The sequence below is a fragment of the Mytilus trossulus genome, chromosome 13, assembly GCF_036588685.1.
Source record: "Mytilus trossulus isolate FHL-02 chromosome 13, PNRI_Mtr1.1.1.hap1, whole genome shotgun sequence".
Taxonomy (NCBI): domain Eukaryota; kingdom Metazoa; phylum Mollusca; class Bivalvia; order Mytilida; family Mytilidae; genus Mytilus; species Mytilus trossulus.
In genome coordinates, this window is record NC_086385.1 from 4,547,653 (window position 1) to 4,619,741 (window position 72,089).

The 72,089-nt window shown below is 33.7% G+C and overlaps 1 protein-coding gene across 2 annotated transcripts; it reads left to right on the top strand.

Moving 5' to 3' along the window:
• Nucleotides 1-12,508: 12,508 nt before the first annotated feature.
• Nucleotides 12,509-48,971, top strand: LOC134694011 (chitin synthase chs-2-like). Of its 2 annotated transcripts, none has more exons than XM_063555009.1 (16): nucleotides 12,509-12,596; nucleotides 23,392-23,714; nucleotides 25,255-25,651; nucleotides 27,581-28,548; nucleotides 29,130-29,232; nucleotides 30,528-30,709; nucleotides 34,505-34,584; nucleotides 35,068-35,176; nucleotides 36,037-36,190; nucleotides 36,626-36,839; nucleotides 37,524-37,724; nucleotides 38,364-38,761; nucleotides 39,696-39,860; nucleotides 44,026-44,285; nucleotides 45,129-45,340; nucleotides 46,368-48,971. In XM_063555009.1, exons 1-16 carry the CDS (start codon nucleotides 12,570-12,572, stop codon nucleotides 47,690-47,692), a joined length of 5,118 nt encoding a protein of 1,705 aa, XP_063411079.1. In that variant the 5' UTR covers nucleotides 12,509-12,569; the 3' UTR covers nucleotides 47,693-48,971. The 2 variants fall into 2 exon arrangements, with proteins under 2 accessions (XP_063411079.1, XP_063411078.1); XM_063555008.1 differs by lacking the exon at nucleotides 12,509-12,596 and adding an exon at nucleotides 20,057-20,163.
• Nucleotides 48,972-72,089: the final 23,118 nt, after the last annotated feature.

The window sequence follows — 72,089 nt, forward strand, 5'->3', positions numbered from 1 at the left end:
ATTCCATTATAAATTTTTTTGATGCCAAAAATAAGAATACGAAGAGTTATTTGTTAAATGCTATAACTAAGCGAAGTAAAACAACCATTAATAATTGTGTATAAGAGCATTATATATATTTATAAAATATTTAAAATACAAGCAGACATACCATTTGTGACACCAATTTCATTTACTTCCAAATCTTAAAGTCTTATATTTCCACAGTTGTCCAGTTCTTTAGCGTCTCTTAATAATGTCATAACGGGCTTTAGAGTCATATGATTAAGTTAACTAAATTATTTAGTTCTCCCACATTGTGAATTGTATATCTTACACCACTGCTTATTACATTATACAATAAAATGGTATTCATCTTCAATTGTTGAATAAAGATGAATTGTTAAAAAAAAAGCATTGACATCAGTTATAAGGTTATCGTTCATAGAAGACAGTTATGATTTGTATTCTCTTTTAAAAACGTAATATAGTATTTACCACTTGGAGTATTTCTATATTACATTTCTAATCGGATTATGAAAAACCCCACGGACGCCACATACCCTCATGTGTCTCTCAAGGTATAATGATAGTATCTAAACTCTTGTGTTTTAAATAAGGAAAAGAAATCGCAAAAGCTTTTTTTCTCAATTTGTATCTCCAAATTGGCTTCTTTAAATAAACAAAGAAGCTTACATAGCAATTTCCTTAGAAACAAAATAAATCAAAGGCGAAGTAAACACAAATTTCATTTTTTTATTATTCTTTAATAAACTTGAAATTATGCCACGCTAAACCGTTAGGTTTATTCAACAACAACCATTAATTAATCAATTAGTAACGATCAAAAGCAGATGTTTATTGGATAAGGTTGATTGAACATGGTGATTTTGGATTTTGCAATAAGCCGTTGGTCACGTGCCGAGTGGCACGCGTTTATTAAAAAGTCATTTAACTTCAAAATTACAATATCTATTGATACCAAACTTCATAGATATGAGGTATTAACTCATATCCTCTTCTATTCATGTTCTGTGTAATCTTAAAACATCGTTTTAGTGCAAAAAATATTCTTCTTAGTACACTAAGAAATCCTTTGCGATATTTCTACACACCGGTAAATCATGTGGCTTATTCCTCCCATCCCGTTTATTAAAGTAAAAATGTATTACATGGTTGAGCAATATCGGGTAGTTAAAATTTATGAATGCTATAGAATTCGTACAGATTAAAGATAAAGAATGAGAAGATGCATCTTAAGTACTGTAGTTTGACTTAGTCATGAATTGTGGTTCCATTTTGCAGGCTTTACCTGAATCGTTTATTCCTTCTATAGTTCATGAGTGGAATAAACTTGATACAAAACATTTCAGTGGCAACTCTATAGCTAAATTTGAGAAAGAATTGAAAATAAAAAACAACATCTTTTAGTAGGAAATTAAATATTAATTTATCTTAACGCAATTGCGATGTTCCGCTTTATTCTAAAACTATGAATTTTTTCCAGCTTATATTACAAATGACCTTTCTTGCCAATGTGTGTCAGATATTGTGTATCGGTACGTCTAAAAAAAACAACACCGGACTTCCTGTGCGAATGGGGACATTAAAAGTATACCCAAGACAAGTTATAGATATGCATTCTATAGAAAAATTAATTTTTGATCTTATACTTTTTGTTTTGAAAAAAAATCAATTCAATATTTGAGAAGCTATTTACAAAAACGTTAAATAAACTTTTCTTTTTATTTCAACTTTATAATGAATCTCGTCCTCAATTTCACCTAATTTTACATAAAGTATATATAATAAATAAAATGTTCTCTCTTTTATATTAAATATTTTGCCATCTATCAATTTCAATAGACATTTTTTTTTATTGTGTTCCAAGTTCTAAATCTACAAAAGAATAACTATTTTTGTAACATTGAATACCGAAGAAAGCTTCGCAAGTTAGACTGTTTTTTGGCATAATTGTTTTTATTCCACATTTTGTTTAAAAAATATATTTAGCCATTAAAACTCATTCTTGTCCCGTATGACATTTCCTGAACGAGTGAAAATCTGAATTAATTATTTTATTAAGCTTATCTTTATTGCGATAGCCTATTTTTGAAAAAAGGGTATAATTTTAAATTTTATGAAGTAAGATTCATACCACCAGAGACATTTAATATACTAGTAAACAAAAGAAACGACACAAGGCAATACATTTATCATATAAAATTAGATACAAAAGCTTTGCTCATTGTGGAAAGCCGTAAGGTGACCTATAGTTGTTAATTTCTATGTCATTCGTTTCTTTGGCAATCATGCCACATCTTTTTTTTTTATATAAATTTGCGTTCATCAGCTTCATGTGAACTTTGGTGGAAAGCAAATAGTTTGAAGTTGTCTCATTCACAATCGAACTACATCTACTTCTTTCTATTCTGTCCAAAACCGGGAATTATAGCTGCAATAGGCATTGTTTAAAAACAACAGCATAAAGCATCGTAGTGGCCATTTTAGCCTGTGAACTAATTTTCACTTTGGTAGGAATGAGGGGGAGGGGGGCTTTACTTTTTCAGCAAGGTTAAGTTGAGCGGATTAAGTCAAGAGTGGACAATATTTCTGTACCCAAGTTTAACCTTTGGGTTCGAAAAAAGGGAATAATAGTAAATAGTGATGAGACAACAACCCAACAACACAGAAAATCAAGAAATTAAAAGACATTAAAAGTTAACAGTCATTTGTTTTTTTTTCTATTATAGAGAGATCCCTATACACCTTATCAAGCCAAAAAAAAAGTTCCATGTTTAAATAAAGTAAGGAGCTAATTTCATATTACCTGCCATTAAAAATATCACAAAAGGCACATATATATTTTGTGTGGATGAAAAGTAACCATACCATGTTTATAACATCCATTCGTGGAAATCAAACTAAGTACATGAAATAAAAATCAGTACAAGGAAAATACCTCTCTGTTTATTAACTATAGAGTTGATAATGAACGTTGAATGTCAAGACTTGTCTAGAGACAAATTACAGTTCAAATGTTATATGAATATGAGCCGTGTTCTAGACTGATAGTGTCGAGAAAGATTTTTAACGTGCTAGTTCACAAGGTAACACTCCGCATTAAGACATCATTTAGCAACTCGAGCATATACCAGTCCAGAGACATATAATACAATTGTATTATATGTCTCTGACCAGTCGAGGTTTTTTTTACAGATATATCATGTAATGGAGGGGAGGTGTAATTAAATTATTAATGCCACTTGCTTAGCGGAGGAACAGCAATTTTAAATTTTGACGTATTTGGTTTGACCCGGCCGGGATTTGAACCCACGATTTACCGCACTAAGTGCAAAAAACTAAAATGCAATAAATAACCCAATCTCAAAGAGTTCTCCCTTTTATTTAAGCCAACAAAATGCATTTAACCAATTGATATTATTGAAAACTGTACTTAAAAAACGATGGTCGATTTAAGCGTAGATTTCATGCACGAACGCTTTCTGCACATTTGGTACTCTTGCAGCAATCAAGTGAAGGATCCATGTGTGACTAGCTGTTGCAAGGCTAAACTCACGAAGTTCTTTTTTTTTTATCCAATATATCCTTATTTTGCATTACCATTCCAAGTTCCATGTCCATTCTCCCAGTCGACCTTTAATATTTACTATGAAAAGCCTACCTATTGTATTTATAATTAATGTGTTCTCAGTATGAACATACATGAAATATTTGCCCCAGGACGTAAAACTAACAACAATTATTAAACAGACTCATTAATAATTAATATCATGAAAACCATATACGAAGGCAAGATTTGCACAATCCTATACAGTAATATTTCCATGTATCCGTTTCGATACTTATGGAAACTTTAACGACCCTTTTCAGGGTTGCGTTCAAAATCCTAGCAGCTACGTAGTGCAACGTAGATTTATGACTATTGAACGAGTAGCTAGCTTAGCTGCTATTGATATCTATGTAGCAGCTAGGCTAGCCACCTGTTCAATAGTCATAAATCTACATAGCCCTATATAGCCGATAAGATATAGAACGCAACCCAAGGTCGTATTCAATATCGTAGCGGCTACGTAGCTGGTATCAATATCTATATATATATATATGTAGAAGCTAGGCTAAATACAAAGGTTGAGTTCAATATCGTAGCCGCTACGTAGTGATCAATATATATGTAGCAACTGGGCTGAGTTCAATATCAAAGCATGCGGGTACGAAGCGGCTACAAAGCTGCTATCTATATCTATGTATATTGGTATTTCACAAACGTTAACGATTGTTAACGTTTGTAAAATACCAACAAAACTGACGAATCCATCTTAGATCACAATACGTATCAAAATTTAATCCTATGGGAGAAAAAATAATCCTATAGGACAAAGTTAATCCTAAGGGAAAACAAAATATCCGACAGGACAAATTTATCCTAAGGGAGAGAAAAAAATCCGTTAGGAGAAAAAAATATCCTATGGGAGAAAAAACATCCCACAGGACAAAATAAATCCCTTAGGAGAAAAAATTATCCTAAGGGACATTTGTTTTTGACAAAAAGTCGTTCATGATAATCCTATAGGATAAAAAAAATCCTATCGGATTTAACACTTTTTTTGAAAATCCTACAGGATTTTAAATCCCATAGGATATTAATTTTATCCCATAGGAGATAAATTTTATCCCATAGGAGATAAATTTTCCTATAGGATAAATAAATCCGATAGGATTTATATATCCCGTAGGATATAAAAAATATCCTATGGGATTATGGCTTTATCCTATAGGATTTCTGAAAATCCTGTAGGATTTTTAAAAATCCTGTAGGATTTTTAAAAATCCTATAGGAGAAAAAAATATCCTACAGGATTTTGTCACGGTTTTCACTCCAGTTGCCGAACCGGGCGAGCCACACCAAAATTTTTTTTGTATTGTGTTATTTATCCCCAGAGGTACATTATTGCCAAATTTTATGATTCTACGACAAAAAAAAGTGTGGTTCCAATTTGCACTTATGAGAAGTGCAAATTAATCCAAGAACATGTTTCTGGCTTGTTTGCTTTTTGATTTATTGAACCAAAAATAACTTGTTGTAAAAAAATTAAATCGTGCCTTCACAATACTAATAAAAATACCTACATTTGATAGACTTGATACAAATGTGTGTGTATATATATATATATAGGGAAAACAAGTTGAACTGGTTAATATATAAATGTTCGGACCATATGAGTATTTGGACCATACGGGTATGGTCATGACCATATGGGTATCTAGGCTAGCTTTTCACTCGCAAACAAAAGGTGTTAATGAAAAGGATCGTGCATTACCAATACTTGCAAATGCAAAAAAATATGATACCATATGGAAGTAAATGTCATCCAAGCCTACATGCAACAATGTAATAAGCGATTATATTACTAGCTATATATGGCATCAATATTTAATTTTTACGAAGTATTTGAATTATATAAATAATACATTGTAATGTAACCATCATTGTTTTTTTAGATAAAGTTTTTTTTATTATTGAAACTTTTATAATGTAATTTAAAAAAAAAATACTTAGTATATCAGTGGTCCAAATACTCATATGGTCCGGCCCGTTAATGACCAAACGAGTATTATACTCATATGATCCGACCATACGCGTACGGTCGGACCATACGCTTTTGGTCGGACCATATTAGTATACGCATATGGTCATGACCATACGCGTATGGTCCAAATACTCACATGGTCCGTATACAAAAACGAGAAACGAAAACGAAAAAAAATATACATTATACATGTAAAAGTTTTTTAACCTTGCATCAAAGAAGGATTACATGTGCATATCTAGCTTGCATTCTTATCGAACAACAACAAAAAAGTTATGAATATATTACATTGTGCTTCCACAACACTTACAACTATGCCTACATTCGAGAGACTTGGTATATACATGTATATAGGTATGAACAATAGCACTAGTACATATTTCATTCATTACTACAAATATTCCATTTTCAATGTAAACTGTTTGTGGCTAGAACATTCGGATTAAACCTGATACTGGGATACGAACAAACACCATTGAAGGTGCATGTGTATATAGGTATGAACAATAGCACTAGTACATATTTCATTCATTACTACAAATATTCCATTTTCAATGTAAACTGTTTGTGGCTAGAACATTCGGATTAAACCTGATACTGGGATACGAACAAACACCATTGAAGGTGCATGTGTATATAGGTATGAACAATAGCACTAGTACATATTTTATTCATTACTACAAATATTCCATTTTCAATGTAAACTGTTTGTGGCTAGAACATTCGGATTAAACCTGATACTGGGATACGAACAAACACCATTGAAGGTGCATGTGTATATAGGTATGAACAATAGCACTAGTACATATTTCATTCATTACTACAAATATTCCATTTTCAATGTAAACTGTTTGTGGCTAGAACATTCGGATTAAACCTGATACTGGGATACGAACAAACACCATTGAAGGTGCATGTGTATATAGGTATGAACAATAGCACTAGTACATATTTTATTCATTACTACAAATATTCCATTTTCAATGTAAACTGTTTGTGGCTAGAACATTCGGATTAAACCTGATACTGGGATACGAACAAACACCATTGAAGGTGCATGTGTATATAGGTATGAACAATAGCACTAGTACATATTTTATTCATTACTACAAATATTCCATTTTCAATGTAAACTGTTTGTGGCTAGAACATTCGGATTAAACCTGATACTGGGATACGAACAAACACCATTGAAGGTGCATGTGTATATAGGTATGAACAATAGCACTAGTACATATTTCATTCATTACTACAAATATTCCATTTTCAATGTAAACTGTTTGTGGCTAGAACATTCGGATTAAACCTGATACTGGGATACGAACAAACACCATTGAAGGTGCATGTGTATATAGGTATGAACAATAGCACTAGTACATATTTTATTCATTACTACAAATATTCCATTTTCAATGTAAACTGTTTGTGGCTAGAACATTCGGATTAAACCTGATACTGGGATACGAACAAACACCATTGAAGGTGCATGTGTATATAGGTATGAACAATAGCACTAGTACATATTTCATTCATTACTACAAATATTCCATTTTCAATGTAAACTGTTTGTGGCTAGAACATTCGGATTAAACCTGATACTGGGATACGAACAAACACCATTGAAGGTGCATGTGTATATAGGTATGAACAATAGCACTAGTACATATTTCATTCATTACTACAAATATTCCATTTTCAATGTAAACTGTTTGTGGCTAGAACATTCGGATTAAACCTGATACTGGGATACGAACAAACACCATTGAAGGTGCATGTGTATATAGGTATGAACAATAGCACTAGTACATATTTCATTCATTACTACAAATATTCCATTTTCAATGTAAACTGTTTGTGGCTAGAACATTCGGATTAAACCTGATACTGGGATACGAACAAACACCATTGAAGGTGCATGTGTATATAGGTATGAACAATAGCACTAGTACATATTTCATTCATTACTACAAATATTCCATTTTCAATGTAAACTGTTTGTGGCTAGAACATTCGGATTAAACCTGATACTGGGATACGAACAAACACCATTGAAGGTGCATGTGTATATAGGTATGAACAATAGCACTAGTACATATTTCATTCATTACTACAAATATTCCATTTTCAATGTAAACTGTTTGTGGCTAGAACATTCGGATTAAACCTGATACTGGGATACGAACAAACACCATTGAAGGTGCATGTGTATATAGGTATGAACAATAGCACTAGTACATATTTCATTCATTACTACAAATATTCCATTTTCAATGTAAACTGTTTGTGGCTAGAACATTCGGATTAAACCTGATACTGGGATACGAACAAACACCATTGAAGGTGCATGTGTATATAGGTATGAACAATAGCACTAGTACATATTTCATTCATTACTACAAATATTCCATTTTCAATGTAAACTGTTTTTGGCTAGAACATTCGGATTAAACCTGATACTGGGATACGAACAAACACCATTGAAGGTGCATGTGTATATAGGTATGAACAATAGCACTAGTACATATTTCATTCATTACTACAAATATTCCATTTTCAATGTAAACTGTTTGTGGCTAGAACATTCGGATTAAACCTGATACTGGGATACGAACAAACACCATTGAAGGTGCATGTGTATATAGGTATGAACAATAGCACTAGTACATATTTTATTCATTACTACAAATATTCCATTTTCAATGTAAACTGTTTGTGGCTAGAACATTCGGATTAAACCTGATACTGGGATACGAACAAACACCATTGAAGGTGCATGTGTATATAGGTATGAACAATAGCACTAGTACATATTTTATTCATTACTACAAATATTCCATTTTCAATGTAAACTGTTTGTGGCTAGAACATTCGGATTAAACCTGATACTGGGATACGAACAAACACCATTGAAGGTGCATGTGTATATAGGTATGAACAATAGCACTAGTACATATTTTATTCATTACTACAAATATTCCATTTTCAATGTAAACTGTTTGTGGCTAGAACATTCGGATTAAACCTGATACTGGGATACGAACAAACACCATTGAAGGTGCATGTGTATATAGGTATGAACAATAGCACTAGTACATATTTCATTCATTACTACAAATATTCCATTTTCAATGTAAACTGTTTGTGGCTAGAACATTCGGATTAAACCTGATACTGGGATACGAACAAACACCATTGAAGGTGCATGTGTATATAGGTATGAACAATAGCACTAGTACATATTTCATTCATTACTACAAATATTCCATTTTCAATGTAAACTGTTTGTGGCTAGAACATTCGGATTAAACCTGATACTGGGATACGAACAAACACCATTGAAGGTGCATGTGTATATAGGTATGAACAATAGCACTAGTACATATTTTATTCATTACTACAAATATTCCATTTTCAATGTAAACTGTTTGTGGCTAGAACATTCGGATTAAACCTGATACTGGGATACGAACAAACACCATTGAAGGTGCATGTGTATATAGGTATGAACAATAGCACTAGTACATATTTTATTCATTACTACAAATATTCCATTTTCAATGTAAACTGTTTGTGGCTAGAACATTCGGATTAAACCTGATACTGGGATACGAACAAACACCATTGAAGGTGCATGTGTATATAGGTATGAACAATAGCACTAGTACATATTTTATTCATTACTACAAATATTCCATTTTCAATGTATACTGTTTGTGGCTAGAACATTCGGATTAAACCTGATACTGGGATACGAACAAACACCATTGAAGGTACATGTTTGTGTACATCATTGTTTATTACGTAACCGGAACTCAGCATATTGTATACATGTAACAGTACAATGGGAGACGAGCAGTTCACATACATTGTTCAACACATACTATACTGATATACTAAAACATACATAGCAAACATTACACAATGAGTCAGCCTTTGAAAATTCTAAACCACAGACGAGCCTGGAAATCAGTCCTAAGATTGGCTCTGAGGCCATCACGTTTAACCAGAGCTTCAAAAAGTAATACCGAAAATAATCTTTTTTTTTTCAGAGAAGAATTTTCGAAAAAAAAATGTTCATAATAAAATAAGAAAATAAAGTATAACTGTCATTGAAATAGCAGTTACAATTAACCAGATGCTAAGGGGCAACCATTTTACTTCATAGTCTTTTTTCAGATTCAGAACTATGTTTTCGCTCTGTACTTAGTTTTTCAACGCTATAAATCGAACTTTATTTTTTCAATAAATAACACTTTAAGGTATGGATGAAATCTGGATATGTCATCTGCTTGACCAGAATATTTCTTTTCCATCAGAAGAGGGACCAGCATATATTTTTTTTTATTAAAAAAAAAAACATGAACTCTTTTTTTAATTTAACAAGACGTTCCATATTTGACATTTATGCAAAAACCATAGTTCACTACAGTACTTATATCTAATTATTTTTATTGAACCCCCCCCCCCCCCCCCCTCCCTTTTACAATTTCAATCTATCAGTAGTTTCCCCACACTTTGTAGTCCAATACTAAACCACTTAACAATGACCAAAAACCGTACCACTCAAAAAGCCCCAGCGTGACAAAAAATGTTATGTACACTTTTCTTCATTATGCATGTACCTTGATATTTAAAATTATTGACACGATAAAACCTTATATCTTTAAAGCTTCAGTTTGTCTAGTCTAATAATGATCCAAGATGATATATTATACAATACTGTTTCAATTTCAAAATCATAAATTATAGCCTAAGTAAACAATTTAAAAAGAATTCACAATAATTCGTATCGTAGTACCTATTAACTGTTACTACAATTCTAACGATATCACAGTTTTCTATCAAGTCATTAGAAGATTGGAGTTGAGGGTCTTCATTTTGGTGTAGATGGACACCTCTGTGTAAATGGACACCTCTGTGTAGATGGACACCTCTGTGTAGATGGACACCCCTGTGTAGATAGACACCTCTGTGTAGATGGACACATCTGTGTACGTAGATGGACACATCTGTGTACGTAGATGGACACATCTGTGTAGAAGGACACCTCTGTGTAGATGGACACATCTGTGTACGTAGATGGACACATCTGTGTACGTAGATGGACACATCTGTGTAGAAGGACACCTCTGTGTAGATGGACACCTCTATGTAGATGGACACATTTGTGTAGATGGATACATTTGTGTAGATGGACACATTTGTGTAGATTGTCAAACTCCGAAACAGTGATAACATAGCTTTCTGTGATCTTTTCCGTTCCTTCCGGAACTATTTTCCTTAACTCCATCAATCTATTTTAGGTAGTATGCGGATCGGAGTTTGAACTGCTACGGAGTTTGATAGCAAAGAGAACGTCACCGCTGTTTCGGAGTTTGCAGATGAGTGTCACATAAAACGTATGTGGTGTTCCAAGCGTACATTTATCATTCAAAATGAATGCTTTAGCATCGGCAAAATAATGCTGCTTTTTTTTTTTAGAAATATTTGAAATGATTCATCATTGATTGTTGTTTGGGAAACGTCCAGTGGCGAGTATTTTGTGCATGTTCATTTTGGTATTGATTGACACATTTGTGTTACAAACAGTAGATGTGGTGTTCTGTTCTTAATCGTCTAAAATATAAACAAAATACATTATAGATTAGACCGTTGGTTTTCCTGTTTTAATGGTTTACACTAGTCATTTTGTGGTCATGTTTAGCTTACTGTTCGGTGTGAGCCAAGGCTCTGTTTCGAAGGCTGTACTTTTACTTACAATGTATAAAAAAAAGATGTGGTATGATTGCCAATGAGACAACTATCCACAAAAGACCAAAATGACACAAACATTAACAACTATAGGTCACCGTACGGCCTTCAACAATTAATGAGCAAAGCCCATACCGCATTTTCTCATTGGTACTCATACCACATATTCCTATGTTTATTTGTCACCGCCAAAATTTGTTATAGAATGCGGTTGAAAGGATTGATAAATGAGTGTCGTTTTATACCGTCCAGTGGCAAATATTTCGTGCATGTTTAGGACAATTGTGAAAAATTGAAGAGTTTTCCCAATTACATTTTTAATTAAATTTTAAACTAAAAACTTATTTTCCTATTAATCTGTCTACAAATGTTTTTTTTTTATATGAAACATATAAATTGATTAAGTACTATCTGATTTTCTGTTGTCTAATTTAAAAATAATAATTTAAAAGTATAATCAAAATAGTGTCTAAGAAACAAAGACCTACTCAAATCCTTAATATAACAAGAATGTGTCCTAAGAACACGGATGCCCACCATCATTTTCCATGTTCAATGGACCGTGAAATTGGGTAAAAAATCTAATTTGGAATTAAAATTAGAAAGATCATACCATATAGGGAACATGTGTACTAAGTTTCAAGTTGTTTGGTCTTACACTTCATCAAAAACTACCTTGGCCAAAAACTTTAATTAAAACTCACACTTTCATTTTCTAAGTTCAGTGGACAATGAAATTGGGGTCAAAATTCTAATTTGGCTTTCAAATTATAAAGATCATATCATAAGCAAAAAGCGTACTAAGTTTCAAGTTGATTGGACTATAGCTTCATCAAAAACTACCTTGACCAAAACCTTTAACCTGAAGTGGGACGAACGTACGAACGTACGAACGGACGCACGGACGCACGAACGCACGGACGAACGAACGAACGAACGGAGGCACAGACCAGAATACATAATGCCCCTCCTCTATCGTAGGTGGGGCATAACAATTAGTAATTATAAAAAATAATTGTTGAACTCAACTTATCCATTTTACATAACAAACAAATTAGAAGGGTACTCATACAGACCCCATTTTCACATATTTCACTACTTTAAAGGTTGCCTTATCAGCTAAAGCAGCAATAAATTATAAAAAATTATTAAGACGGTTCAAACGAAATTCCCCTTTGCGATACATGTAATCCATGGACAATATTTAACATGTAAATAATATTGAATATGGCATTTCCTGAAATCTACATCGGGGTAAGTACTGTTGACAAAAATATATCATTTTCAAAATATGGATTAAAATTTGTGAAATATTTGTTTTAGCTTACATTGTACAAGGATACATGGATATTAATTAAATTTATTTGAAACATAAATCTAAGTAAGACTAATAAGTCTATTATATCAAGAAGTAAAACGAAAAAGAGTTCTGTTAAATAAAACAATTTAAATGCAGGGATTTAAAGTAATTGATTTTTTTTTTAAGTTCTGCTTTTGTTTTTTAAATAAATATGTACATGGTTCCTTAGAAAAACACATGCATCGTCTATAAAAGCAAACTTCAAAACAGATAGCATGCACCTTTTTTGTCTGATAAATCGACTATATGTTAAGAATAAAAACTGCTCCTTAAATTATGTTTAATTAGGTAATGTTCAGTGGCTGATCATGAAATTTTCATAAGTGAGGACCCACTGACTGCCTAAGAGGGGCCCAAACACCAGTCATGTTTCAGTGATTCTCGATATAATCAACGGTTAACATTTATTTCCTAGAAAAAGGGGGCCGAGCCCCTGAATACCCTTCTAAATCCGCCTCTGAATGCTCTCCTCTGAAAAAAAATTGTCGTCAATTTATCCGTCATTATATATTTTTCATAAATTATATAATTGTTATAATGGCCGTTAGTTTTTCTTGAGAATTATTTCACTGTTTTTCTGTTCATGCCATTTTATAGCAGCATAAATTCTGAATGTATTGGTTTTTCTTGTTGTTGAAGATGTACGATTACCTATAATTGCCTGTGATATACATGTGTATCCTCGTCATTTAAACTCTGGTGGGTCGTTTTCGCATTGGCAATCATACAACATCTCCTTAATAATCTATTTTAGCCAAATTTTAATTATTTTGAAGAAATTCCGGCCGTCAATAATATTTGTTTTAGTAAGTTTTAATTAATATGTGCTGGATTTTCTTATGATAGAATTCCTACAACAAGTATATTTTGGCGTCCAGTGGCAAATATTTCATACAATTTCAGGTCGAAAACAAATTCACAATATGTAAAAAAGGCAGAATCTGAAATGCAAGAAATATAGACTGTCACTGACATTGTATATACCGGTATAATAAGATCAATCGGTTCCAGGACCAGTCCAGTATATCTTATTTTAATCCTTCTTATGCCTCGTTCACACGGACATTTAATTCGAATTGAATTCGAATCGAATTCGCTAATCGCGTTCACACATTCTTCTTTTTTAATCCGAATTGATTCGAATTGGCTAATTCGAATTATCCAATTCGCATAAGAAATACGCTTTTGTGAATACGAATTAAAAGTAAACGTCGTTTGGACAGTATTTTTAAAAAGCGAATTTGACGCGATTTGCAAATTGAATTAGAATTGACGTTAGGACGTAGAACGTTTCGAATGCGAATTAGTTAATGCAAATCACGTGTGAACTCAGCATTATTAATAAAAAAAAATTCCCACATGTACATTTAGAGTTGTTTAGAGCTGGTATATTCAGTGAATGACACAACTTTTTTGTTATTGTGGAATACAATTTTCAGTATTTATTTTTATATTTTTTTAAGAAATTCACCCTTAGTCTTTCATGTTTGTAGTAAATTGTTATTTGATCTGGTCTTTGTTTCTAACACTAAAAGAGAAGTTTCGATTATGGTCATATAGACGTATGTCTATTTTTGAATCAATATTAATTATTTTGCGTAAATTTTAAAGTAACATAAATTACGATTATTTCAATGTTAGGTGTGCTTTCCGTTTTAAATTTTCCTCGGAGTTCAGTATTTTTGTGATTCTACTTTCTACTACATAAGGTTTGTAGAAAAAAATGAATCCTAAGTGATCACATCTTTGATATGACAAGAAACAAAATTCAACCCGAGACAACAGATAACATAAGTTCGTTATGTCTTGATTACTTTTCATTTATCCATTTGAATATTTATATGTTTTAAAGAATGAAGACGTCTCGTTAATTTACACAAAAATGCAAAGCAAAAATCATAACAGATGATGACTCCTGGCGCACTACAGAAGTTCATACAAGTAATAACTATAAACGGAATATGGTGCGGTTTGATTGCAAATGATGCACCAAGCATTTATAGTTTATAATCTACTACACTTGTTTCAAATAAAGAGGATGTAAGCAATAAGAGGCCTTCAACCATGAAAAACCTTGAAACCGATTAGTCTGCTATTTCAGATAATTTACCTATTTATTTTGGTGCAAATGAAATACATATTGGTGGCGCAACTGCAAATATATATACAGGCAAGCATATACAGCTAGGTCTTTCAACCTCCGCGAGTTTCAAAGTATGGCTGTATGGGGACCCATTAGAGGCCTACGGCTGTTTTGTACTTTTTGGTCGGGTTGTTATCTCTTTGATACATTCCTCATTTTCATTCTCATTTTATATATTTATAAAAGCTGTATTTTATTTTATTTTAACTTGGTTAAGATTTGAAGGATTTAGCAGAAATTTTTCCGTTTGCAATCTCATTAAATGGATTCATACGATCATAAAAATGTAAACTAAAAAAAACATAAAGTTTTATTATCGTCGCTACATGAAGTTGATCGGTTAAACTGTTGCAAGATTTCAAGGTTAGAATCTATGTATACACGCATGCGTCAGGTTGACGACATCAGTGAAAGGTCTACGTCATGGAAATCCGTGTTAATCATACTGTCAATATTTCAGCGAATCATTCTATTGATCTACCTACAAAATGTACAACATGTACCGATACCAGGGGATTGAAGTCTGCAAATATAAAAAGCCGTTATCTTAGTTTATGACTTAATCTATATGAAATAATGCATCATAAATAAATACTTATTTACATTTCAATCTGATTATTGAAGGTTTGGATGTCCACCCCCAAATTTGGGGATATTATAATATTGGGAGATACAATTTTTTTAAGTTTAATATTACACTGAAAATATCTTGCATAATTAAATTGAAGTAACTCCTTTCCTGAATAAAGGTGTATTGCATTAAATGGTCCGACACCACAATTGTCCCCTAGTATTGACAATGGGTTACTTGCCATTAATTTGTATACCCCTTCCAAATTTATTTCTCCATGTTTAAAGCCTCAAATTGCAAGTAAGGGGGTGAAATTACACAGTAAAAAAAAATGGGTCCAAAATTTTAAAGGAAAGTAGTGATTTGGTCCAACTGAAAAAGGTTAAAAAATAGCACTTTGGAAGCTGCCAAAGATTTCAAGACGCTCTAGACATAAAATTGTCCATATTTTTAGTTAGAGCAGGTGATTTTTTCTATATTTTTGATATAATTTGTCCCAAAAGTAGCACAACACACTAAAAATTTCATTGAGGAAGCGCGGGTGTTTTTTTTTAAATTTTCATTTATGTTCTAAAAGAAATGCACTACGAAATAATTGTGGTATCGGACCATATGGCAGAAAGTCAGAGGGGTTTATTTGTTTTCTTAGTAATCTCTCTTTCTGACTTGGTATATTGTATATCATCGAATAAATCGAAGGGGTAATATATTCTAACTTGTCACTCTTACTGAAAATTAGTATTTCATAAGATAGGAAAAAGTCATAGAGGTTTTATATTTGAATAGTCAATCTTCCTGATTAGTTGTACTGCATAACATTGGAAAAAGTCAGAGAGGTTACGTATTATGAGTAGTCAATCTTCCTGATTAGTTGTACTGCATAACATTGGAAAAAGCCAGAGAGGTTACGTATTATGAGTAGTCAATCTTCCTGATTAGTTGTACTGCATAACATTGGAAAAAGTCAGAGAGGTTACGTATTATGAGTAGTCAATCTTCCTGATTAGTTGTACTGCATAACATAGGAAAAAGCTAGAGAGGTTACGTATTATGAATAGTCACTCTTCCTGATAAGTCGTACTGCATAACATTGACAAAGTCAGAGAGGTTACGTATTATGAGTAGTCAATCTTCCTGATTAGTTGTACTGCATAACATAGGAAAAGCCAGAGAGGTTATGTATTATGAGTAATCAATCTTCCTGATTAGTCGTACTGCATAAAATAGGAAAAAGCCAGAGAGGTTATGTATAATGAGTAGTCACTCTTCCTGATTAGTCGTACTGCATAACATAGGAAAAAGTCAGAGAGGTTATGTAGTTTTGAGTTGTTACTCTTTCTGATTAGTTGTACTGCATAGCATAGGAAAAAGTCAGAGAGGTTATGTAGTTTTGAGTTGTTACTCTTTCTGATTAGTCGTACTGCATAACATAGGAAAAGCCAGAGAGGTTACGTATTATGAGTAGTCAATCTTCCTGATTAGTTGTACTGCATAACATAGGAAAAGCCAGAGAGGTTACGTATTATGAGTAGTCAATCTTCCTGATAAGTCGTACTGCATAACATAGGAAAAGCCAGAGAGGTTATGTATTATGAGTAATCAATCTTCCTGATTAGTTGTACTGCATAACATAGGAAAAAGTCAGAGAGGTTATGTATTATGAGTAATCAATCTTCCTGATTAGTCGTACTGCATAACATAGGAAAAAGTCAGAGAGGTTTTATATTTGAATAGTCAATCTTCCTGATTAGTCGTACTGCATAACATAGGAAAAGCCAGAGAGGTTATGTATTATGAGTAATCAATCTTCCTGATTAGTTGTACTGCATAACATAGGAAAAAGTCAGAGAGGTTTTATATTTGAATAGTCAATCTTCCTGATTAGTCGTACTGCATAACATAGGAAAAGCCAGAGAGGTTACGTATTATGAGTAGTCTATCTTCCTGATTAGTCGTACTGCATAACATAGGAAAAGCCAGAGAGGTTACGTATTATGAGTAATCAATCTTCCTGATTAGTTGTACTGCATAACATAGGAACAGTGGGTTATGTAGTTTTGAGTAGTTACATTTTCTAATAAGTCCTACTGCATAATAAAGGGAAAAGTCAGAGAGGTTATGTATTGCAAGTCGTCTCTCTTGAATTTTCTTCCCGATTATTCGTACTGCATATTAGAGGAAAAAGTCAGAGAGGTTATGTATTGCAAGTCGTCTCTCTTGAATTTTCTTCCCGATTATTCGTACTGCATATTAGAGGGAAAAGTCAGAGAGGTTATGTAATGCAAGTCGTCGCTCTTGAATTTTCTTCCCGATTATTCGTACTGCATATTAGAGGAAAAAGTCAGAGAGGTTATGTATTGCAAGTCGTCTCTCTTGAATTTTCTTCCCGATTATTCGTACTGCATATTAGAGGGAAAAGTCAGAGAGGTTATGTATTGCAAGTCGTCTCTCTTGAATTTTCTTCCCGATTATTCGTACTGCATATTAGAGGGAAAAGTCAGAGAGGTTATGTAATGCAAGTCGTCTCTCTTGAATTTTCTTCCCGATTATTCGTACTGCATATTAGAGGGAAAAGTCAGAGAGGTTATGTATTGCAAGTCGTCTCTCTTGAATTTTCTTCCCGATTATTCGTACTGCATATTAGAGGAAAAAGTCAGAGAGGTTATGTATTGCAAGTCGTCTCTCTTGAATTTTCTTCCCGATTATTCGTACTGCATATTAGAGGGAAAAGTCAGAGAGGTTATGTAATGCAAGTCGTCGCTCTTGAATTTTCTTCCCGATTATTCGTACTGCATATTAGAGGAAAAAGTCAGAGAGGTTATGTATTGCAAGTCGTCTCTCTTGAATTTTCTTCCCGATTATTCGTACTGCATATTAGAGGGAAAAGTCAGAGAGGTTATGTATTGCAAGTCGTCTCTCTTGAATTTTCTTCCCGATTATTCGTACTGCATATTAGAGGGAAAAGTCAGAGAGGTTATGTAATGCAAGTCGTCTCTCTTGAATTTTCTTCCCGATTATTCGTACTGCATATTAGAGGGAAAAGTCAGAGAGGTTACGTATTTCAAGTCGTCTCTCTAGAATTTTCTTCCCGATTATTCGTACTGCATATTAGAGGGAAAAGTCAGATGGGTTATGAATTTTAAATAGTCCCTCTTCCTGATTAGTCGTGAAGCATGACATAGGAAAAAGTCAGAGAGGTTATGTAGATTGAGTAGTTTCTCTTCCTGATTAGGCATAATATGTATATTACGTAAGAAAGGTAAAAGTCCAAGAGTCTTCAAAATATTCAGGAAGTCTTAAAGTCAAAACAGTGAGAAATTAACACGGGGTCAACCACTGCATGATTTTCGTTGTCATAAACATACTAGTTTGCCAAAAGCGCAATCGAGAAATGTCTATGTGGTTAGCTTTGTTGCTGGGTTCCTGATTCATTTACTTCACTGCTTCAACTAAAATGAATGACACAAAATAAAAACATTTTATAATACTTAACATATACCTGAAAAAGTTAAGTACATCAAAGTTTTTCTGTCTAGGTGTACAATGTTTAAGACAAGTGCCACTTGAATAGTTGAGCCTCCTTGAAAAGTCATAAAATTCTTTTCCCTAATCTCACATACTATAATCGCTATTATCACTGATTATACATAATTTGTAGAAATAGAATTATGAAATAGCAATAAAATTTGAAGATAAGATGCTGTTTTCTTTTTAATACACAGAAATTTCGTTTATCTACATGTTTCATTTTACATGTATTGATTATTTGATTTTATGACCGGTTCATCCTATAAGATCGCATTCTTATCGTTTTTCGTTTGTCTGCTCAAATTCAAGTGTTATTGGTGTATTATAGATAAACCGTTGATATTATTACTTGTTTTATCTTGTCAACTTTTTTATACATTTATATATACAAATTAAGGTTGCTAATTCTCAAGTTTTCAAACTACAAACAAGAAGTGTCTATAACCGTATGCCCAAATGAATTTGAAAATTAAAATGAAAATGGGGCCTCGATGGCAGAGTGGTCTACGTAGTTACTACTGTAATCCTCAGCCAGTCAACACTGAGGTTGTGATTTGAACCCCGCTCGTGCCGGTGCACTCGACTCCTATCTTAATAGACTAGGATTATCAGTTTTTCTATCAAAGTCGGTTTTTTTCTCCAGGCACTCCGGCTTCGTCCATGAATAAAGACTGGCCGCCACGAAAATAGCCTAAAAACGGTGCTTAAAAGTGGCATTAAAACACAAAAAATAAGAAAACACAAAAAAATGTCCTTTAATTCTTAAGCAGAAAGTTCCCTGCCAATGGTCAGAAAAAATACAATGCCCCTAATTTTACTGACTGTACGTTAACAATATTTCTGCAAAACTGAGTTATTTTGAACTATTGCGTATCAGGCAATTAACATGAAGAAGCGATAAAATAAAAGAAGCGGGGGAGTTCGAACAGGCTCCATATTAACGTCGACAAATAATATTCCAAAATTCGTTTACAACGTGACGACATAAATTAGAATTTATTAATATTTACTTATATGTGAGAACCCTTACGTTTCAATATATCATAAACTATGGGTACTTTTATTAAGTAAATATCCATAATATATATCATAGTCATAAAACTGACACCGTGGGTTAAGGTTTACATTAACAGGTCTCATAGGTTATATGTAAGGGAACCCCTGGTGAGAAATGTCAAAGAAATCGGAATACAAACTCAAAAAGCGAAAAGGATCCAAGGTAAGCAAATCTGTCAAACAAAATTAACACATCCGCTTAAAAAAGTAAGAACTGGCAATCTTCTAGTATTACATGAGATTATATGCTGTCTATATTTATGTTAAAATATAGTTTGGTTCATTTTTGTTTTATTGGCTACTACTAGTCTAATTTAGTGTGTTCTCACTATATATTATCGAAGAGTTGATATTTTTTTGTCTGTTTTATGCATGACTATATTTTGTATGTTGTTGTTTTCCACATCTTTTTTTTCGAAATTTCATCTCCATATTTCGGAAAATGTGTGATACATTTGTACTTATATCCAATACGGATCGATTCTAACAACATATATTTATAAAAAAAAGTATTTTTTTTCTCAATTTTAATCGTTTTTAAAACACCAATTAACCCGCTCGAAATGATATAAAAATTATGTTCTCCTTCGGAAATGTTTCTATAAATTGAAATACATGCGCCTTCCATGGACACTTTTAGACTACTGATTAATTTCTTTCGTTACTATTTCGTTTTACTAAATGTTTTTTTTATTTTTATTCCAAACGAACTCGTTTAACGGGTTGTTTATTCAGATCAATATTAAAAGTGTTTGAATGGTAAAAAAAAATGTCCAAATCGAGGCATCGAATTTAGCCTCCCGATTTAGATTCCGACAGAACATTTTTGCGTAGTTGTACAATCATACCTTCGCATAGCCAAAAGCTTAAGGACGCCCCTCTTTTGCTTTAAATTAAAATGTTGTATAAGAGAAGTCGAGTTGACACTATAGTAAATAATGATACCCAAACCAACCCTATTTTGCAGGGTTTGTTATTGGCAGAGGCGGCTTCAGACAAAAAATACGAAAGATTTTAATTGTTTGCCTAAGACAGCACTTTAATAATCGATATGTTGAAGGTTGCGCTTCTTAATAACCCAAATCCTAGATTCACGCATGTTAATAAAGTTTTCCCTGTGAAAATAAAAGTAGTTGAACAAAAAGAAAAAAATCGACGTGATATTTTTTTATTTTTTTTTTAAAGATATTCAATCCTGTATGAATACTGCGGGTTATTTTCGCGGGGTGCAAATTTTCGCTTATTTTCGCGGACAGAACTTAATCGCCAAAATAAATTCCGCCAAATAAAAAGTGTACATACAAAGGTATTAATAAAAGTTTTTAATCCGCCAAAATAATAACCGCCAAAATATTTCGTATACCTTGTTCAATGAAAATCGCGAAATTTTACACCCGCGAAAATAACCCGCTATACGGTAGTATCTTCGATATATGAACAATTGCCTATACTTCGTCAAATAAAATTGCAGTTTAAATCTGCAATCGAATTTATATATTTTAAAGTTTTATACACATTTCTTTAAAAAAAATATATATTTGTTTTGACCGGCTCACAAACGTAATGCGCCCGTTATTTTTGCTTTTGTGTCCACTGTTGTCTTCTTGACAAATTATTAACAATGAAAAATACATAAAAAGCTGACGTCTTTATTAATAATAATGATTACAAATGTACATTTTTGTAGTTGATACTTCCAAAACCTTACAATTAAGAAGAAATAATGTGTTGTGCAGTTGTTGAATTTTTGGGATCACATTGATCTCAATTATGAATTGTAATTTCATGGAATATTTGTTATATTTCGTTAAATTGGACCATTTTCCTGATTGAACAAGCTTCACATGAGTTAAACTGTCACAATATCATTGGAAGTGCCTGTATTTCTTTATCTTGATCTTAACACACACAAAATCCTATAATTTTTGCTTGTACTGTTATGCTCCTCATATATATCAATTTAGCCCCGTCCGTCCATCCGTCCGTAAGTAGATATGTGCGGATGTCTCCTCCTATAGTTTTTGAGCTTCAACTTTAATATTTCATAGTTTGTTTGTAATTGTACACATAATGGAATTGTGCTTTAACAGGATTCTTTTTCTGTCAAGTATTCTTAAAATTCAGCTGTAAAGGGCTAAAAAAATCACTAATGTAAAACCAATAAAACCGGAAAACTAAAACAACAAGTTCATGACTTAAGACATGTACAAACAAATGCAGCGGGTTTAAACGCTTAACCTAAGGTTTGTTTGTGTGTCTGTTTCTTTTCTAGCCATGGCGTAGTGATTCTATTTTTGACCTATGAGTTTGAATGTCCCTTTGGTATCTTAATTCCTCCTATCATTAAAATGGTATGCGTGAAAGGTGGGCACCAGCAATTTATCAAACCGCTATGAACGTAGGTACACATTGAAAGCTGATAAAACATGCTTGAATCTTCATCCATGTGCCCCTGGAGAAATCCTAAACACCAGCCCTCAAGCGTAAATTCTGTTTTTCCTTCTCTCTTTAAACGATATGTAAGACATTCGTGAAAGGTTGGCATCAGCAATTTATCAAACCGCTATGAACGTAGGTACACATTGAAAGCTGAACAAATATGCTTGAATCTTCATCCATGTGCCCATGGAGAAATCTTAAACACCAGCCCTCAAAGATAAATTCTGTTTTTCCTTCTCTCTTTAAACGATATGTTAGACATTCGTGAAAGGTTGGCATCAGCAATTTATCAAACCGCTATGAACGTAGGCACACATTGAAAGCTGATAAAACATGCTTGAATCTTCATCCATGTGCCCATGGAAAAATCCTAAACACCAGCCCTCAAGTGTAAATTCTGTTTGTCCTCCTCTTTATAAAAGATATGTGTAAAACATTCGTAAAAGATTGGCATCAGCAATTTATCAAACTGCTATGAACGTAGGTACACATTGAAAGATGATAAAACATGGCCGAATCTTCATCCATGTGTCCATGGAGAAATCCTAAACACCAGCCCTCGAGGGTAAATTCTGTTTTTCTTTGTGACGACCAGTGTAACAGAGAGGTGAAAGATAACAAAGGGACATTCAAACTTATAAGTCGAAAACAACATAAAAATGCCATGACAAAATTGGAAAAATAACATAAAAAATGCCATGACAAAAATGGAAAACTAAAGAATGAGCAACTCTACTAATTAGGTAGTAAATGACATTTTGCATTGTAGACAGAGAGAAGTTTTGATTTCATTTCGGATATTATAACCTTTTCCACATGTTACACCCGGCGTGATGCTCAATTTGAATAACATATTTTTTTCTATGTGCATTTTAACAGTGTAATTGTATAATTCCGGTGGTATAATGAACATATATAAAATTCCTTAGTAATATAATCTTTTGCATTGTAGAAAGATAAAAGTGTCAATTTCTTTTCGGATATAACTTTACCTAAAAATGAGGAAGAAATAGATATCATAAGCATGGAAGCTTCTCCCGGAAGAACTAAAGTCGACCATTTTGGTTACGACAACGAGGCTTTCGAACCGCCGTACGATGTCCCAGATGATGATTTATGTTTCGGGACTTCTCGGAAGGATAATAACCATAATAGTGACACAGAATCTGAAAGTGACGATCCTGTGGTCAAATCTTCAGAGGAAGGAAAAAATACTTCGAAGCCGATGAATGGTAATGCTGTACACGAAAGTGATGACCCTTATGAACAGAAGACGTAAGTCAAAAATGTATAAAACAAGAATGATGACGTAGTATACGGATGCCCCACTCGCACTATCATTTTCTATGTTCAGTCGACCGTGAAATTTTGGTCAAAACTCAAATTTGGCATAACAATTAGAAAGGTCATACCATAGGGATTTGTTTTTTTATGTTTAACGCCACTTTTAAGCACCGCATATAAAAGAGGACACATGTACTAAGTTTTAAAAGATATAGGAAGATGCATGGGGTACGAGTGCCAATGAGACAATTCTCCATCAAAGTTGATTTCACTGCAATTTTATCAAAAACTCAGTACTAGTACATTGATAAAATAAATTAACTAAAATCTTTAATCTGAAACGTAACGCAAAGACCGAAAAACATGATGTTCATAAATGGGACATAGAAATATATAGAAAATGTCCCGCTCAATAGAAAGTAACCTTACTATGCAATTCAGACAACTACACAGACAAATTTTGCTTTTGTAAATTTCACAAGAATCTTGAGTGAATTTTAGGTGAAATATTTTCATTGAAATTAATCTCAAACGAGCTTATAGATCGGACAAACGTAAGGGAGCTACCATTTGATTTTTATGCTAGGATGAAATTTGAAAAAATAGGCAGGACAGGAGTTATGAGTAAAAAAAAGTCAGGATGAGACACTTGCCAAAATTAAAAAATCAGGACGACAATTTAGGTAAAAAAAAGTCAGGATTAAATAAATGGTAGCTCCCTAACATAACAAAAAAAAAAAAAATTTACAAAACAAAATTGACTGTTTCACGATGTTAACTAAATCTTAAAATTTAGATGTTATTTGAATAACTTTTTTTTTGAAAATCCACAAGAATTTCATGTGGGTAAATTGTTCATGTGTAAGGAAAGGGGGCAGTTAACTGGGAAGGAGGTCGTGCAGCCTCCGAGTGCGGGAGTTTCTCGCTACATTGAAGACCCATTGGTGTCTGCTCTATGGTTGGGTTGTTGTCTCTTTTACAATTTCCCCATTTCCATTCTCAATTGCATAACATATTAAAAATAAATCTAATCAACGAACACTGGAAATAGACCTTACAGAAATCGAATCGAATTCGCTAATCGCGTTCACACACTCTTCTTTTTTTTTTTATTTCGAATTGGTTCGAATTGGCTGAATCGCATTATCCAATTCACATTAGAAATGCGTTTTTGTTAATACGTTCGGACAGTAAAGCGAATTTGACGCGCATTGCATTTCGAATTAGAATTTACGTTTGGACGTAAACATTTCGAATGCGAATTAAACTAATTCGAATGATTTAATGCGAATCGAATTCGAATAACGTGTGAACGCAGCATACTTAAATAAAAGGAAATGTCAGTATGGTGTACAAATAATGTATGTTAAGAATACACAAACAGTTGTTATATTTCAAGTAACAACGTAGTTTTGTATTTGTTTGCCACCTGCTATATTTGTTGTAATTTTATTCTTGTGGTTAAATATTGTACAAATACCCATGTATATATATTTAATATGCCAATCATAAACTTTATATCACTTTTCAGAGAAAAGGTAGAGCGTTGGGACGTGTTTCGTGTTACATCAGAAGACAATGTATCGTCATCAGACTTATCCTGTTGGAAACTCGTTTTCAAAATTGCGCGAGTAATTATGATATCACTGTTTGGACTAATAGTGCTTACGACTGCTGTTGTGTCGAAAATTACTCTTACTTACATGATATCAAATATAAATGTTCCTATGGCAACCAGTGATCATAATGGAACTAATTTAAGAACGTTTTTCCAAACATTGAACTATCCCGCAAAATCAACGGAAGTCACGTGGATATGGGCGTTACTAATTGCCATGGTAGCGCCTTACTTCTTTTCACTTTTTTCGTGCTTACGAAAACTTTTTTTCAAAAGAACCAGTCCACTGAAAGTTGTTCCCTTAATAATTGTAAGTATTAATGATGGTTTTACCGAATATAGTCATTACATCCACTTCAAAAACAATCTGATCATAATTGATCTGAAATAAGAACAGTTTTCTCGTTTGAATTGTCTTACCTTACCATTTCAGGGCCTTTTATAGCTGACTATGCGGTATGTGCCTTGCTCATTGTTGAAAGCCGTAAGGTGACCTATAGTTGTAATTTACTGTGTCATTTTGGTCTCTTGTGGAGAGTTGTCTCATTCGCAATCATACCACATCTTTTTTTTTATATATATATAAATCGTATATGCACACGTAGGGATAATAAACAGATGCGCCATGAGCGCATGATACGCCCGACGTGTGTGGAAGTTTTATGCAACAATCATAAATAGTTTCTGAGAAAGTTTTGAGCAATAACCATATATTGTTTTTGAGACACGGTGGGACATGTGAATCCCCCAACCCCGTTTTTTTTTACAAAAAACTAAATATCACTAAAATAAAATTTTGAAAAACCAAAAAGTATACAGATCTTTAGATTCTTATAACAAAGAAGTGTGTAAAGTTTTAAGCAATAATCATAAATTACTTTTGAGATACGGCGCGACATGTAAAAAAAAACTCCCCTGTTTAACAAAATACTCAATAACTCCAAAATAAAGTTTTAAAACATCACCAAAAAAGTATACAGATCTTTAAATTAATATAACAAAGAAGTGTGTAAAGTTTTAAGCAATAATCATAAATTGTTTTTGAGATACGGCACAACATGTAATAAAAACCTTCCCCTTTTTTACAAAAACTCAATAACTCAAAAATAAAATTTTGAATCATCACCAAAAAGTATACAGATCTTAAGATTAATATAAGAAAGACATGTGTAAAGTTTTAAGCAATAATCATAAATTGTTTTTTGAGATATGGTGCGACATGTAAAAAAAACTCCCCCTTTTTTACAAAATACTCAATTACTCAAAAATAAAATTTTGAATCATCACCAAAAAGTATACAGATATTTAGATTAATATAACTAAGAAGTGTTTAAAGTTTTAAGCCATAATCAAGAATCGTTTTTGAGATACGGTGCGACATGTGAAAAAAAAAACACCCCTGTTTTAATTACAAAGTGCCGTAACTCAAAAAGTTTTAATTTTATTTTCACCAAAAAGTATACAGATCATTTGACCATCATAAGAAACAATTATATTAAGTTTCATGAAATTTGGATAAGTCGTTCTCAAGTTACGGTGCGACATGTTTACGCCGGACAGACGGACGGACGGACGGACGGACACCGGACATTTGTATACCATAATACGTCCCGTCAAAATTTTGACGGGCGTATAAAAAGGACGTCAGATCGAATGAACAATAATATAAAAAAATTGCTTACATAGCATGATATTCATATACTAGTACACAATAAACCACGTTTAAGAATACCATTGAAAATTGAATATTTGGAAGGTTAACAGAACTAGATTGATTTTCCTGGTAATTTAACTAGTTATCATGGTGAAATTGAACGAAACAATGTTACCGTCTTTATCGTGCAATCAATCGACCTTTCTACAGGTGTTAAAATAGCACAAAGCGATATATGTATACTAGACGTGCATGTACATAGTATCCTGGTCTCCGGGTTTTGTTGCGAGCGAATGGTCATGTCAAATTACTACCTACGTCACAGTTCAATTTCTGGGTCCTCATTGCAGTCCGTGTTTAAATGATGATAGACATGTCTATTCCTTCAAAAACAAATTCATTCAACGATTAGGATGGGAAAAATGGACAACATTTATTGGTTGATAACATCATTTGCAAACAAAAGAAGTCATACTAAGAAAACGAAATATTAAGCAATATGCCGCCTTCACTTACAAAATCACAAATGTTCACACGCTTTGATTAACAATTTGTTTTTAGTAATTTGATCATTTTACATTTCAGTCGCTTTGCGTCGAAACGTTACACTCAGCTGGGTTGTTCTTGCTAGTTTTCATTGTTTTACCGAACTTTGATCCCCTGACAGGGATTCTGATCGCTCTAAACGTAGCAACAGTACCAGGTATTCTTAAAATATGTTTCCCACAAAGAACGGTAAAGGACGAGATAGTTCCGAATGCCAGCTTGACTACAGTCCGTATAATTAACGCCGTGAGTGTATTGTGTCATTTGGGAGGTTTAGGTTTGACGGGCTATTACATTTACCGTGTTGACCAATCAAACGAAACATTACTAGTTGTAACAATATTGGCCGCCATCTTTACATCAATCTACTGGTGGGAAAATTTCATACCGAAAGGCGAGAGCGAATCTAGCGGAATGCGACAATTGAAAAGGCAATTCTGCAGAGGAAAAACCAAAGTTTTATGTATATCTATATGCTGGAAAATGGTTTTAACACTTTGCGTAATGCCTTTAGTCTTAGTCAGTCCGAGTTGTGGGGAAAATTGTACGGACTTCATATTCATTAGAACAACAAATAAACAAGGACCGGAAATACACAACGATATATTGAATACTGAGCTCACTGACTTCCGAAACTTTTGCATAAACTTCAACTGGGTTCCATTTCTTATTGCAATAGTTCACGTTGTTATGAATGGACTATGTTACAAATTTGCCAAAGCCGCCTGCAAGATCATTGGTCAAAGATTAGCATTCGGACTACCTCTTGTTTTAACGCCACCAATAGCTTTGTCGTTTGTGCTTGGATTGCAATCTACGGCTACAATGTCTGTTTATGGTTGTGAACTGAAATTTCCGATGTGGGATGGTGACGTCACTAATATTCAGGACCATATAGATGATTACTGGTTTGTACTGGTAGGAGGAATTTTGAGTTATCTGTCCTTACTTCTGGTCACAAGTCATGTGTGGACCCCTCGCAAGGAAAGACTTCAACCCACTGATAAGTAAGTCAAATAAAAGAAACAAAATTGCAGAAATAAAAGTCATCAAAGGTACTACAGTTATAATTTGGCACGATAGGTGCACGTTTTGTCTACTATAAAAGTCTGCCTTTGAAACATTGCTTTAAATAATACACAGTTGGAAGTCAAAACCAAATACGAATTTAACGAACATTAAAACAAAACATTCCGAAAATATAATGCTAAATTAGACAAACTGATATTATAGATTGAGGCATCCTATGTGATAAACCTTATGTAAAATGAATTGATTATTTTTTCAAGGTTTAAATCGCAAATGTTCATTTTATTTCGCTTGATGGTGGGATTTCGATGTTAATTAAAGAAATAAAGGAGGTGAAAAATGCTTTATTTGGAATAGTTAAAAAAAAAACGGGAATGTATAATGTTATGGTCAGATTAAACAAAAAGATAAGAATTGAGCAACAAGGGAGGAAAACCGGATGATTACCTCCGGTCTGCATTAAACAGTTTCTTATATTCATTGACTTAGTAAACAACAACAATTCACACAATCAAAGAAATAACATTGTATAACGCGAACTCATTGTACTCCTTTCCAGGTTGTTCGTCAAACCATTGTATTGTGGAATGCTGTTGGAACAATCTCTCCTTCTTAACAGGAGACGAATTGATGACGAATTTCTATCTGCGTCTGAATTCAAGGTGCGATTATCTTTGTATCATTAATCTATTTAACAATATATTTGTAATATAAACACATATGATTGTATGCACAATTCATAAAAATACCTTTGGCTTTTCTTTTTCCTATTGGGAACTACTTTAAACCATATTTTGGGTACCGTTTTCGTGATTAAAAGATCAATAAGTTTAACGAGGAGATTATTATGACACGGTGAGACTAGTAGGAAAATTAATAATGAATGTTGTATTTGTGTTAAACTCCAGTGGCAAACATTACATGCATGACGAAATGATAATAATAACGAGCCCTGATTAGACGAGAAGAACCAGATTTTATCAAACAATTCATGATAAGGAAATCAAAGTCTACAGGAAGACATGTCAAGTTTTCAAAACTTTTTTGGTCGGAGATCTTATTCATGACATAAAGTATTACAATCTTAATGGTTCTAAAATTTTCAATAAAAAAGTCTCGCCAAACCTCCAAATTGTATGATAGAATAAATTTCTGTGTCAATTTATTATCGTGTCTTATATAATTGTCAGCATTTCTTACTTGGTTAAATTATGAATAGATATAGGAAGATGTGGTATGAGTGCCAATGTATATAAAGAATCGTCAATAGATATAGGAAGATGTGGTATGAGTGCCAATGTATATAAAGAATCGTCTGTCACTAAAAGGGAGCTACCATTTGATTTTTATGGGGGGGCTAGGATGAAAAACTTGTCCTGCCTTTTTTTTAGCTGTTATCTCTGTCCTGCCTTTTTATTTTTCACTTTGTTCGGTCCTGCCTTTTTTTTTTTAGTTTATCCTGACTTTTTTTACCTAAATTGTTGTCCTGACTTCTTTTTTTTTGCAAGTGTCTCATCCTGCCTTTTTTTTTACTCAAAACTACTGTCCTGCCTATTTTTTTCAAATTTCATCCTAGCCCCCCCCCCCCCCCCCCCCCCATAAAAATCAAATGGTAGCTCCCTTATTTCAAAGTAAAATCAAAGTCTACAGGAAGACATGTCAAGTCTCCAAATTTTTTTTTTTTTGGGGGGGGGGCGGAGACCGAATTCCTGACATAAAGCATTACGGTCTTAACTAGGTACTACAGTTTTCGAATTGGGGGACCAAAAAGTTCCACAAAACTACAAAATGGTATGACGGAATGAAATTCAGTTTCAATTTATTAGCGTGACTGTCTTTGATTTTTCAGCACTTTTTTCTCACTGGGTAAATTGTAAATACATGTATACAAAGAATAAACTGCATTTCACTTATTTGAAAGCAAATAAAGTCAGTATCGTTTGTTTATTTTTGACAGTATACAAAAACGAAAGACGAAGACACTATTCCAATACCTGACCTCCCGGAAGACGGCAACTTTAACCCCACAGAAGACTTTTCAGTACTGAGGAAGGATGACACGCCCATGTTGTACATGTGTGCCACCATGTGGCATGAAACTGAGAATGAAATGACACAGATAATGAAATCACTCTTCAGGTGTGTACTGACATTCTGAAAATAACCGTAGCTTTGGATTTGTTTACATAAAAAGGGATTGCTAGATTTCCAAACAGAAATTTAGTTTTTCGGTTATATCTTTTATAGGTGATTCGTTATAGACAAAAAGAAATAAAGACATTTTTACTGTTGTGTCCCATAAATTTAAAGTACAAAGAAATGTGTTGTTCTCAAAATAACAGTGACGTAATTCTCAGTTATTGCTAATACCAGGAAGTAAAGTCACGTGACCGAGGTCACGATTGTTATACTTGCTAGTCATGACACTTGCAATACAGCTGGGTTGGTTTAACGAAATCAATAAAGTTATCAACATATTTTTAATATTTTGTTCAAATATTGAAAAGTTAACTGTTCAAAGTTACAGTTTCTATAGGCAACATGTATATGAGACGCACGTGAACAAAATATTAAAAGTTAAAATCTAATAATAATAAAAACCTGTTTGTGACACATTAGGCTAGCCTCGTACATGTCATGTCGTATGCCTTAAAAACAATAGGCTGCGTTTATGTATAGCAGCCGAGGTTCATTAAGTTATAGATACATGTACGTTCTTGTGCTTCAACTCTGTCAAGAGCATAAAATTGTTTCGTTCATATATAGATATGCATAATTTTATTTAATATGTTATATTTAAAAAAAAAAGAAAAAAAAGATCAAAAACTTTACAAAAATATTATACGAAATAGCGAACATGTATTAATTAGATATAGGAAGATGTGGTGTGAGTGCCAATGAGACAACTCTCCATCCAAATAACAATTTAAAAATTAAACCATTATAGGTTAAAGTACGGCCTTCAACACGGAGCCTTGGCTCACACCGAACAACAAGCTATAAAGGGCCCCAAAATTACTAGTGTAAAACCATTCAAACGGGAAAACCAACGGTCTAATCTATATAAACAAAACGAGAAACGAGAAACACGTATATATTACATAAACAAACGACAACTACTGTACATCAGATTCCTGACTTAGGACAGGTGCAAACATTTGCAGCGGGATTAAACGTTTTAATGGGCCCAAACCTTCTCCCTTTTTCTGAAACAATAGCATAACATCACAACATATAAAAACATACGATAAAATATCAATTAGCAGACTTAACTCAATCAAAAAAATTAAGTCCATCAGGTACGAAATGGTAGATGCACTTGGCCCATAAGGTACGAAATGGATATTATCGTGGGTACGAATGGTAAATGTTTAGTACGAAATGGCAGATTTGGGTACGAAATGGCAGAGGTACGAAAGGGTCAGTGTACGAAATGACTTGCTTCCTAATAAAAGTTCCAATTTAGTTTTCCAAACCTTCGATTTTTTCATTCGGTCGACGTCGTGAAACATGTAGGATAGTCTTTCTTGCCTATTCAATGTATATATTTGATTTATTATAAGGAAGTTGTGATTTCTTTATCAAAATTACGACGAGAGAGGCATACATTTGTGTGCATTTCACCAAATTAACAATTTATTGCCTTGTTTTTTTCAGTCACTTCTTTTCTTTTTTTTATTGAACAGCGATATTTATATTTATATACTTTGGGGTCTTTAAGTGTATACTTGCAACTCTAAGCATGATGATATAATAACTACACTGATGCATTCGTGTCGTTTAAATAAAAAGTAAAGGGTGTAAAATATCAACGATTAAAGATTTATTCGTTATCCAGTTAGGAATTCCGCTCAAAAGGGACAGTCATGAACAAGCAATGAGATGTAAACTTTCTCTTTTTGTAAGTGTCCTCTTTGAAATTCAGAGCCCGAACGAAAACCAGCAGAATAAATTGACGGTCTATTACTTTGAGATTTGTCAAATCGATGCAGTGTTTTTTCGTCATGCATTAGTACGATGAAACACCAAATTCAGTCTTTTCGAAGTCAAAAACTTGAAAGAAGCTGTGTTATGCTGAAGGCAGCTGAAAAAGTTATACAATAATTCTGATCAACTAAAATGGTTGAATAATAAATCAACAATAAAAATAATAATAGTCGAAATAATTTATAATGGAAAAAGGTAACCCTTATCATAAGGTTCCAACTTGATAACTAACAAAGCTGAATTCAGATTATATTTATTCAATATTAGTAAGTCTACTGTAGCAGGTTCCATTAGCTCAGGGACAATTCTCTAGTGTGGTCTCAATCGTGGTCTCAATCATAAGGTTGTACCCAACACCTTAACTAAAATTAATTTGGCTCGTTTAATTTTCTTACATTTTTGACAAAGTATTTACTTTAACTCTTGGACAAAAATTAAAAAAAATTAAAAAAACTTGAACCAACCGTTTAATCAGAAAAATTACACTGGTTATATAGCAATTTGACAAACACTTATTTTGATCATTGAGAAGCTTGATATTTCCTTAACAACACAACGTCATTTAAACGTTCTGCTGATTTTATAGAGATATCTCCCTGTAGTATTAGGTACCACATTAAGTATAAGAACGCTCTATATGTTCTTCGTCTCAATCTTAAGTATAAGAACGCTCTATATGTTCTTCGTCTCAATCTTAAGTATAAGAACGCTCTATGTTCTTCGTCTTAATCTTAAGTATAAGAACGCTCTATATGTTTTCGTCTCAATCCTAAGTATAAGAACGCTCTATATGTTCTTCGTCTCAATCTTAGATGTACAGATGTACCAACGATTATATTTAATATTGAACTATTTATCCTGTAGGAACAATGGATTTGAAATTGATAAATGATCGTATTTTTATTTTGGTTTGCTTTTTCATTAAGACTGTCATGCATTTTATCTCGGGCAACAGGGTGTATAATTTGGAATTTATTTTGTTTTGTTTTGTCATGGCATAGTTAGTTTAATTTCAACTTGTGTTACATAATATTTACAAACAAGGAAGAAATATTTCTAACAAAACATAAGAGGCATACAATGATGTAACTGTATAATTTATATTAGCATTCAAATCATTACTCATTTTTTCTATCATAAAATTTCATTATAACAAGCTTTTTAAGGCACAGTAAATATTTGTTAAGACCTCTAGTTGTCATTTTGAGACACCGGAGTAAATAAAACTTTCTATATGTTATGTTTTATTTATTTCACATGCACTTTAGACCAATTGCCACAATAAATATTGATTCAATTGAGGGTGTAAAACTTTTTTAATACCGAACAGGGGATGGGGAGGGGACAGGAAGGTTTTGATTTTGCAACGTTTATTTTTGGTGTATATCTTATTAGTAAACTAATCAGACATTAGTTAATTTTCTCGTTTGAATTGTTTTACATTGTCTTATCGGGACCTTTTATAGAAGAGGGACGAAAGATACCAAAGGGACAGTCAAACTCATAAATCTAAAACAAACTGACAACGCCATGGCTAAAAATGAAAAAGAAAAACAGACAAACAATAGTACACATGACACAACATAGAAAACCAAAGAATAAACAACACGAACCCCCCTATAGCTGACTATGCGGTATGGGCTTTGCTCATTTATATATATTCCATATTATAAATTACATAAAAATTCAAAATTTTGTAAATAGTTAGTTTATAATCATAAATGACCATGTCAATGATAATTCATGTCAACAAAAGTGGTGACTGCTAAGCTGGTGACACCCTTCAAGTTATACATATTTCGAAGATGTATTTACTGCTGGGCTGGTGACACCCTTCAAATTATACATATTTCAAACATGTATTTTCTGCTAAGCTGGTGACACCCTTCACGTTATACATATTTCGAAGATGTATTTACAAGTACGACAATTTTGATTTTTTTTCAGAATGGATGAAGACCAATGCGCACGTCGCCATCTACAAATGTTCCTTGGTATTAAAGACCCGGATTACTATGAATTTGAAGGTATTTTAAATCTTTTTTGTACAGTACTCTCTTAACGGAATCATAATTATATCCTGTTTGTTTTTTATATCGATGCATTTTGCAGAGTCTTGAGCAAACTTGAAGTAGTACTAAAATAATCGTTTGAATGGGCCAACGGGCTAATGTGTACCCCTTTCAGCGAATCAGACAGATAAATAAACTCATCATATAGACACCAGTATTGATTTTTTGTATTTGCGGCATACATGTACGCGCGTTTCGTCTACAAAAGGCTCATCAGTGAGCACTCCATTACAAACAAGTTAAAAAGGCCAAATAAGGGTCACTTTCATATATATCGAGAAAAAATCCAAAATAAGGGTTACTTTCATACATGTATATAAATGCTCCTTGGTACGTTCAAAATAAAAGTTACTTTCATATATATCGAGAAAAAATCTCTTTACAAAGATACAGCTTCACAATTCCTATTATAATTCATACCATATCTTAATTTTTCAGCACATATATTTTTCGATGACGCATTTGACTATCACAGCTTAGAAGACTATGAGTACAGAGCCAACGATTATGTTAAAATGATGTTTGCTTGTATTGATATAGCAGCAAGGTAGGATACACTGAATATAAATATACCATTAAAACTTAGTGATCAGGGAAATGATTATAACAAAATGGGGTTTGCTTGTATAGACCTAACAGCAAGGTAAGATACACTGAATATAAATATACCATTAAAACTTAGTGATCAGGGAAATGATTATAACAAAATGGGGTTTGCTTGTATAGACCTAACAGCAAGGTAAAATACACTCGTCTGAAGAAAAATACACCATTTCAAGTAAGTAAGACATCATTATTCTCCTTGAATAGAGCCGGCTGCAAGGTAAGATCCACTGAATTTGAATACTACGTTGAAACATAGTGATCAGAAGACTGATTATATCAAAATGATATTTGCTTGTATAGACATAGCGGCGAGGTAAAATACACTGAGTATAAATACACTGTTGAAAATAAGTGATCAGGGAAATGGTAATGTTAATAAGATGATGTTTGCTTGTTTCGACATATCAGCAAGATAAGATACACTGAATGCAAATATACTATTGAATCATAGTGATCAGGGAAATGGTTATGTCAAAATGAGGTTTGCTTGTATAGGTATAGCAGCAAGGTAAGATACACTGAATGTAAATATACCGTTGAAACTTAATGATCAGGTAAAATTAATGATTATGTAAAAATGATGTTTGCTTGTATACACATAGCTGCATAGATACACGGAATGTTTGTGTAACGAGTTATCCCACGATGATCAAACTGTCTGTAAATAATTTTGAGATATTCAACTTCAATCGATATCTTATTTGAGCATGACATTATTGTCATTGGGTTTGACAATAATTTTTTTAATAGACTAATAACTTTATACAATGTTATATAAAATATCTGTTATTTTCCATTTAGTGCTGTTCATAGTGTGATGATGAAAATTCCACCTCCGATTAAGGTTCCAACGCCATATGGTGGACGACTTATTTGGCGCATGCCTGGAGGAAACAAAATCATTGCCCATTTGAAGGATAAGGCTAAAATCAGGCATAGGAAGAGATGGAGTCAGGTATACACAAGTTTTAATTCATCAAAATGTAAAAGAATAGACACACAACCAGAAATTTCAATAGAAAAATGAATAAATAAAGGAAATGAACGGCATATAGTTGAATTATGCCAGAATTTCGTCAATCTGAAAACAATAATGAAATTATTTGTCATATGTAATCATGTAATGACAAAAACTGAAAAAAGCTAGCACATTTGAAACTGCATGTGTACTGTCTCAGACTGTTTGTTGTTCCCTAAGGCAAAATGGCTTTGTTTTATTGTAAATTGCCTAAGCCCACACCTTCTTTTTTCATAATAAAACTGTGTTCCATTCTAAATTATAATAGGTAAGTCAAACGTACAATTACTCGCGTCATTACTGGAACGCAATATTAAAATTCATTTCAATGGTACATTCAAACGCAGTGTAAAACCTGTTTATTATTAACAGGTTATGTACATGTACTATTTCCTTGGACACAAACTAATGAATCTGAAAGACAAAACAAGAAAACAGAAGGAGAAAATAGCACAGAACACATTTCTATTGGCCTTAGACGGAGATGTAGATTTCCAGCCATCAGCTGTCCAGCTCCTAGTCGACAGAATGAAGAAAAACCCAAACGTTGGTGCCGCTTGTGGTCGTATACATCCTATCGGTTCAGGTAAGCACAGATAATTAAATATTATTATATGTTAAAACTTACTGTTTTTTCTTACATCCACTTCATATGAACGTTGTTGGATAGTTGTCTCATTGGTATTCATACATTGTACCCATCTTGTTATTTTCACTGAGCAATCCTACTCTGCACATCGATGTATTTTTTAATAAATAAATTAGTATTATTACCTGCATTTTACCTCTGTCAGTTTACCTGTGTTTACCTGTCAAAATAATGCGCGCAAATGTAATCAAAAGCTGCGCGCAAATGTGATTGTAATGCGCGCAAAAGTAATGCACCGATCGTTCTCTTGATTTGATAAAACTTGGATTTACAACACTGTTTTTATTAAGTAAATAAATTTCTAAGAATGTGTTATACTATATGTTTGCTTGGTTTTTTTTTAAATTACAAACTATTTCCATATGCAAGATTAAATGTGGTGCCACACTATTAAAGTCAATTTCTTAGACAAAACTAATTAAAACCAAAGTATACCAATATAATCGTTGTTGTCAAAATACTTCCGATTTCTATGTCTTAAAGGAGAATATATCGTACACCAAACTAATGCAATTGAAGATTTGGGAAACCAGGGGCAGTTAATTTGGGGCATATCAATTACCGGAAATAGAAGAAAAAATAATGTAGGACGCATAAAATTTATATCATTTGTTTTTTTAGGACCTATGGTTTGGTACCAGAAGTTTGAGTATGCTATCAGCCATTGGTTACAGAAAGCCGCAGAGAATGTAATGGGATGTGTCCTGTGCAGTCCCGGATGTTTCAGTTTATTTAGAGGTTATGCTTTAATGGACGATAACGTGATGAAACGATACACAACGCCACCCACCGAAGCTAGTCACTACGTCCAATATGACCAAGGTTTGATGCTTGAAATTAGAAATGCACAAGACTTAGTGTAGCTTTTCTATAAAAATAGTGCGGAATGTTTCGCAGTGTCATAAATTACAAGCAATAGTTTTGATCTGTATTTGAATACCAATACTGTAATTGTATTCCTCATCTTCCGTATTTTATATTTTTTACTGCTCACCAGGACATGCTCACAATGCAATTTCTCTTTTTAGCTAGCCAATTGAAACTGAGCAATACCATAAAAAAAATATTAATAAAAATATCAAACTCCAAGGCACATTTCAAAAGACACAAGTCCATTAAAAGAAAAGCAATTGACACCCAAATAAGCAACTTCCGAAGCAAGGTTGCCGGCTCTCCGGACATTCCCGAAGTCCTGCGTTGATTGCCGAGTTTACGAGCTTCAGTCCTTGCTTGGAAGTTGCCAAATAAAATCTAGAACGAATTGAAAGGCGTTATCTTTGGAACATTCATTTTCTGAAAAACAATATGGCGGGTTAAACATTTCACTTGCATTAGGCTACCATTTGAAACCAATACTTGCAAGGTAATAATTTCAAGATGAAAAATGTTCATCTATTTTGTACTTATTGTTAAATGGTCAGTTAAACATACCCTCCTTTACGGTAATTTGTATAATTTAAGGTGAGGATCGTTGGCTGTGTACTCTTTTACTACAACAAGGATACAAAGTAGAGTATGTTGCTGCTTCTGATGCCTTAACCTACGCCCCGGAAGGATTTAATGAATTTTATAATCAGCGTCGACGATGGTCGCCATCAACAATGGCAAACATCATGGACCTTTTAATGGATTGGAAAAACGTCACAGCCAAAAACGAGGACATTTCAAAACTGTACATCGCCTATCAAATGTTTATGATGGTGTCCTCTATATTGACTCCTGGCACGATATTGTTGATGATTCTGGGATCGTTGTATACAGCTTTCCCGGCCATTGAACCATGGACAGCGTTTGTTGTCAATCTAATTCCGGTTGTGATAATGGTGGTCCTTTGTTTTGTTGCTAAAACAGACGTTCAGGTATTACTTTATTTATGGTCTACAATTGCGGATCCAGGAATTGATGTTACGGGGGAAGGGCTGTTTATGGGAACTAGGTGTTATAGAAACATTGTGTAATCCATAAACATGGGTGATATTATTTTTTTTCATTTTTGAGTGCGCCTATTCTGGAACCGCATCTGATCCAAGTTAGTGATATATGTTACATTAAATTTAATTTCTGAGATTGTGGTCGGTTAAGATGAAAAACTTATGAAGTATTTTAAAGTATGATTTCCTTCGTCTTTTTGCACAAGCAAATTAAGAGAATTGAGCCATCAGAACATTGCATGTATACCATTGTAATTGCAAAGGTTTGACAGAATAAAAATATATATATACATGTATATAACCAAACAAGAGAGTTTCGACTACTTTTTTATTTTGACTTCTCCCTCATTCTGCTGTAATTTTAAGATATAAAAAGTTACACTGTCGAAAACATTGACAATTTATGCAGACAGATCCATATTGAACATTAACTGTAAACTTTCTGAATCAATCACGTGGTTTGTTTATGTTTATTCATGACAAAATACACTCAGACGCAGATTTCCTGCGTAACAGGAGCGACAAATACACATACATTTACAAATAACATAGAATAGTAAGGGTACATCAAAAATGTACTAACAATTAACCATCACCGACCGGCAATTGTTTTTATAGCTTATAAAGAGTAATAAGGCTATTGTGTCCACTATTTTTTCGTTTGTTTAATTACTTGTGATATTTTTTAGTTGACATATCCGGCCATTTTGTCCACTATTCTCTTGGTTTTTTTTTGTTTTTTTTTTTACTTATTCATGATATTAATTACTTGTAATATAATTACTTGTAATATTTTTCAGTTTAGTATTGCTGGCATTTTGTCCACTATTTAGTAAAATACACGTTTTTTAATATTTTTCAGTTGAGTTATGCGGCCATTTTGTCGACCTTGTACTCGTTGTTGATGATGATAGTTATAGTTGGGCTGTTGAAGGAGGCAGTCGGAGCAGCATTCTGTTCTGTGACAACGTTCTTCCTGGTTTTTGTAGCTGGTGTATTTGTATTATCAGCCATGCTTCATCCACAGGTATACATATGTGACGGGATAACTTCGCTTTGAATATGTGACGGGATTTTTTTTACTTCTCCTAGTATATGTGCCGGGGTTGCTTCACTTAGTTTATGTGACATAATTGCTTCACTTAGTATATATGACGGGATTGCATTCCTTAATATTTGTGACGGGATTGCATCCCTTAGTATATGTGTCAATATTGCATCCCTTAGTATATATGACGGGATTGCTTCCCTTAATATATGTGACGGAATTACTTCCCTTAGTATATGTGACGGAATTACTTCTCTTAGTATATGTGACGGGATAATATAAGTTTTATGGTTCGCTACTGATCACATACGGATCCATAGAGGGTAAGTAAAATCCATAGGGGGTGAGGCCGGAGGCCGAGTCCCCTATGAATTTTATTCACCCTCTATGGACCCGTAGGGGGTCAGTAGTTAACCGTATAACGAATTTATCGGACTTGCACTTTTTCTGCGGCGTTTTGTTGAAAATTAAACAATGAAACACAACAACATTAATAGATGACGTCGCCATTAACGCGTCACGAACCCCATATGAAACTTACTAACCCCATACGGTCTCATAGGGGATCACCACGTGACGGCGTTTAACCAATCACAACGTGATAATTCATCTGTGGTCCGATAACTTAGTATATTTGACGGGATTGCATCCCTTAGTATATATGACGGGATTGCTTCACTAAGTATAAGTGACAGGATTAATTCCCTTACTATATGTGACGGGACTACTTCCCTTTGTTTATAAGACGGGATTGCTTCCTTTAGTGTATGTGGCGGGACTACTTCCATTATGATTTGTGACGAGATTACTTCCCTTAGTACATTTGACGGGATTGCTTCCCTTACTATATCTGACGGGATTGCATTCCTTAGTATATGTGACGGGATTACTTCACTCAGTATATGTGACGGAATTACTTTCCTAAGTATATGTGACGGGATTGCATCTCTAAGTGTATATGTGACTAGATTGCTTCACTAAGTATATTCGACGAGATTACTACCCTTAGTATATGTGACGTACTTCCCTAAGTTTATTTGACGGAATTACTTCCCTTAGTATATGTGACGGGATTGCTCCCTTAAGTGTATGTGACGGGATTGCTTCACTAAGTATATTCGACGAGATTACTACCCTAAGTATATGTGACGGGACTACTTCCCTTAGTATATGTGACGGGATTACTTTCCTTAGTATATGTGACGGAATTACTTCCCTTAGTATATGTGACGGGATTGCATCTCTAAGTGTATATGTGACGAGATTGCTTCACTAAGTATATTCGACGAGATTACTACCCTAAGTATATGTGACGAGATTACTTACCTAATTATATTTGATGGAATTACTTCCCTTAGTATATGTGAGGGGATTACTTCCTTTAGTGTATGTGACGGGATTGCTTCACTAAGTATATGTGACGGGATTACTTCCCCAAGTATATGTGACGGGACTTCTTCCCTTTGTATATGTGACGGGATTACTTCACTTAGTATATGTGACGGAATTACATCCCTTAGAATATGTGACGGGATTGCATCTCTAAGTGTATATGTGACTGGATTGCTTCACTAAGTATATTCGACGAGATTACTACCGTTAGTATATGTGACGTACTTCCCTTAGTATATTTGACGGAATTACTTCCCTTAGTATATGTGACGGGATTGCTTCCTTAAGTGTATGTGACGTGATTGCTTCACTAAGTATATTCGACGAGATTACTACCCTTAGTATATGTGACGGGACTACTTCCCTTAGTATATGTGACGGAACTACTTCCCTCATTATATGTGACGGTTCTACTTCCCTTAGTACATGTGACGGGATTGCTTCCCTTAGTATATGCGACAGGATTACTTCCCTAAGTATATGTGACGGAATTACTTTCCTTAGTATATGTGACGGGAGACATCTCTAAGTGTATATGTGACGGGATTGCTTCACTAAGTATATTCGACGAGATTACTACCCTTAGTATATGTGACAAGATTACTTCCCTAAGTATATTTGACGGAATTACTTCCCTTAGTATATGTGACGGAACTACTTCCCTCATTATATGTGACGGTTCTACTTCCCTTAGTACATGTGACGGGATTGCTTCCCTTAGTATATGCGACAGGATTACTTCCCTAAGTATATGTGACGGAATTACTTTCCTAAGTATATGTGACGGGATTGCATCTCTAAGTGTATAGGTGACGGGATTGCTTCACTAAGTGACGGGATTGCTTCCTTTAGTGTATGTGACAGGATTGCTTCACTAAGTATATTCAACGAGATTACTACCCTTAGTATATGTGACGGAACTACTCCCCTTTGTATATGTGACGGGATTACTTCCCTTAGTATATGTGACGGAATTACTTCCCTTAGTATATGTGACAGAAATACTTCCCTTAGTATATGTGACGGGACTACTTCCCTAAGTAAATGTGACGGGACTACTTCCCTTAGTACATGTGACGGGATTGCTTCCCTTAGTATATGTGACGGAATTACTTCCCTTAGTATATGTGACGGGATTGCATCTCTAAGTGTATATGTGACGGGATTGCTTCACTAAGTATATTTGACAGGATAACTTCCCTTAGTATATCTAACGGGATTGTTTCCCTTAGTATATGTGACGAGATTAATTCCCTTAGTATGTGTGACGAGATTGCTTCCCTAACTACATGTGACGGGATTGCTTCACTTAGTATATGTGACGGAATTACTTCCCTTAGTATATGTGACGGGATTATATCCCTTAGTATATGAGACGGGATTACTTAGTTTATATGACGGGATTGCTTCATTTAGTATTTTAGACGGAATTACTTTCCTTAGTATATGTGACAGGATTACTTCCCTAAGTATATTTGACGGGATTACTTCCCTTTGTATTTGTGACGGGATTTCTTCCCTAAGTATATGTGACGGAATTACTTCCCTTATTATATGTGACGAAATTGTTTCACTAGGTATATTTGAGACGGGAAAGCTTCCCTTAGTATATGTTATGGGATTGCTTCACTAAGTATACCGTATAGCGGGTTATTTTCGCGGGGTGTAAATTTTCGCTTATTTTCGCGGATAGAACAAAATCGCCAAAATAAATTCCGCCAATTTAAAAGTGTACATGCAAAGGTAATGTTAAAAATGTTGAGTCCGCCAAAATAATAACCGCCAAAATTTTTCGTAAACCTTATTCAATGAAAAACGCGAAATTTTACACCCGCGAAAATAACCCGCTATACGGTATGTTACGGGAATGGATCACTTAGTATATCTGACGGGATTGCATTCCTTAGTATATGTGACGGGATTGCTTCACTAAGTATATTTGACGGGATTACTTCCCTGTGTATTTGTGACGGGATTGCGTCCCTAAGTATATGTGACAGTATAATTTCCCTTAGTATATGTGGCGGCATTTCTTCCCTTAGTATATGTGATGGTATAACTTCCCTTAGTATATGTGACGGGATTGCATCCCTTAGTATATGTGACAGGATAACTTCCCTTGGTATATGTGACGGGATTGCTTCCCTTAGTATATGTGACGGGATTGCTTCTCTTAGTATATGTGACGGGATTATTTAGTATATTTGACGGGATTGCTTCATTTAGTATATTTGACGGGATTGCTTCAATTAGTATATGTGACGGAATTACTTTCCTTAGTATATATGACGGGATTACTTAGCCGAGTCGAAATTGAAAACTACGTTCAAACCTATGATTGCGTTGGATAAAAACCGCAATTTTTATAGGTGTGCATGTCAAACAAATTTCGGGATTACTTAGTATATTTGACGGGATTGCTTCACTTAGTATATTTGACAAGATTACTTCCCTAAGTATATTTGACAAGATTACTTCCCTAAGTATATTTGACAGGATTACTACCCTTAATATATGTGACGTGGAAGTGGGGAAGAAATTAAGAAAAAAAAGGGTTTTTGAAAATGAGCCAACTCCTTTGGATTGGGTTTTACTGAGTAATGACGCAACACATATAGAACAGAGAAAAAAATAACAATTTACAAAAACAAATTACACTATCTGAATTACACCTATGTGGTATTGTTTAAAACGTGTGCGAGTGCAAAACCCCATTCATTAATTGAACATATTGATGTTTTTTTTATTTTAGGAATTCTGGTGCATTATCCATGGCTTATTATATTTTCTTGCCATCCCATCAATGTCTATGCTGTTGATGATCTACTCTCTCGGTAATCTGCACGTGGTATCCTGGGGAACACGTGAGACGAAGGCACCAACTCCACAACAAGGAGCGCAACAAGAAAAACCTCGGCAGAACGCAGTACAGAACTGGTTGGAAAAAATTGGATTATCGGACAGCAGTCAGGCGTCATCCGAATATCAGTTTTCATTCGGAAACTTATTTAGGTTAGTCTTGTTCTAGCTCTTATCTGAATTTAACAACACTAAGGGCATATATTATAACATTAAAAAATAGGTGTTGCTCAATGTGCTGTACTCAATATATTTAAATAAGATATACGTCATGTGCATAATCTAGATTTTTCTAACAGTATAGCATATATGATACCTTGAAATTAAAGGGGTTAATTCATTTTCTCTAAGTCAGTTATCAAACTTACAGTTTTATAACGGTCAATGACTAAGTGACTATGAGCAAAAGTAGATAAACACGAAGTCTGTCGCTATTATAAGCTTTATTTCACACATTCTAATGTATATTTTTTCCGTTCTCATACCAGAAACTTGATATCATTAATAACAGTAGCATCATCAATAAAGCCAGATTTTCTTTTGTGTTTAATGTATTCTTGCACCATGTGGATAATGATCTGTTTGCCAGTCGGGAGCTCCTTACATTTCGATTTTGATTTTGGGTTCACTTTGCTCAGACTTTTTTTTTTTTTTTTTTATAAATGTCGTGTTGTGTAAACATTTGTCGGTCTTTTTGTAGTTGTTTAAAGGTTTGTGGCATGGAATTAATTTCTTTCAATTATGATTTCTGATTGTCCTTTTAGTATCGTCTTTCTTCTGTTCTCATATATATGTTTCCTTTTAATATAATAACCTTAATACAAATGAGAAGATGTGGAATGATTGGAAATGAGACAACTATGCAACCAGAGTTTTTAGAATGACGTTGAAATAAACAATTCTATATTTGCAGGTCATACCACATCTTCATTTTTACATTGATACTGGATAACTAAAATATAGCCACTAACCTCTGATTACCTTTTTATCTTTTAGGTGCATGTGTTGTCCAAGATCTGATGTTCAGAACGAGGATGCCAGGTTGCGAGCTATATTGGAGCGATTGGAAGACATGGATAACAAAATGACTGAAGTGACGTCATTTTCACAACGAGGTAGTATTTCCGGGTCATCAAAACCTGACAAGAAAGAAGAAGAAATGACACCATTTTCAAAACAGGATGTCCTTATGGACAGTGGCGAAAGACGTAAGCTAACAACATATAAAAAGCATGCTGCTTAGAATAGAATAGAAATTAACTTGACAGTGTGTTCGAGAATAGAAATAAAAACATATAATGTGTCCTCTTACCCCATAAAAAACAATTTTATCGGTAAAGGGAGTTCGCTTCTCAGTTTCAAAGTAATTACCTTTCCAAAACACAAGACTCTTGTATATAGATGGGGGATTATTAAAGGAATCCAAAGAGAAAAAAAATATAGGTCACCGTGCTTGTTTTCAAGATATTAGCCATTGAAATTTTTGCGGGAAAATATTTTCTCTTGACTTTTCATAGCTTTAACATTGACAAGTTGAAGTTCTCAAAAACTGTTAAAAAGTAATTAAAATGTTATAAGAATTTTACACATGGCTCATCATTATACATGTAAAAGATTTACAAAAAGAAAAATGGGGGTCACCAGGCAAATTTTGTCAAGGCATTCAAATGGATAAAACCAGAGGATTCCGAAAATCTGACAAAATCTTAAACATGACAAGCCAGCTTCCTTAACAACATACAAACGAACGATAAACACTAACAAATTAATTACAAGTTAACGTAATTGATGTTCTGAGAACAAAAAATACTGTTTGTGACCATTCCATGTTAACTCAATTCATGACTTCTCTTTGTTTAATACACTGTGTTTTAAAATGCCATTTATATTTTACTATCGCACTAAAGCTCAAACTTTTAGAGTACCCGTCCTTAACCTATGAATATGATTATGCTATGTATATTGTTGAGTTTTAGAGCCAGTTTTGTTCTGGATGACTTTGTTTTAACAACAATATTTCCCAGACTCTATCATAACTTATCCGTTTATCCAACAAAATTCGCGTAGCTTTTTTCGTAAAGTTAAATAGATATATTTAATACTGTAACAGTGAACACATGTATAAGATTGAAAACAATTAAATAAAAAAAAATAAACAAAACATGCTGGCGCTACAAAATAAGTTTTTTTTATCATAATCAATATAACTTAAATATATATATATTTTTTTTACAGTGAACCCAATTTATAAAGAAGAAAAACAAAAGAAAAGAGACGAACTTAAAGACCCTTACTGGGTTCACGATGTACAGTTACGGAAAGGAGCGATTGACGTTCTGGATAAAGGGGAGGTCGACTTTTGGCAAACTTTTATCAAGAGATACCTGTTCCCAATTGAAAGTAATAAGGAACACGAAAAGAAAGTAGCTAGCGATCTGATTGAGCTTCGAAACAAAGTTTGCCTAGCTTTTCTTCTTATCAACGCACTATTTGTTACAATCGTATACACACTTACGGAAGTGAACAAATCGGACGGTTCTTTGTCAATTCCGCTTCCATGTGGTGGCGGCAATGATAAGTCTGATACAAGTACAGGAAATACAGGCCAAGGAAAGATTGAACCTATATCCTTCGCGTTCACAGCTGTATTTGGGCTTATGCTGCTGATACAATTTGTTTGCATGTTATTCCATCGATATTCCACTCTATTACATATCATTGCTAGCGCAGAGATCAAACTCAAAAAGCATATAAGAAATGCGATTGGAAATAATCAAGAACAAGACGTACAAAACATCGGTATAGAAGATGGACTAGATCTCGTTCGTCAAATGCAATCTTCAAATGAACCAGACAGTGATACTGTGTCTGTGGATTCGTTTGATCTTCTCGGGGACGACACACCACGTGATGATGATGACGAGTTACCAGGAGAACCGAAAGGGAAAGATTTATGGAACAAACTTCAGAAGAGGAGAAAACAAATGAATGCAAACACATTAAGTAAAAATTTCATTAAAAATTTCACAAAGCTACAACGCGTTGTTGAGTCGGATGAGACGGCAAGTCTCTCGCCGTTATCCGGGGATAACTTCGGGTTTTCTGAAGATCGGATCGGAAATGTCCAGAAACAGTTTGGAAAGAGAAGATTCTCTCGAAAGTCTCTGCATACTATCGTAAATATAGTCCAGAATGACAACATAAAGGACGAAATTAAAAAACGAGCAGAACAGCTTAACAAGATTGATGAATTAAAGAAGAAGAGACGCCGGGAAATTCTAAGAAAGGCAGTTCTGATGGCTAGATCTGAACAGAAAACAAGGTCAACATTAGGGAGTGTTGTACAAGCGAATATAGCTCAGCGAAAAATTGATAAAATCGATAAAGAAATGGATGAGCAAATGCAAAATATTGACCCTCCTCCGATAGCATCTATAAGTGAGGAAGACGTAGAACCACATGGTAATGCTAGCACAAAGTCTTGGCCAAGCGAAAGTAAATATGCTTTAAAAAGTACAACGGACACTAAGGATCTTAATAACTCAGATGTATTATTTTAATATTTTTGCACTTATGGAATCTGTACCACACTGGTATCGATCATTATGCGTCATGTACAGAACTCTTTTGATTACAACTAAGTCTTCAATCGCGATTAACTTTGGATTTCATCGCGTTTCATCAACAAAACTATATGATTAAAATATGTAGGTAGATTGTTTATTTATAATTTTATATTGTTATTGACTATTAATTCGTTATTACACGTGATTGTAAAATATTATAATTGTAAATAAATGTTTCTGAATGACATATTTAGGTACACGATGAAAGTTTTCCATTACATCTTTAAAAAAAATCAAAACGTAATTTAAATGTTGCCATTCACATGTTTTATAGCACATTAGTTTTACTATTTCTCACACTATTTTTTCTTAAATGAAAAGGGGACCATAATTCGGTATGTGGTATGAGGTTTGCTCATTGTTGAAGGCCGTATTGTGACTTGTACATGCAGTTGTTATTTTCTACATTATTTGGTTTGAACTTTCTGGTTGAAAATACTACTTCTCTTGGATAGATTTTAATTCCAAGGAGAAATGTCAAAAAATTAGCATAAAACATTACAGAGAAGATAATACAACTGCCAGTAAAAAAGGACAAACATTCAGACGAAAAACCAATTCACAAAACACTACTGTAACTCATATATACGAAAAATAAAGGACTAGCACAAATTAAATATCCGTTTAAAACCAAAGACTTGCTAATAAACCAGCAGTTCCTGTCCCCATACTGACACCAGCAGTGTTACACATGTTAGAGTTAGATGATGAGTTATTTCCCTTGATAATAGGTAATGAAACAACGGATTTGATATTTTGCAACTGTCTCTTGAAATTTAATAAGCTTCCGTCAAATTAAAAACAATAAATGAGAAAAACATACTGAATAAGTAAATAAACAATAATAATAAGTAGATATTAAAACAATAAAATGATAGATAAAAAGAAAAAAATGAAGACCGCCCCAACCGAACTTCTCACTAAAACAGATGATGTTTTGGCGTGCTTTTGAATCGAAAGGTATTTGATGTTGATAGTATATCAGAAATAAAAGCTAAAGGTATAAAATCATACTATCCAAACTTGAATGTATCCACGCTTATAGGATTCATCAAAAATCATACTATCCACACTGATCTGTGTCCACACTTGTAAGATTCACCAAAAAATAATTAGTTATGTGATTATGCGCCGTCACTTGGTTGTTTGTTATTTATGTTGTACTTGTATAAATAAAAACATGTGATTGCTAATAAAAATATAATATTATATTTATACATTATGCTATCATGCCTGTTGTTTGTCTAATGAACGCACGGAAGAAAAAATTATATAGGTCATGATGCATTTCAAAGGCGTGGAGAGGACACGTCAATACTAAATTGATAAGGTTTCTATTATCCAATCGTTTTTCTCATATTGTTTGGGTTTCATGTGTTTCGTAATCAAAGAGTGGAATACCAAATGGCCAATCCATAGAACTTTGGTTGATAACATCACAGACTAGAACACCAAGAAAGATGACAGACGGAGGCGATCTTATCATATCTGTACTTCTTCTAGTTTTCCCGACCGATTCCCATATTTTCAAGCTTGAAAAGGTGACATAATTCAGCGACACATCCTATTACCTTGTTTATATAAAGGAATTTCCTCTCCTCCCCCGCCCCGCTCCCCTTCTTCTCGTACTCTCTGCGAAGCAGTGAAAAGTACAATCATGGAAATTCATAAAACTCTTTAATACAATAAATGATATCTGCTTCTACATATGTTGGATCAGTCTAAATTTTGAATTGAGGCACGTGATATGAATATGTACTGAAATTGGTTTTGCCAACAATTCGCATAATGCCTGTGATAGGTGTCGTCTTAAAAAATCAGTGAGGTGAGCGATTTTTGCTTTGTGTTGAAGGCCTCGCTGTGACTTTGAGATGAAGAACAGCAATAAAAGCGGTGTTCTTTTCTTTTTGTTTGCTTTTTTGCTGTTCATGTACTGATTTTGTGTCATGGATGGATATCCTAATCCCTTGGTTTTCTATTAGACCGACATTCTGGGTTTCAAGCGTGTTAGCACATGACATGTAACATTAACAGTACTGTGTGGTATGGGTTTTGTTCATTGTTGAAAGCCGTACAATGGTTGTTTATTTGTATGCCATTTGGTCTAGTGGAGAAATGTTTCTTTGGTTATACTCTATCTTATTTTCATAGCCCGAATACTTTAATATTCTGATTCTTTTCTCATTATTTTCTTAAACAGTTAAATGTCACTTGCTTCGCGGAAAAGAAGAAAATAGCGATTCTCAAGTATTGTGGATTGAACCGGCCAGGCAACGAATCCACCTACCACACTCGAGATATGATGAGTCTTTACTTTCTTTTTCTCACAAAAGCTTAATATTAGCTTCTATAGATCTACCATGTTTCAAACTGACGACGATTATCACATATTATTTTACAAATAAATCTGGAATGATCTAGTATTGAGATATTGTTTAGGACGTTTAGGTGTGACACGGGAATACATGAGGCTCTTGTGCTGATATTGAACCTAGGGCTGATAATACATGCGGTATGAAAAATGCCATGTAATAATCTGATAATATCAAAGGCTGTTAAAATTGTGAAAATCGCAAAATTGAAATAATAAATACCATTTTTACTTTTATAGATGTAAACAAATTTTTTATGTGTGCCAATAAGACAACTCTCTATCCAAGTCACAATTTTTAAAAGTAAACCATTATAGGTCAATGTACGGCCTTTGACACGGAGCCCTGGCTCACACCGAATAACAAGCTATAAAGGGCCACAACATGACTAAACAGTATAAATCTATTTAAACCGGTAATTGAACGGTCTAATATATATACAAAACGAGAAACACGTTTGAATCACATTAACAAACGACAACCCACGTGGGGGTAACTCCGATATTTTTTAGGTAGGGGTGTGCCATTTTTGCCTAAAAAAACGTACCCATTTTCATATAACATTCACTGAAATTCAGTACCTATAGTTATATAAATATTAAAGAAAGAATGACCTATACTTATATACAATAATTAAAATATGACCCCTGCTTATACATGTATAAGCACTAACTCATCATCACACATAATTCATAATTGTACCAGCTAGCCTTAAGTTTTTTATATATGAATTGACATCGTTTGGTGCACATATATTTTATGTGAGATTCTCAATATCATTTGTATACATGTATATATGATATGTATGCAGATCATACCCCAAATTCATATACAGTTATCAATCGTAAATGCATTTTAATACAGGATGTCATTAAAAGGAGGGTCATTCTTATATAAAATCTTGCAAAATTATGACCCATATTTTTGGCACATCCCCGTATACCCAATAATAGGAAGTTACCCCCCCCCCCCCCCCCCCCGTGCGACAACCACTGAACATCAGGTTATTATTTGTATAGAAAGTTATGTATAACTAAACAAAAATATACGGTAAATAAATGTATGGCTTTCTATTTTTTTTTATTTGAACGTCACTGATGAGTCTTGTGTAGACGTAACGCGCGTTTGCCGTATCAAATTATAAGTATGGTACCTTTGATAACCAATTATTAGTCTTAGAACAATTACACTATTATAGTTCAACACGGGGCCTTGGCTCACACCTACTTAGCATATATTATATTACAACAATTTTAAAATAATCTAGCGTTAGGAGTTTATATATAGGTGTGACACGAAGATAATTAAATGTTGTTTGTTTTTCTTGTATCGTTTTACATTTGTTAGTAACTGGCTGGAAATGTAAAAAAAAAAAATTCATTATAAAATTTGCAAAACTGAAATAATTAAATCATTCGGTAGTTATTCTTACCGCGAATATTTGTTATATTGAACTAAAACGAGATATTTTCGCAAATAATGTCAAAATTTTAACAGATGAAGGAATCAAACAGCAGGAATCATCACTAATTGTCAGGTAATTTACTTATATCCCGTCCATTTATAATTCAAAAAGTTTTAAAAAATCAACTAGTTTTTCCAGGTTGAACGTTATTTTATGAAAGATCTAGAACAGCAACATACAATTATGTATTTCTAATTCTACCTTAGAACATATTTTACCCCTGACACAGGCTGTTTGTTCTAAGGGAGCTACCATTTGATTTGTAGGGGGGGGGGGGGGGGCTAGGATGAAATTTGAAAAAAATAGGCAGGATGAGACACTTGCAAAAAAAAAAAAGGCAGGATGACAATTTATGTAAAAAAAGTCAGGATAAACTAAAAAAAAAAAAAACAGGACCGGATAGAGAGAAAAATAAAAAGGCAGGACAGAGATTACAACTAAAAAAAATGCAGAACAAAATTTTTCATTCTATATATCTCAATATAACTGTTGTCCCCTGCAAATATATTGTGGTCGTTTCCATCTGGCACATAATCGGTGGAGGAAAATCCCGTCTGTTTGGCTAAGTATAAACAGAGTATAATTAAAGACAAATCAAGTGACACTGATAAATGGATATTGCAATTTTCGGGCTACCATTCTTTCCCGCCAGATGAAATTGATTAGGCCTGACGCTCCTTCTGATGAAAATCTCCAAATTCGAATACAAAATCCCGGATCCCCAAAGGGTCAATCCAGAAATTCCGAGCTTAGACTTCATAAAGTTCTTGTATATATATAAAGGACTTTTTTTTTTAATTGACTTATAGTGCTGGAAATCATAAGTTTAACTCCCTTTGGTGATCAGGGAGGAATATATGTAGCTATGCCAATGCATAATATGGGTACAACTGACTAACAGAAAAAAATCGGCGCAATTGAAAGAGTAAAACAATCACTGTTCTGCCATTTTCTGATATAGAACGTATACTGAAATGAAATACAAACAATGTTCACTGTTCTGCACTAGAACGTATACTGACAGTCCTAATTCAGAAAACTTGACGTATAATCGCTAAAATCTAAGGTATAATTCTGAGATTATGTAAAATCCCTCAAAACAAGTTTATCTTTTTATTTATTATTAAAACAACGTATGTTTTCTTGATATGTACAGAAGAGTGTACATGTAGCTTTCTTAAATATAATCATTTGATAGACATGTTATATTATTGTTCGTTTCTGTGTGTGTTGCATTTTAACGTTGAGTCGTTTGTGTTTTCTCTTATTTTTGAGATATTGAGATAAGACGTGGCACGGTACTTGTCTATCCCAAATTCATGTATTTGGTTTTCATGTTATATTTGTTATTCTCGTGGTGTTTTGTCTGATGATTGGTCAGTTTCTGTGTGTGTTGCGTTTCGGTGTTGTGTCGTTGTTCTCCTCTTATATTTAATGCGTTTCCCTCGGTTTTAGTTTGTTACCCTGCTTTTGTTTTTTGTCCATGGATTTATGAGTTTTGAACAGCGGTATACTACGGTTGCCTTTATTTACAATAGAATGTCGATAAACAGTTACAATTACAATTAAAAATTAAGAGTCGATGGTCTCCAGTTGAGAGATTTTACATTTTTTCATTAATTGATCAAATTAAAGTTATATCGAAGGTCGGTTGTTTCTCAGTAAAAGGGAGAAGGTTTGGTACCATTAAAACGTTTAATTCCGCTGCAAATGTTTGCACCTGTCCTACGTCAGGAATCTGATGTACAGTAGTTGTCGTTGTATATGTAATTTATACGTGTTTTGGGGTGTGAGCCAAGACTTCGTGTTGACCTTGTATGTACCTTGACCAATAATGGTTTACTTATATAAATTTTTATTTGAATGGAGAGTTATCTCTTTGGCACTCATACCACATCTTCCTATACATGTACCTACATATATATACATAATAGTTTTTATTTAGACCACGAAAGTCTTTTTCAACTCCCATTGCATGCTCATTGGTGATTGATTGATTGCATAAATTAAAGGGAATACCTTGAATATACATAGTATTAGTTACATAGTGTGTTAGTGTAACGAATTTATCTTACCGACTATATTTATTTGTAGACTAAAGTTGTCTTATTTGCTATCATAACACATCTTCTTATTTCTGTATAAAAAGTGTTCAAGTGTTCAATTTTAAGAACCTTCTTCAATTGGTCTGCACTAAAAAAAAACTAATGTAAATGAAAAATATCTATTATCAACAACCTTGATATAACAATATTAAACAGATCTTTTAATACAACAATGCCTAAGTTGTAAATCCACTACTACCCGTGTATTGATATAAGCCCCGCCTCCCTACTAACCTATTATTGAATATACACGGTTTCCACGAGGTCGCTATTAACCAATCATATTCATATGAATGTTTAGGAGGTAAGATAAATGTATATATTGGTTTTTAGGTAGTTTAAAGGATTGACCCGACCGTGCAAGGGCTGTATAGCCAGTCAAGGTCGTTAAAAACTTCCATTTGTTGTAAAGGATTGATTTAACATTCTTTATTCGATTGATTTGCATGGTTCGTTTACTGGATTGACAATTTCATTTCGGAAAGAACAGCCTATTTTATTTCTACTAGGTTGATACAGAAACCTTAACTTATCCCCTTTCACAAGTTGTAAATTTAAGAAACATGTATTTAACAATTTTATATAGTCGTTAATTTCTGGGTGTCATGGGACTTTAGAGTGTGGTCAATTTAGGAAGCATACATAATTCAACTAAGACCGCTTATAATGTGAAATAGAATCGATTTAATGCAAAATCGGACAAGGTTTTAAGGAGATTAAAACAATTCGAGTTTTATCTCCTTAAAACGTTGTCTGATTTTACATTAAGTCGATTCGAGTTCACATTATAAGCGGTCCTAGTTGAATTAGATAAAAATCTGGGTCGTTTATATAGATATAAGAAGATGTGGTGTGAGTACGTGCCAATGACCGTGCGAGAGCTGTATAGCCGTTCAAGGTCGTTAAACACTTCCATATATATATATATATATAGTGCCAATGAGACAACTCTCCATTCAAATAACAATTTATAAACGTAAACCAGTATAGGTCAATGTACGGCCTTCAACACACAGCCTTGGATCAAACCGAACGACAAGCTATAAAGTGCTCCAAAATTACTAATGTTAAACCATTCAAACGGGAAAACCAACACGTATACATGAATGCTTCCTTAATTGACCAAACACTGATATTCAATGGCACCACATCATTTTTATGTTAACAATGGGATTCTGTAGGATAATTTTGTAACAACACTCGACTAATGAATCAAGGTAAATCCAGGTATATCTTGTTGAAAATAAAGAAAATAATAGTTTATATTACAATATTTTATTGGATAATTTCATAGCACATTTTGTGTAAATAATATTTTAACAAAACAAAACAAATTCATTGGCATAATGTCATTTACAAGAAATTACAATTATTTAGGTGCAAACATTAATTTATGCAAGTAAATAATATCAATTGAAACATAAATTAAATTTTAATGACATTTCCACCTTATGTTATAATGCTGTATTTTGATTGGATGAGAACCATGGTATTTTATACCAATTTCTATGAATTGAGATTTTCTTTTCTCTGCCGGGGTATTTGTCATTAGGGAATTCCATGTGCCGGGGTAATACCATGGCAGATGGGGAATACCCTAGCAAATACCATGGCAGAAGGGGAATACAATGTCTAAAAATAGCTCAATGAATTCTATTTCTATTTTAATTTGACAAATGCATGGTCATTCTAAATATACGGTTCCAGATGAAATATTACATTATGATAAACTTGGGGTCAAACCGTGACCTGCTTTCCAACTGATTAAGGATAAAAAGCATCATTATTGAATGACGTAAAAATTCCGTCACATAAAACTGGAATCCACTTGTATTAATTACGTTTCACTCAAACTGATGAACTAAGTGTAATAGTCAGCCGAGAACCAGCATATTATCATAAAAAGGTCAGCTAGTGACTTTACATACAAATATGATAAGAAATGATTATACGGTCAATGCAATTTGACTGTGCAAATTGCACAGCTGCAGTGTATACAACAAAATATACATTCAAATAGAAATTCCATATGATACTTGATTATAATAAACTCACTGAGGAGGAACATTCGGTGGAATTAAACAATTATATCATGCTTACAAGGGGTATTTGCCAAAAATACCGGTTTCGAGGTAATCAAATTTCCCTCGCCTATCGGCTCTGGAAATTTGAACCTCTCAACCGATATTTTTGGCAAATACCCCTTGTAAGCATGATATAATTGTATATAATTCTTTGAATCACAGCACTAAATTTGATCAAAGCACCAAACATACAGTCACTTAATTGACATTAATCATAACACTCACACAGTGATGTATTGCACTTATCATTGAATATACAAGAGACTACAAAGTCTCAATCAATGTACAGGACATGAAAAGTAACATGCATCTCCATGCTCGACTGGAGTAAGCTCATAATTTTGTTTTCAGTGTTTGCAGTCTGTAATCTATTGCCTTGTATTTTTTCCTTTCTTGGAACATGTTTCCAATCGGCTCTGTACTGAATAAGTTTGAGAACATTGAAGGCTTCTTCTTGTGTCAACAACTTGATCATGCATGCTGAAGATGTTTGGGTGAGGCGTTCTGCTAACTTCTTTAGTTTACTATGCCAGCCTTCTAGATAGTTTGTTGTTCTATAACCTTCTGTTGCGTAGTTGATTGTTTTCTACCCAGGAGTAGGCTTCAAAGTCTGTAAAAACAAGGGTTAATATCTTCATCATCAATGTCCCCAAATGCGGTAAATTAAAAATCTTCAACTGTATTAGGTGGTAGAAATGTTAGAAATGCAGCTCCTCGAACAAGTTGTTGAATGCCGCCCTTTTCACTGTATTGAGTCTGTAAACCATGTTTATGCTCTTCGCCGGCTACACTAAGTGTAGTAGAATATATATTACTCGTCTTAACATCAACCCAACAATGTTAGATCTGTAAATTTGCTTTCGCAAATGTTTGGTTCTTCCTTCGCCGGGATTCGAACCCATGCTACTGTGATATCGTGACACAAAATCGCCTGCACTGCAGCCGTTCCGCTAGACCACACGACCACCTGGGCTCTCAAAAAAAAAAAAGCTTTCGGTGGGCATGTGTAACCTTTCCACGTCAGTTTTAATCTAGCGGCGTACTACAGTACATGATATATAAGGCATGAAGATGTTATTGTTACAGATCAGCTAAATTATCTATAGTAAAGGATCCTACACAGTGCGTGAACTGGTGACAAAATATTATCGCCCCTGTAAACAGTTGGCTCTTCTGACTAGAGGTAATCGATAAAGAACAGCGGAAAATGTTGTACATTGTTTACCAGCTTTAAATGAGCTAACACAGACGAACTAAGACGTGTCAACATAATGTGAATATGATAATGCACCAGGTAAATTATTAATTGTTAAGTTTATCACATCATCGTTTCTTCATATGATAGGTAAATAAGTGAATTTTCGATTTTAAGTGTCGTCAGGGTTCAAACCTGTAATCATGCCATCCTTTCATTAATTTTTTTTAATACTAACCTATGGTCGGAACATCTTGATTTTCTCCCAATTTGTAAAGTTAATTATGCTGCTTGACATATATTTTTTTTGGGGAAAAAAATTGATATGCAGTCAAATGTGGCAGTTTTTAATATTTGTTGCTATGTGAAATAAAGGGAAGTAAATTAAAGTAAAAGAAGGCGCGCTTTTTCAAATAGTAAACAATTTAATTCAGATGCATAGTATTTTGTCAAATGATAAAGAATATCGTAGAAACTTGCTAGATATTCATCTAATTTATAAAAGATATACAACATGACATACTGAAATCTGAAAAGGGGTAAAACCACCATATTTGAACAAATTCAGTAAAATACTACGAAATTTGATTTTATTTATTTGTTGTCGACAGCCAAAAGAAGATTTGACATGCAACTAACTACTTTTTCAATTTTATTGTAAAGTAAAATTGGCTTTTTTTTTGGGTCTCTGTTAATTGTGGTCTGATATTTTCAGGTTTTCTTTGGATTGCCAAATAATATTATAATAATCTAATTGAATGTTCAAATTATTTTGCAGCGATGGTCTGTATGGAAGGAAGACTGTCATAAAACCCAACAGTTCCGGATGGCCCTTTAAATAATTGCTTAACATCAATAGCGATGTAAGATTCAAGTCTTTGATTTAGCACAAGTTTAGCCAGGTTTTCTTTGTAATTGTGAGAGAAAAAACACTAGACAGTGTCATGCATTGAAAGGATATCAAACGGATATTTTATGGAATGATTCTCGTACATATGACAATCATATGCATAGGAATGTGGAGCTAGTGTCTTTCATGCAGCAATTTTTAATTTCCAATGTAAACTCCGAAAAGACAAGAGCATATAAATGTATACCATGCAATGAGAAACATTCTTTGTGAATAAAATCATTCCAAAACTTAAATGTGTCATTAGTGTTGCATTATTTATCAGTAGAGATAATCAGATTCCAGTAATATTGCCCACCTGATGGTTTTTGTCTGTAATGTTTTGTGAATCTTGGTTGTTTTGACAAGCTTGGTTGTATAGGTTGCCCGGCTGCCCCTTTCAGTGTGAGACAATATTTTGTTTATGATAAACAAAATCACTGATTCAAGACTGGAGCGGACCCCTTTTAGGCAGTTAGTGCGAATCCTTTAGGTTTAAACCATTACATGTAATACGGGGGAGGGGGAAGATTTTTTTACCGAGTCAAACATTTTTCCTAATAATAATACATTGAGATTTAATATATATACTTTGCTATATGTAGTGTTTATATTAAAGTATTGCCAACAAAATTCATTAAATTTGGGATCATAATATTGTTTAAGAAAAACCCTTTAAATACCCCCTGTACATCATAAAAGTTCACAATCTTCTGTAACACACGTGCATGGTTAATTCTGATCAAATATTTTCTATTCTGATATTATAAGAATTCGAAGGTTCATATCATTGACAATATCATTCAAAAAATTTCTGGGATTTTTTTTTACTATCAACGTTGAACCTCGAGGTTACATTGTAGTAAAAAAAAAATCCAATAAAAACGTTGAATGTAAATGATATGCACCTTTAAAATCTAATATTGTAGGACTCATGTTGTTCAAACATAATGTGTTGATCAATTATGTTATGATGATTTTGATAAACTTCACATTAGGTAATCTTTCACGTATATTGATTACATTATATCGAGTTGTCCCAACGATATACTTGTCGGTGTGCTCGATCATACGAATTTACCGACATTCATATAGACAAAATGACACAACTTTGAAAAATTCTTGTGACGAAACCACATTTCAGAACACGTTAAAAATTGGATACCCAGAAAGCTACATTATTTAGGTTTGATATATATTTTTTTCGAAAAAAAAGAAAAATATGCAGTCAAATCTGGCAGTTTTTTACACACCCCTATGTTGAACAATAGGTTGTTCAATTAACAGCATGTTTGGCAATTAAAAAATCATATATTAACAAATTAAGCTTTAATATACACTTTATTTATAGTGGTTGTATACAAGTTATATAATGGTTTTGTGTTTTAAGAGATATTCATCCCTATGAATATCGGGTTTTATGCGTAAATTGTCTCTCCTGTTTTTAGACCTTTTCTATCTCTTTCATAAGAAGAGTGACTTTTCTATTGTTCTCATGTCACTGGAAATCCCACTGACTAAGTGTAGTAGAATATATATTATATATACTGAGCCAAAAAAGTTTAGCAACACTTTTTTTATAATTGTTTTTTTTTGTTTTTGTTTTTGGAAAAAAATGTTTAAACTTCATTGATATAATCCTTAGTTTTACCTGTAATTTAAAACAGTCGTACTTTTTTCCTGTTGATTGATTTCGCGCCATTTCAGCTTTGCACGTGTAAATGATGTTTTACCTTCTGTATCTGTACTTTTAAAACGATATTAAAAATTGATTTTTCACTAACGTTCAGAAACACACCATTGGTAAGAAAACACAAACACCTTTGAAAAAAATGCATGGGGTGTCAACCAGGCCTCCCCGAAAATGACAGTCAGAAAGGTCTTGAAATGGTTGATGCCGGAATGAGGGTTACTGACATCATTGCTCGATTTAATGTGCAAAATGCAACAGTTTAGAGACTAACAAACAGATATCGACAAATTACAACTGCACAGGATAGGTCGATATATCGTAGACAACAAAAAACTATCGTCAAGGGAGGAGCGCTTCCTTCGCTTTTAATCAACACGTGACCAGTTTTTTTCTGGCTAAAAAGGTAGTGCATTGACTAAGGGAAGCTGCTGATGTGCCTGCCAATCCTTCATTGGTGCACTTAGGACATGGCTGAAAAATTGATTTTGGAAACATTATACTCATTTACGCATTTTGACCCTCCCGCGCTCCATACAAAGAAAATCGTAATGAATGTGAGTGATAAACATTCTTGATGCTTCTGACATATCATAATTCTATTTTTTTATTATCAGAATTATATGTTGTTATGATTTTGTAATAAAATAAAATTTCGCATTTTTGTTGCTAAACTTTTTTGGCTCAGTATAGTAGTATATAAAGTGTATTACAATGATTGCGTGGCGTTCTAAACTAGATATTATGAAGTGTAAATGTTTTTTCGTCTTATCTTAAACAGCTAGGATGTAAAATAGCTGGCCATCTGGGTGATCTGACACTGACCCACTAAGTCCGAATGTGATAACTATTACAGAATGCCATGTTTCCTAGCGAAATTCAGTCGTTCACTTCGGGCAATCCGGCTTCCTCCACCAATAAAAATTGTGCACCACGATGTAGCAAAGTGGCTTTCAATACATATCATGCAGTCAATAAATCAATCACCGAGGGTATCACAAGCCCAGTAGTCAGTACTTGTTGTGCTGACATGAATTGTCATTGATATGGTTATATTAATAAGTTTACTGTTTACAAATTTTTGATTTTTTTGAAATACTAAGGCTTTTCTACCTCAGGCATAGATTACCTTAGCTGTATTTGGCACCATTTAAGAATTTTGGTCCTCAATGCTCTTCAACTTCGTAATTTATTTGGCCTTTTTGAATTTTTGGATTCGAGCGTCACTGATGAGTTTTTTGTAGACGAAACGCGCGTCTGGCGTATATACTAAATTTGGTTCTGGTATCTATGATGAGTTTATTTATTAATAAGTCAATCAATCAATGTTGACAATATATTAAGCATACATTTAATTTCCAAATGACCTGAACAATTTAAGTATTTTTGCAATTTCAGGGGACAGTGTAAATAATAGCTTTTGTGATACTTTCTACTTTCATTTTATCACGAATATTGCAATGTACCTATCTTAAGGTATTAATTGGTTTGTTTTATTTTCAGTGCAGAAGTTTTAAGTCATTATGCTGGCAATAATTTGCCTGTGTGCCTTTATATGTGCCACATCCGCCAATGGGACTGGTTCATTTATATATCGCTATCCGTCGGCTGTAGATTTAAAAGAAGTGTCTGATTTAACAGAAAACATTCAAGACGCAAATCAAAGAAGAATTTTAGAAAAACAGTTATTGTACTGTCCAATGGTTCCTCTCTGTAACAATCTAACGAGACAAGATTCCTACCCAAACGGTACGTCATCGGATATGGGAAGTTGCTGTTTTTCATGTTCATGTCAAGATAATGGATTAGACATGAACGGAAACTGTCCAAATATCGAAATAACCGTATCGACGCCGGTGAAGACATGTATATACCCACAATATCTTCCACATGGCAGGACAAGCGTGACAGTCGACGATGCGTATTATATGATTTCAAGTTGCCCAAATAATTTTCGTGATGCCACTGTTACCCAAAAATGTACGGTCGATCAGAGAAAAATTGATCCATTTGACATTTCTCTTTACACACCTGTTTCAATTCGGAACACTTCTATTCTATTCAAAAACAAATACTGCGCCATTTGCAATTACCACGTGTCTGATGAAATGTACCCCTGGTCTGGAAATTTGTCATGTGATACAGCGGGGTCATTTGAACCATTTGATAATTCTACTGCTTCCGGAAACGTTCTTCTGAAAGAGATAAGTAATTTGGATGATTGCAATATATTTTTTGAAGGCTTAGATCCGATTTCTGATCAAGAAAAGTGTGATTGGGGTAAATATACCACTTGTAATCAAACTGGTAACTGGAGGGTTTATGACAAGGTTATCGAGGATGCTTGTACCAGTTATACTTCCGTTTATATAGCTAAATATAGAAATGTTTTCTGCTACCTTTGTAATTCCATTGAAATGCCGTTCATGGGTTGTGAATATGCTGACTTTCAAGACTTTAAAGGTGGAATTAAAACGGGAACGTTTGTTGGTTTAATTAGTTTCATTGAAGATGAAGAGAGAAGAAATGATGAAGTCTGTGCAAATGATGAAGTTTTTGATACTTATGAGGTAAAGTTTTAATTATACAATTGAGAATGAAATTGAGAATATGTCAAAGAGCCAACAACCTAATCAAAGAGCAGACATCAGCTGAATGTCACAAATGGGTCTTAATTCAACGCAGCAAAAAAAATCCTGCATTCGGAGGTTGTTCTCATCTGCCCTTCTCAACAAAAATGTGTACTAGTTCAGTGAAAATGGACGTCATTCTTAACTCCAAAACATATAAATGAACTAAAAAAAAAATATATAACTTAAAACATATATCATAGACTAACAAGGACCAGCGGTTCCTGACTTTGGACAGACACACAAATGTGGCGGGGTTAAACATGTTTTTTGAGAACTCCCTGACTTTGGACAGGCACACAAATGTGGCGGGGTTAAACATATTTTTAGAGATCTCCCTGACTTTGGACAGGCACACACATTGGCGGGGTTGAACATGGTTTTTGAGATCTCCCTGATTTCGGACAGGCACACAAATGTGGCGGTGTTAAACATGTTTTTTGAGATCTCCTTGACTTTGGTCAGGCACACACATGTGGCGGTGTTAAACATGTTTTTTGAGATATCCCTGACTTTGGACAGGCACACAAATGTGGCGTGGTTAAACATGTTATTTGAGATCTCCCTGACTTTGGACAGGCACACAAATGTGGCGGGGTTAAACATGTTATTTGAGATCTCCCTGACTTTGGACAGGCACACAAATGTGGCGTGGTTAAACATGTTATTTGAGATCTCCCTGACTTTGGACAGGCACACAAATGTGGCGGGGTTAAACATGTTTTTTGAGATCTCCCTCCCTTAATACTTCTATCGCTATATACAGTATTAATGAATATGATATAGAAGAGAGGTGAAATCTTCGTATACGATCTTCAACAATGAGCGAAACTTATATCGCTAATTAAGACAACTTTAAAAGAGGACGCTTCAAAACATTTAGAAAAATAAAACCTTAGTCATTGTCTATCAAGACCAAATTTGGCAGACAACTACAAGACAAACAGAAAAACAGCAGTACTATAAAAAAAAAAAGTTTGACCAGTACTTAAAAAAAACCACAAAGACTTACCAGAACAAAATACACAACAAAAGACTGACCAGCACAAAAAAATTAAAACCAAATTACCAGCACAAAAAAAAGTAAGACTGACCAGCAAAATAAAGAAAACCAATGACTGTCCAGCACAAAAAAAAATTAAACAAAAAAACGGAGGATGATCTCAGTTGATCCAGGTGAAATATGGAAGCAACACTTCAAAATTGTAATACGCCCGAAGCAATTGTCTTTTATTACCTTCACCAGAAACGCCCGATGCAAAACAAGCGAAAATAAAAGTCGAGGAAGTTATTATTGATAGATTACCTTATTAATGATTTTTACCGACTTATCTCCCTGTAGTGTTAGGTATACCAACTAATTTCTAAGTCAATGCTCTTCAACTTTGTACTTTTTTGGCTTTATAAATATTTTGATATGAGCGTCACTGATGAGTTTTATGTAAACGAAACGCGCGTCTGGCGTACGAAATTATAATCCTGATACCTTTGATAACTATTCACTGCTTGTTCATATTTATCTCATTTCAAATGTGTACAGTGAAACCTGGCTTAACCGAATCCTGCATAAATTATATTAACCAAACATATTTTTAAGCCCCGTCATGTCAAATTGTATGAGTTGTGAACCTGATAAAACAGAACATCGGCCAAAACCAAACAAAGGCTTAAGTCCGGAACAGGTTCGGTTTAAACAGGTTTCACTGTATTTGATTTGTAAATTGTCATATGTTTAATTTAAGGATAAATGTCGGGAAGTTGTTTGTCCCAGAATGCACTACTATAATAAAAAGAACCAACAGTGTGAAGGAATTTTCCAAAAAATAAAAAAACGAAATTACGAAGCTTACTACAAAGTTATAGTAGACAAAAAACTGGATGAAGATGACTGTTCAACGAGCTGTGTGTTTGGTGATCCTTATGCTGTGCAATATGGTATATGTTCTTATATTGAGAGAACTCTTAGTGGAATTGAATGTTGTTACCTTTTGGAATATCACTATCCAAAAGATATTAAAAACGTAACACATCGCGAATATATAGTTGGGATATCAATTTTAGCAACTACGTCTCACAACCAAAGAATGTATGTTGACGTACTATCATCACCATTCAAAGTCAATAAAACCTATACAGGAGCTGCTAACCTTATACTGTTAGTGCAACCAATATCATACAAGGCGCTTGATCTGGCTTCAGACTTTATAGAATGGGATTCAACAGATTATTATGACTACGACTATCAGGATGATGCTGAGTATAACTACCAGTCTTATAATGACTATGATGATCTGATATGTAGTTCTACTCACCCAGCCATACTAGTTGTTTCAAATTTCTTCTGTCCAAGAATCAAGCTTAAATTTAACGAAGTCGAGCTATCTTCCAATCACCTTACAGTAATAAATAATAACATACAATATGATATCAACACTGTAATTCAAATTGAAGAGTATTTTCTTGTTTGCACAGATAATTATATGACATCAATAAAAAACCTTGGGCTAAAAGTTCCCGCTCGGACAAATGAAATCGAGACAGTTTTGTCATTGATTTGCTCTGTCGCATCGATTACGTCACTGACCCTTACTTTAGTAATTTACATCTTATTCAAGGATATTCGAACTCTCCCCGGGTTACAGCAGATGATGTTATCAATTCACTTGTTGGTTGCGCACGCACTCTACCTATTTGGAATCAATGCTGAATCTACTGAAACCCTCTGTGCTGCTGTTGGTCTACTTACCCATTACTTTTGGTTAGGGTCTATTATGTGGATGCATATCTGCACATTGGAAATGTTCAGAGTGTTTTATTATAATAATCACAGTACTTCCAATCGAATTAAGGAATTTACTCGTTATGTGCTATATTCTATCTCAGTTCCCAGTCTTCTTATAACTATAAATATAGTGAACTTTTTTAGCACCGACGAAGACATTCACGGCTATTTAGGATATGGTGGAGAAAGTTGCTATATTATACAGAAAACAATGGTACTGTATACATTTGCGATTCCTGTTGGAGTTCTCCTTTTCCTGAATATCATTTTATTTTCTGTTGTTATTTTTCAACTGGAAACAGCATTGGAAGTTAAATCTGAAATCAGGAATAATCGCCCTATGCTGGTTATCTATACAAAAATGTCATGTTTGACAGGAATAACGTGGATCTTTGGATTCGCTTATCAGTGGACACTGGTCGATGTCTTATCGTATATTTTCATAATTTTGAATGCTTCACAGGGATTATTTATCTTCATTGCATTTGGTTTGAATAGCAATATAAGATCAAAGATTAGCGAAAGGTTCTGCAAACCTAATGCACAGAATACCCAAGAAATAGAAATTGGAGGAAATTCGATGAAACTGGCGAAGACGCCAAAAGCCTGATTAGACCTCGAAAATATCTAACCTTGAAACAGAATCTATAGTTGACTAAATATTGCTGTTATTTACAGTCGAACAACTCAACTTTAAATTCTATTTAACCGTAGATTACTGTAAAGACAACACATTTAAACGTCATGGCTATGTAGTGACTGTATAAAAAAAAAAAAAATACACAAGTAAATTAAAGTTTGCTTTATAGACAACACCTCAAACAACAGTTTCATAGATGAGGCATCATTAGTTGCTGTACGGAAACACTTCGAATTTTAAATTCGCGGCAACAGTAGCTGCTGTATATATAACTTTTAAACAACAAGAGTATAGATTAGAGTCAGTATTTGATATATAGACAATGAGTTCAAGCAACACGAGGTTTCATTCAAGGCAACATATGTTTATCGTAGAGACCATACTTTCGAACAACATGACCTAAGATTCGAGACAACATACATTTTTTTATCATGTTTATAGACAACACTTTCAATTAACAAGTCTATTTAAACTTGAGTCAATAGTATGTCCTGTATAGAGAAAACTTGACAAAGCATAGCTGTATATTCGAGGCAGCATTAGGTTTCCGTTTCACACTTCCAAACAAACTGACTTTAGATTCGAGGCCAAAGTATTGTTGTAAAGAAAACATTTTTATACAACCGGAATTTCTATTCGAATCAACAGATGTTTACACGTCTAACAAAAACGTCTCGATTGGTTAGAATAAACAACAACAAAAAGGGTATCACATAAACTCCAAATAGAGTGAGACCATTACATGTAAATATTTCACCGCATGCTAGAATCATATTTAAAACAGTGTGGTCCTGGCCATTGATTGACGACCTAAATTATCCCATTGACTGGGACAGATTATGTGAACGTGTGTCGGTAACAATCACCGCTCACTATGTACTTGTTAAAGACACTGAATCTGTGGGGTCACCAAAGGTTTTCAACACCTAAATAAAGCAATTCGAAAAACTAATCCGGAATAATACGATGTATTGATTTATATCAATAATATAAATCAAAACATAAAGGTTATTCCTGAATAATTTTTCGAATTATTTTATTATTAAAGGCGTTAAGAACCTTTGGTGACCCCACAGTTTAAATTCTATAATAATTAAGAAGTGAGCAATGGTCGTTACCGACAAACGTTCACCTAATCTGTCCCAGTCAATGGGATAATTTAGGTCATTAATCAATGGCCAGGACCACACTGTTTTGAATATGATTCTATTTGTACTTTAGTCTTGTAAGTCATTAATCATGTTTATCTAACCATATCATATAGTATTTCTATATGGTGTATCTCTGAGTCACCACATTAAAGGAGTAGGTTCAGTAGGACCCCCTTTTGGCCCCAAAATAGAGCAGTTTTACAAAATTGTGAAAATGTAATCTTTTATCTTTTTATTGGAAAGAAGAATGCTTCTGCTACACAAATATGGGCTGTTTTTTACAAGACAATGCAAATATAATGACTAAATAAGTTAAAAATTTTCACATAAACTAATTGAATCAATTGAAATATACACTTAAGGATTTAAAAGGTGTCCAAAATCTGTCGTTAGATGTACTTGAAATTTGAGGCCAAAATCGGCCCTTACCGGACCTACTCCTTCTTTTTTATACATCTTTTATCTCATCTCATTATATGTCTATTTTAAGATTACCTTTAATAACTATTAAGATCACGTGTCTAACCAAATTATGACCATTGTTATATTATTGTTCGTTTCTGTGTGTGTTACATTTTAACGTTGCGTCGTTTGTTTTCTCTTATTTTTGAGTGTAAATTCACATTGCGATAAGACGTGTCACGGTACTTGTCTATCCCAAATTCATGTATTTGGTTTTGATTTTATATTTCTTATTCTCGTGGGATTTGTCTGATGCTTGGTCCGTTTCTGTGTGTGTTACAATTTAGTGTTGTGTCGTTGTTCTCTTCTTATATATAATGCGTTTCCTTCGGTTTTAGTTTGGTACCCCGATTTTGTTTTTTGTCCATGAAGGTTAGAACAGCGGTATACTACTGTTGCCTTTATACATTTCTTTTTTTATTATATATTTTGTATTTCACCACATCATTTTTTTTTAATTATTGAGATAATTTCTCTTACCATATATTTGTATTGTGTAATCTATGTTAATCTACATTAAAGATGTGCTAAAATAGTTAAAGTTGTTTCATTGTCTTAATACAAAAAAATGTTGTACATCGCTGAACGAAAGTCATAAACTTATTGAGAGAAAACAAACCTGGGTTACAAATTAAATCACTCCAACTATAAGAAGAAAACAACGAAGCAACAGAAACAGTGAGGTAAAGAAAACAAATAAATTTGAGAATGGAAATGGGGAATGTGTCAAAGAGACAACAACCCGACCAAAATAAAAAAACACAACAGCAGAAGGTCACCAACAGGTCTTCAATGTAGCGAGAAATTCCCGCACCCGGAGTCGTCCTTCAGCTGGCCCCTAAACAAATATATACTAGTTCAGTGATAATGAACGCAATACTAATTTCCAAATTGTAAAACCCGTTAATGCAACACACACAGACGGAATGTAAGATAACAACTGCCATTTTCCTGACTTGGTACAGGATATTTTAAGAACAATATTTTTGCGGCTAGCAAAACCTCGCACTTTTACGACAATTTTAAATATACCACTAAAATAACAACATTACATGACAGAAACACAGTACAAATAAATGAAAAAATATTCAGGACAGAATAAATCACAAACAAACAATACAATAGTACATTTCGACATGCTAACTACAGAAGAAAAACTAACACTTTATTTATAAATTATTAAGAAACTAAGGTTTCAACTCCCTCAGGCAAAGTTGGCTTTAGATGAATTTGGCTATTTATTTTAGGTATTTTTGACATACAGCCCTTCAACGGTTTCGGTACTTATACATCTTTGGATTTCAAATGTTTGGGTTTGAGCGTTCCTGATGAAGGTAAATCCAGAAAAGCGCTTCGGACGCAAGAAATTAATAACGTGTTGTTTTCAATATATTAAACAACATAGGAGAGCACAAAAGAACAACACAACAAAACCACGAACTGCGTATTACACGATTACACCAACGCAACAGAAGTGCCGATACATATGAGTTTCTAAAAGCGTTGAAACACTTCAATATCCGAATAGTAACTATATCATTTGATGAATTTCAATTACAAGAATATTAATATAGAATTGTGTTAGAAACTAGATAATTTATTGTATATTCTAGCTATGTCGGTATTTCTTCTTAATCAAACTGTAAAGCAAATAAACCGTTTAGATAATGTTCTTTAAACGAAAATCGTATATTAAATGGACTGGGTAATTAACTACCTTTACTCTTACAAACGAACCGAAAAATTAAAAAAAAAAACAGAATTACAACCACAATCGATAAGACATTTAAAAATATCCGATCAGAATTACCAATACTACATCATATCTAATACTTAAAAGTTTGATAAACATATACTGTGATACTCATGTTACCAATCCGAATGCACACGCAACAAAACAGTCATATTCGATAATAGGTCATGTTAGGTACTTAAAGACCATACGACGTGACTGGTATTTTTTGACGTGGTAAATTGTCCTTAGTTAGTTTAGACACATCGTATGGATCAACCAATTCGTGATAGTGTCTATGAAATTTACGGAGTATCATTTTTAATCTTTCCTCCTTAAAACTTTGTTGGTGCAGATTCTGCGTAGGGCGCACTTATCATTATATCATTTGAATATAAAAAAGAAGATATGGTATGAGATAACTATCCACAAAAGACAAAAATGACACAGACATTAACAACTATAGGTCACCGTACGGCCTTTAAATAAAGGCAACAGTAGTATACCGCTGTTTAAAACTCATAAATCCATGGACAAAAAACAAAATAGGGGTAACAAACTAAAACCGAAGGGAAACGCATTAAATATAAGAGGAGAACAACGACACAACACCGAACCGCAACACACACAGAAACAGACCAAGCATCAGACAAAATCCCACGAGAATAACACATATAACATCTAAACCAAATACATGAATTTTGGATAAACAAGTACCGTGCCACGTCTTATATTAATATCTAAAACATAAGAGAAAAAAAACGACACAACATTAAAATGCAAACCACACAGAAATTGAAAATTAACAATAGGGAACGTAAAATCGTCTCTTTTTTTTTAATAATATTTTTGTGTGGAGTTTCCCGTTTAATACCGAAAAATCTAAATTCAGGAAAGGACAATTATTACCGAATAAATTGAATTATTTAAAGTAAGTTCCTTGGGGTTATTTGACCAGTATATTAAGAAAATTCTCGATTATGTAACGAAAAAAATATCATCAAGACAACGGTAAGTGTTTTTGAATTGATCAATTAAATGCAATTTCGTTGGGTCTTTACTGAGTTTAGTCATAAACTGTGATTCGTAACAGTACAAAAACAAGTCTGCTTTTAAAGGGGCACAAGTAGTACCCATGGGGATACCTACAACCTGTCGATAAACTTTGTCGCCGAAACGTACATAAATATTATCAAGGAGAAAGTTAACAGCTTCAATAATCTCATCACACCTCCACTCCAGTAAGTATATCTAGCATATTTACCTTTCTCATTAGAGAAGAAGGCTTTAAATGAGTTTCTGCAAATATATTTACATTCAGCTTTACCAAACACCATTTAACTAAATAGGAAAACTTGTGTTTAATAAGATAGTGTGGAAGTGTAGTGTAAAGGTAGAAAAAACGAAACTATTAAATTAAACTATTAAACTATTCAACTCCCTCAGGCAAAGTTGGCTTTAGATGAATTTGGCTATTTATTTTAGGTATTTTTTTACATACAGCTCTTCAACGGTTTCGGTACTTATTTACTTCGGATTTCTAATGTTTGGCTTTGAGCGTTCCTGATGAAGGTAAATCCAGAAAAGCGCTTCGGACGCAAGAAATTAATAACGTGTTGTTTTCAATATTTAACAGAATCAAAAGGACCATCAAAAGCACTTAATTTATCTAAAACGTCCAAAGACTTGTTTACACTCCAAAAATGATACATACCACTATGTTCATATATTTTATTACAATAGTTTATGACAAGCTCTTTAATAGTAGTTAATGAACTAGTTAAGAGCACTGCATGATTAGTTGTAGAACACTTACTAGAGGCCGAGATGGAACGATATTTAAATGGTCTTTGTGTAGTTTAGGTAGCCAATACATAGTGTGAATAGACTGAACAAAATAGTATTTCAGGCAATTTTCAGACCTATCAAATGCAGTAATTTTGGCACTGTTCTGACACAAAAATACAGGACTCTGACGAAAGTTTGCCGCGGACAGTTCGTAATCTTATGACAAAATCAACAGCTGAAACACATCAAACGAATGTATAACAACTTTTTTTTTTTGACTTGGTACATTTATTTTCGTATGTGGAAAATTGTGGATTAAACTTTGTTTTGTAGCTAGTTAAACCTCTCACTTGTATCGGACACACATTCTGTTGTTTTTATTTACAGGTAAATAGCAACTACGGACAAGTCTGAACTTAGTCTGACCATATCTTAATTTACTACAAGCAAATAGTATATAGTATCAAATTAACCGCCGTGGATAAGTATGAAATTGACTGAGAGACTAAAAATGACTGCATTCTGTATTGTTTAGACTTTTCAGAACTGCTGGGATTGAAATTGCCATTAAACATATTAAACTATTACATTGTCTAACTAAGAATAATAAACACAGTTTCTGTTTCGTTAAACAAATATACATATAAAAAAATACATCTTAATGCAATTTATTTATACATCAAAAGTAAATTAAAGAATTGGAAAGACAAAATTAAAGTAGATATTATACAAACAAAATGTGGTTGATGGCCAGTGAGACCATACTCCACAAGACCAGATGACATCGAAATTAATATCTATAGGTAACCGTACGGTCTTCAACAATGAAGAAAGTCATATAGTCAGCTATAAAAGGCCCCGAAATTTCAAATGTTGAAGAATTCAAATTAGAAAAACAAGTTAATAATTTCTGTACAAAACACATAAGAAAATACAAATAAGTAACACATCAATAAACGACAACCACTGAATTACAGACTCCTGACCTGGGACAAGCACCTACATACAGAATGTGGCAGGTTTAAACATATTAGCGGGATCCACAACCTCCTCATTATGTACCTGGGACAATGGTGTAACAGTACAAAGTAAGAACAATATATACAAGAGGAAATGTTTAGAATCAATACAATATTTCTACCTGGTTCTCGGTTTATTTGATAACAGGATTGCCTGATTTAAAATATGTTTCTATTGATAAACGTTCTTTTCTCAGATTTAAAAGATAAGAAAGAATAGTGTGTTTTTCTCGCAATTTTTAAAACAGTTTACGAAATCGGGTGCAGCTTGAGGATTCCACAATACAAAATTTCTTCTTTCATGGATACTTTATTTTGCTTTAATCA

Bases quoted from the DNA above. Each gene is read 5' to 3' on its own strand.
- LOC134694011 (XM_063555008.1), top strand. From the start codon at position 20,116: ATGTCAAAGAAATCGGAATACAAACTCAAAAAGCGAAAAGGATCCAAG. The intron at 34,585-35,067 runs GTATTTTAAATC...TTAATTTTTCAG, and splicing joins GGATTACTATGAATTTGAAG to CACATATATTTTTCGATGAC. The intron at 38,762-39,695 runs GTATTACTTTAT...AATATTTTTCAG, and splicing joins TTGCTAAAACAGACGTTCAG to TTGAGTTATGCGGCCATTTT.